The following is a 72,089-nucleotide window of genomic DNA, read 5'->3' on the forward strand; positions in this document are numbered from 1 at the left end:
AGGTCTCATCTCGTACGCCGTAGATGATTGGACTGATGGATCGTGGCAAGACGTGCACGATAATATAGAAAGCAAACAGTAAATCGTCATAATTGATCAGGAACTGCCGCTGGAGAGTATTAAGCAACTGAGGTCTGACATAAGTGGTCATATACAACAACACCTGGAAACCATGGAGGATGATGGTGTTTCTGGCCTTCTTACTGTCTTTGCTAGCGGCTCTGGCAGTGAACAGAATTCTGAAGTACGTGTAAAAGATAGTGGACCAAACAATGGCTAGAAATACAGAGTAAATGATGTTCCTCTTTTCGATGATGTCAGGGTTTGGGAAGACATTGTGAACGTTGCAAGCAAAGTGAGAATGGAAGAAGTCCAGAGGCTGCGTTGCCAAGGTGACAAACAGGTCAGGAAGAACCACAGACATGCTCGTCACCCATAACAGACCAATCAGTATCAATGTGTTCTTGATGGTGCAGATCCTGCTGTACTGAAGAGGTAAGCAGACGGCGATGTAGCACTCTATCGCCATGCACGCCACATTCAGAGGAGTGTTCTCTGTGGCAAAGAGAGTGATCAGCATGATGATGCAGCAGATGGAGAAACTGACTTTGTGGCGGTTGTAGGCCATGAGGAAGAGAATAATTGTCAGCATCACATGGATCATGTCATTAAGAATCAGGTGGATGAAGAGTATATATCGTGGATTCAGGTACAAGATCTATGAATCCAAAGAACAGAAGAACATAAATTTTATGAGATTTATTCTTTTCGTATTAACAATTTCCACTTTCTAGCCGACTGCCTAGTAGCATCATGTGGTGTATAATCAGAAAGGAATTTTGCAAACTGGTCATGTCAAGTGAAGGCCGTCTAAACCTTGACCAGCTTAACACATGGAGCTAACGTTGGTTTATGTCTGGCAAGAAGCATGATGAGTTTGTGGTAGATACTGTCAGATATCACAAAGTCGCTTCAGAAATCAAAGCCATTATACAGTAAGCGATCAGCATATTGTTTCCACATTCTGAGCTGATGTTAGCTCGTTTTCCAGTTATTGAGTATTTTAGCCAACACAACATATGAAACAAATCATACCTGCTCTTTGCTGAAGACCTGAATGAAGCCTGAATTCATGCAGGTGACTGAGAATCCAAGAAGAAGAACCACAAGATTCTTGGTCAAAACTTTGGACAAAGTTTCTGAAGACTGAACAGGAAAATTGGGAATGGCAGTGGTGTTCATGTCTGGAGCCTAAAACACAAGAAAATATTGGAAATAATAGATCTGAATATCAGTCTGAACATCAAACAAAACTATATTTAAGTCATTAAAAACAATAGTTTTTACATGATAAATGCTTACAATTATAAATGTATATAATAATATATATCATATCATCAGACTGAGATGGTTTGGACATGTCCAGAGGAGAGATAGTGAATATATTGGTAGAAGGATGCTGAGTTCTGAACTGCCAGGCAGGAGGCCTAGAGGAAGACCAAAGAGGAGGTTTATGGATGTAGTGAAAGAGGACATGAAGGTAGTTGGTGTGAGAGAAGAGGATGAGAAGACAGGGTTAGATGGAGGACAGTGATTGGCTGTGGAGACCCCTGAAGGGAAAAGAAGAAGAGGTAGCTCAAAATACTAAATTTCTCTGTCATGAAAAACCGGGATGTAGCCACAAGCCAGTGATGATAAAAGCAGATAAACACAGCAATGGGACAGGAAGGGGTTTGATGAGTTCATGTGTCATCATGAAATGTCACAAATACTTTAACTGCACTAAAGACAAAATTATGTAACTGCATATTTACTAATGAACATTGACAGATGCTAAATAGACAGCAATTATTTCAAATAAAACCCAATACTCATGAAAATAAACACAAATCTTTTCCTCACAGGTAAAAAAGAACTCACCTCAGACGGACGATCAGAGCACAGGTCTGAAAGGTAAAGGACACATTTCATTGGTGAACAGACACATGAAACTGAACAGGAGATTAATGTGAAATAAGACACTAAACCACCTTTAGATTGAAGTCATTGGAACTCCAACAATGTAGAGACAGAGAACTGCATTCCTACATTTCAACAAAGGAACAGAAAACATTCTCCAGCTTAGAGACGTCCAGCCATCGTTGGGACACAGCTGAGGAACACGTATGACAAACAGAAGCTCGTGTAGCGTGAAGTCTGTGCAGGTATGACAGGAGGCGGTACTCACCTGACTACAGTGTTCCACATCAGGGTAGGGGACGTCTCTTTATACCCCTGTGCTGAGCACATCACCAATCAGAGGACAGTCTGTGTCCCCAGGAGTTCATCATCAGTCATTCAGTGACATCACCCCATGTGATGTCATCAAGATGAGGCAGCTGATACCGGGACCAAAACTCAGTGGGTGACATTTTACTGAGATTTTATTTACTCAGAAAATAAAATTAAATTCTGACCTGTTTTTACATTTACAACTTCAGATATGATGTACAGAACAGGTGACGAACAGACAGACATTCATGTCTCACATCTATATTATCATCAGAAATTACTTTTGTTCATGATCAGAACCTATTAACGTTTAAATGGTGTCGTCAACAGTGATTTTTTTTCAGGGAGGGTAAATGTGTTTGTGTGCAGGGTAGTGTACTAAAGAAACAAACAGGATGTTTTCATGATGTCTCTTCCTCTACAGGTTTGTTCATGCATCTTAAGTGTGATGTGTTTGACCCGTCTCCACAAGTTCATAGTGAGCACAGCTGTAAAACAGGTGCCCCCTAGTGGAAGGCACAAAAACAGACCTGTTACAATATGTGTTTTGTTTCATATGTATGTGTGAATACTATATTCTGAACTATGTCCCTGACGGCCCCTCATACAGATGTACCCATGAAGTGCTGGTCCAGGTCCAGTGAGGACAAGGGGTTCAAATACTGATTAGGATCTGACATGGAGTCAGTACAGAGATGTGGCGCTGCAGAGTCCCAAGAGACTTATTGGTGCAGCCTGATAGTCAGGAGCACTCATCAAAATGTGTTTTGGAGGATATTTGGGTCTCCAGAGACACCTAATAAATGATAGTTTACACATAACCCTCCTGGATGTGAAATATTCAGTGGTTGTTTTTCACGAAACTGCATTTACACAACATGTTCTTCTTCAGGTACTTCCTGAAGGTCTCGTCACGTACGCCATAGATGATGGGACTAATGGATCGCGGCAGGACGTGCACAATTATATAGAAAGCAAATATGGAGTCTCTGTAATTGAGCAGGAAGTGTTGGTCTACGGCATCCAGTAACTGTGGCCCGACATATGTGGTCATACACAACAAGACCTGGAAACCATGGAGGATGATGGTGTTTCTGGCCTTCTTACTGTCTTTACTAGCGGCTCTGGCAGTGAACAGAATTCTGAAGTACGTGTAGAAGATAGTGAACCAAATAATGACTAGAAACACAGAGTGAATGATGTGCTTCTTCTGGACAAGGACAGGGTTTGGGAAGATATTTACTCTTTTGCAAGCAAACTGGGAATGGAAGAAGGCCAGAGGCTGCGTTCCCAAAGTGACAAACAGATCAGGAAGAACCACACACATGCTTGTCAGCCATACTAGACCAATGAGTGTCAATGTTTTCTTGATGGTGCAGATCCTGCTGTGGCGTAGAGGTAAGCATATGGCGATGTAGCACTCTACCGCCATGCACCCCACATTCAGAGGAGTGTTCTCTGTGGCAAAGAGAGTGATCAGCATGATGATGCAGCAGATGGAGAAACTGTCATCCGGATCTGTCAGTACCAACACTCAGTGGGTCACATTTTACTGAGAGCTTAATGACCTGACCTTTACTGATGGGCTCCAATGAGACGGATGTTGAGTCTGAGTTGTGAACTCACTGACGAATACTGGAGATGTCAGGAGGTCCCTAAAGTTTCCTCTTGAAAGTACGACAAATTAGTTAAATGAAAGTTGGTGACTCCCTCCATCATGGACCTCAGTTCCCCGATTTATTTCCAAAAATAAAGTTTGTAGACAAGAAAAGACAATGTCAGTGAAATTTGTGAGACATTCTCATGTAAAAATTCACTTCTCTTTATGATGGTGTTGTGATTGAATTATAGCAATGCTGGGGTCGGTGAGCTGCAGTGACACTGCTCCATCTTGTTGAATAAGACTCGACGATGACATCACCAAACCCTGACTGTGAAGAAATAAATGTGAACTATTGCTGATACGTCATATCATTTAAGTTTACAAATCCATCCAAAATGTTGTGCCAAGGTTCCTCAAGATTCAGACCCAATGTCTGGGTAGTGAGGATCATAGATTAAAGCCAGGAAACTCTGGTGGAGGCCTTCAGCAGTTCTGATGTACAACCTGTTGGTCTGACCTGAGTTTGGAGGCCAAAACCCAACGGAACCATCTAGTCACGTCACCCATTTCTGCTACATATGTTTAACTAATCACATTTTTGAGAACCATATTGACCAATATCTTGTTCTTCATGACTCCTGTTTAACAAGAGTCATGAAAAGGGTGTTCTAGGGTGTCCTGGTGCCATGTGCACTTATTTTGAACTCTATCCATTTTTAATGTTTTCCTGCATTAACGTCTCCTGTCATTTCAGAGCCTTTTCCACCTCCCTGTACTCAATCAGTTCATTCCCTTCACCTGTGTTGCCTCAGTCACCTGCACCCCATCATTCAATCAATCTCCACCCTACAAATACTTGTCTTTGCCTCAACTTCCCTGCTGGATTGCAAATGTTTGTTCTTTCAACCATTTCTGTTTTCTTTTATATGACTCACAAGTAACCCCACATTCTGGAACCACTGTGTTCTGGTGCAGAAATAGGGTTAAATTAGTTCTTTATAATTAATTGAAGCCTGACAATGAAACACTAGGTCAGGTTCCGTTAGGAGAAGACTTTTAAATGCTGATCAGGATTTTACATGGAGTCAATACAGGGATGTGAAAATGGGAAAAATCCGATCTCTTACCTAATGACAGTACAGCATTGGTGCGGCCTGATAGTAAAAAGTAATAATCGGCCGTAGAATAAATGCAATGACTACTTTTTCTACATCCGTTTAAGACAGAATGTGACTGAATTTTGAAATTACAAAGTCTGGAAAAAGATTGTTTTATGGAGAAAACTCGGCAAACAGAAAATCACAGGCTTGAGTCTTAAAATACAGAGTTTGTTTTAATTAAAAGTAAACATATAAATCATGTCTAGACAGGTTCATGAGCATTAAAGATTATTACTTTTATTGTGCTCTTAATAACAAGGAAACCATGTAAATAGGAAAACAAGAATGTAATTGTGTAAGAAGCCAAAAATAGAAAAGTAGATGAAAATCGATCACGTCATTCAAATACAAAAATGTTAGCAAATTATAAAGTTAGCAAAATGATAGGTTTCTCTTGGATGGCAACTATTTAACAGATGTTTTTGTTAAGTTGCACAAGTTTACGCAACATGTTCTTCTTCAGGTACTTCCTGAAGGTTTCATCTTGTATACCGTAGATAAATAGAGTGATGGATCATGGCAGGAACGATGTGCACGCTGACCTTTGTTCCTGCCCAAAACAACCTGGTAGTAGTGCATTATTAAAAATTAAGACCACAGATTTCATTATTAAAGAAATAAGTTTATCAATCCAATCCAATCAACCCAATCCAATATAACAGTTTGAAAGCCCTATCACGGACTCCAGGATACTCTGTAGCTTCTACAGGTGGACCACAGAGAGTATCCTGATTGATTGGTTCATCATCAGTTACCAGCATGAGGCTCTACAGAGGGTGGGGAAGTCTGCTGAGCACATCACCAGGACGTTGCTGCCCTCTATGTAGGAAATCTACACCCATTAGTGTAGAAAGAAAGCATTTGCTTCATGATAAAATTTAAAAATAAAATCTCATCTCATGGAAATGTACCACCCTCCCAGGGCTCTTTGCTCTGAGGATGTAGAACTTCTGGTAAGCCATCAGGGCTCTGGCTCTTTTACTCTGGAATGATCTCCTGGCCTAGGTCCAGGGGCAGACACACTTAGCTTATTTAGGCTCAAAACCTTCCTTTTTGACAAAGTATATAATTATGAACAACATAGATTCCTTTAGATAAGCCGCTATAGGTCTAGATTGCTATTTCTCTCCCGCTAAATGGAGTTAGAACAATTACTTTGAGTAAGTCAGTGCCTGACAACCCGAAAGTCCCATCCCCACTTCAGCAGCTGGTCTAAACTCCAGAAAAACTCTTCTCTTACCCTGTCCCGATCTGTATTGTATTTCATTTCCATCCAACCGGTCGAGGCGGATGGCTGCCCTTCAGAGTCTGGGTCCTGCCCAGGGTTTCTTCCTCAATGGGGGAAGTTTTCCCCGCTGCTGTCACTTATGCTTACTTTGAAGGGTTCTGATGGGTTTCTCTGTCTATAACAGCGCTTTGAAATTAAAGTTGATGATTAATGAGCCAGATCACCCCAGAAACAAGCTGCTCTGCTTTTCTGCCATCTGGCTGATGGAACATTAAATTTACCACGAGATTATTTGATGGAAAAATGTGTGAGAGAGAAAAGTCAGCTTGAATAAAAAGTCTGAGACTTCAGTGTTAAAATACTGATGCTTTGTGTTTTTATTTCAGACAGTTTATAAGTAGACCATGTCCAGACAGGCTCACGAACAATGAATATGATGAGAACAACAGTTGGTGTAAACTACCATTCATTTAAAACAAATTTGTAGGTAAAACAAATAATTAAATTAAGAAACAATTGGATAAAAATTGATCACATCATTAAAATATATGAAAAAGTTGGGGATATTAACGTCTGTGTAAACTCATAACAGGTGTGACAGTTTAAACATAACCCTCTTGGATGTGAAAAATTTCCATCCCGGAGGGTTATTTTTGTAAAGCTAATTTTACACATGTTATTTTTCGTTTCTTTTTCGTAAAGCTGCATTTACCCAACGTGTTCTTCTTCAGGTACTTCCTGAAGGTCTCATCTCGTACGCCGTAGATGATTGGACTGATGGATCGTGGCAAGACGTGCACGATAATATAGAAAGCAAACAGTAAATCGTTATAATTGATCAGGAACTGCCGCTGGAGAGTATTAAGCAACTGAGGTCTGACATAAGTGGCCATATACAACAACACCTGGAAACCATGGAGGATGATGGTGTTTCTGGCCTTCTTACTGTCTTTGCTAGCGGCTCTGGCAGTGAAAAGAATTCTGAAGTACGTGTAGAAGATAGTGGACCAAACAATGGCTAGAAACACAGAGTGAATGATGTCCCTCTTTTCGATGATGTCAGGGTTTGGGAAGACATTGTGAACGTAGCAAGCAACGTGAGAATGGAAGAAGTCCAGAGGCTTCGTTGCCAAGGTGACAAACAGGTCAGGAAGAACCACAGACATGCTCGTCACCCATAACAGACCAATCAGTATCAATGTGTTCTTGATGGTGCAGATCCTGCTGTACTGAAGAGGTAAGCATACGGCGATGTAGCACTCTATCGCCATGCACGCCACATTCAGAGGAGTGTTCTCTGTGGCAAAGAGAGTGATCAGCATGATGATGCAGCAGATGGAGAAACTGACTTTGTGGCGGTTGTAGGCCATGAGGAAGAGAATAATTGACAGCATCACTTGGATCATGTCATTAAGAATCAGGTGGATGAAGAGTATATATCGTGGATTCAGGTACAAGATCTATGAATCCAAAGAACAGAAGAACATAAATTTTATGAGATTTATTCTTTTCGTATTAACAATTTCCACTTTCTAGCCGACTGCCTAGTAGCATCATGTGGTGTATAATCAGACAGGAATTTTGCAAACTGGTCATGTCAAGTGAAGGCCGTCTAAACCTTGACCAGCTTAACACATGGAGCTAACGTTGGTTTATGTCTGGCAAGAAGCATGATGAGTTTGTGGTAGATACTGTCAGATATCACAAAGTCGCTTCAGAAATCAAAGCCATTATACAGTAAGCGATCAGCATATTGTTTCCACATTCTGAGCTGATGTTAGCTCGTTTTCCAGTTATTGAGTATTTTAGCCAACACAACATATGAAACAAATCATACCTGCTCTTTGCTGAAGACCTGAATGAAGCTTGAATTCATGCAGGTGACTGAGAATCCAAGAAGAAGAACCAGGAGATTCTTGGTCAAAACTTTGGACAAAGTTTCTGAAGACTGAACAGGAAAATTGGGAATGGCAGTGGTGTTCATGTCTGGAGCCTAAAACACAAGAAAATATTGGAAATAATAGATCTGAATATCAGTCTGAACATCAAACAAAACTATATTTAAGTCATTAAAAACAATAGTTTTTACATGATAAATGCTTACAATTATAAATGTATATAATAATATATATCATATCATCAGACTGAGATGGTTTGGACATGTCCAGAGGAGAGATAGTGAATATATTGGTAGAAGGATGCTGAGTTCTGAACTGCCAGGCAGGAGGCCTAGAGGAAGACCAGAGAGGAGGTTTATGGATGTAGTGAAAGAGGACACGAAGGTAGTTGGTGTGAGAGAAGAGGATGAGAAGACAGGGTTAGATGGAGGACAGTGATTGGCTGTGGAGACCCCTGAAGGGAAAAGCTGAAAGGAAAAGAAGAAGAGGCAGCTCAAAATACTAAATTTCTCTGTCATGAAAAACCGGGATGTAGCCACAAGCCAGTGATGATAAAAGCAGATAAACACAGCAATGGGACAGGAAGGGGTTTGATGAGTTCATGTGTCATCATGAAATGTCACAAATACTTTAACTGCACTAAAGACAAAATTATGTAACTGCATATTTACTAATGAACATTGACAGATGCTAAATAGACAGCAATTATTTCAAATAAAACCCAATACTCATGAAAATAAACACAAATCTTTTCCTCACAGGTAAAAAAGAACTCACCTCAGACGGACGATCAGAGCACAGGTCTGAAAGGTAAAGGACACATTTCATTGGTGAGCAGACACATGAAACTGAACAGGAGATTAATGTGAAATAAGACACTAATCCACCTTTAGATTGAAGTCATTGGAACTCCAACAATGTAGAGACAGAGAACTGCATTCCTACATTTCAACAAAGGAACAGAAAACATTCTCCAGCTTAGAGACGTCCAGCCATCGTTGGGACACAGGTGAGGAACACGTATGACAAACAGAAGCTCGTGTAGCGTGAAGTCTGTGCAGGTATGACAGGAGGCGGTACTCACCTGACTACAGTGTTCCACATCAGGGTAGGGGACGTCTCTTTATACCCCTGTGCTGAGCACATCACCAATCAGAGGACAGTCTGTGTCCCCAGGAGTTCATCATCAGTCATTCAGTGACATCACCCCATGTGATGTCATCAAGATCAGGCAGCTGATACCGGGACCAAAACTCAGTGGGTGACATTTTACTGAGATTTTATTTACTCAGAAAATAAAATTAAATTCTGACCTGTTTTTACATTTACAACTTCAGATATGATGGACAGAACAGGTGACGAACAGACAGACATTCATGTCTCACATCTATATTCTATATTATCATCAGAAATTACTTTTGTTCATGATCAGAACCTATTAACGTTTAAATGGTGTCGTCAACAGTGATTTTTTTTCAGGGAGGGTAAATGTGTTTGTGTGCAGGGTAGTGTACTAAAGAAACAAACAGGATGTTTTCATGATGTCTCTTCCTCTACAGGTTTGTTCATGCATCTTAAGTGTGATGTGTTTGACCCGTCTCCACAAGTTCATAGTGAGCACAGCTGTAAAACAGGTGCCCCCTAGTGGAAGGCACAAAAACAGACCTGTTACAATATGTGTTTTGTTTCATATGTATGTGTGAATACTATATTCTGAACTATGTCCCTGACGGCCCCTCATACAGATGTACCCATGAAGTGCTGGTCCAGGTCCAGTGAGGACAAGGGGTTCAAATACTGATTAGGATCTGACAGGGAGTCAGTACAGAGATGTGGCGCTGCAGAGTCCCAAGAGACTTATTGGTGCAGCCTGATAGTCAGGAGCACTCATCAAAATGTGTTTTGGAGGATATTTGGGTCTCCAGAGACACCTAACAAATGATAGTTTACACATAACCCTCCTGGATGTGAAATATTCAGTGGTTGTTTTTCACGAAACTGCATTTACACAACATGTTCTTCTTCAGGTACTTCCTGAAGGTCTCGTCACGTACGCCATAGATGATGGGACTAATGGATCGCGGCAGGACGTGCACAATTATATAGAAAGCAAATATGGAGTCTCTGTAATTGAGCAGGAAGTGTTGGTCTACGGCATCCAGTAACTGTGGCCCGACATATGTGGTCATACACAACAAGACCTGGAAACCATGGAGGATGATGGTGTTTCTGGCCTTCTTACTGTCTTTACTAGCGGCTCTGGCAGTGAACAGAATTCTGAAGTACGTGTAGAAGATAGTGAACCAAATAATGACTAGAAACACAGAGTGAATGATGTGCTTCTTCTGGACAAGGACAGGGTTTGGGAAGATATTTACTCTTTTGCAAGCAAACTGGGAATGGAAGAAGGCCAGAGGCTGCGTTCCCAAAGTGACAAACAGATCAGGAAGAACCACACACATGCTTGTCAGCCATACTAGACCAATGAGTGTCAATGTTTTCTTGATGGTGCAGATCCTGCTGTGGCGTAGAGGTAAGCATATGGCGATGTAGCACTCTACCGCCATGCACCCCACATTCAGAGGAGTGTTCTCTGAGGCTAAACGAATATTTAGAACAAAGATGCAGCAGATGGAGAATGTGATTTTGTAGAGGTTATAGCTGATGACAAAGAGGATGACGGTCAGCATCACGTAGATCATGTCGTTAAGAACCAGGTGGATGAAGAGTATATATCGTGGATTCAGGTAGAAGATCTGTGGATCCAAACAAAAGAAAGGAGTATATATTCATAGTTACTTTTTTTTTGCTGACAATTTCCACATCCTATCTTGCTGATTACTAGCCTACAGTTAGCTATTGTCAGCTAGCACTATGTTGTTTCAACATTCTAAGCTGATGGTAGCTCAGATTCCAGATATTTAGTTTTTAAGACAACAAAACATGAAAGAAGAATCAGACCTGGTGTTTGCTGAAGACATGAATGAATCTTGCATTGATGCAGGTGATGGAGAGTCCAAGAAGTAGAACCAGAAGATTCTTGGTCAAAATTTTGGGCAAAGGTTCTGGAGACCAACCAGGAAAGTTAGGAATGGCGGTGGTGTTCATGTCCACAACCTACAGCAAAACAAAACACAGATACTGGTAATAATTGATCTAAATATCACTCTGAACACAAACCAAATAGAATATTAGGCCCATTTATTTATGCCTTTAGATGAAGACTAGGTGCACAGATATGAACAACCAAAAGATTGTTCAAAAAAGTTCAAAAGTAATGCTTCAAAAAAATCTCAAAATGGAAAATAGTAAACTTCCATGTTTGAGCAAGCAAAATCAACATAGACCTATCACAGCGCCAAAAAAAGGACAGCTCTCAGCAGCACATCATCCCTCTTCACTGCCAGAGACAAGACTCCAACAAAACAACCTTGGCCAGGGCCTTTGTATCATTTTGATTTACGTCATTTATTTTGGTTAATTACAAGTTTTATTCATTTATTCAGGTTTTTTTTTGGTCCTGTTGTTACAACAGACTTCACACCTTCATCACCTTTGCAACATCAACAACAACATACGAAAAAAAGGGCTGATGGGTAGAAATTTCTCTTATCACAATATGTTTTCAACCAATTCATACACTGGAGTTTGATACTCATTGTGGCACATTGTTGTTTCAATCGTCCGTTCCCTGATCTACTTATCATATAGTCATAACATCTGACATCCAATATTCTGCAATTCCTGATATTCAGGCTTCATCCCTCCTATAATTGACAGCATGATAATGTATTGACTTTTTCGGTTCAACAGAAAACTTCCTAAGGCAGACAAACCCTTTAAATGAATGGCCATCTCACCTCCACATCCAACGGCTGATAGGCTGATTAAACCAGGAATTCCGTCAGAAGAACCAGGATGTAGCCATGACCCTGTGATGATAAAAACAGAAAAGCAGCAGTGGGACAGTGGGGGGGAGATGGTATAGGGGGCAAAAAATGAGTTCATATCTCATCATGAATTGTCACAAAACTTTAGACAACACTAAAGACAAAATTATGTAAATGTTTGACATTTTATTCATTCTAAAATGAACATTGATCATTTACAATAATATATGAAAATAATACTTTTGAGCATTAACACTAAAGTTGCCTTCCCAGGTAGAGAAGAACTCGCCTCAGACGGACGATCAGAGCACAGGTCTGAAAGGTAAAGGACACATTTCATTGGTGAGCAGACACCTGAAACTGAACAGGAGATTAATGTGAATTAAGAAGCTAATCCACCTTTAGATTGAAGTCATTGGAACTCCAACAATGTAGAGACAGAGAACTGCATTCCTACATTTCAACAAAGGAACAGAAAACATTCTCCAGCTTAGAGACGTCCAGCCATCGTTGGGACACAGGTGAGGAACACGTATGACAAACAGAAGCTCGTGTAGCGTGAAGTCTGTGCAGGTATGACAGGAGGCGGTACTCACCTGACTACAGTGTTCCACATCAGGGTAGGGGACGTCTCTTTATACCCCTGTGCTGAGCACATCACCAATCAGAGGACAGTCTGTGTCCCCAGGAGTTCATCATCAGTCATTCAGTGACATCACCCCATGTGATGTCATCAAGATGAGGCAGCTGATACCAGGACCCGGATCTGTCAGTACCAACACTCAGTGGGTCACATTTTACTGAGAGCTTAATGACCTGACCTTTACTGATGGGCTCCAATGAGACAGATGTTGAGTCTGAGTTGTGAACTCACTGACGAATACTGGAGATGTCAGGAGGTCCCTAAAGTTTCCTCTTGAAAGTACGACAAATTAGTTAAATGAAAGTTGGTGACTCCCTCCATCATGGACCTCAGTTCCCCGATTTATTTCCAAAAATAAAGTTTGTAGACAAGAAAAGACAATGTCAGTGAAATTTGTGAGACATTCTCATGTAAAAATTCACTTCTCTTTATGATGGTGTTGTGATTGAATTATAGCAATGCTGGGGTCGGTGAGCTGCAGTGACACTGCTCCATCTTGTTGAATAAGACTCGACGATGACATCACCAAACCCTGACTGTGAAGAAATAAATGTGAACTATTGCTGATATGTCATATCATTTAAGTTTACAAATCCATCCAAAATGTTGTGCCAAGGTTCCTCAAGATTCAGACCCAATGTCTGGGTAGTGAGGATCATAGATTAAAGCCAGGAAACTCTGGTGGAGGCCTTCAGCAGTTCTGATGTACAACCTGTTGGTCTGACCTGAGTTTGGAGGCCAAAACCCAACGGAACCATCTAGTCACCAGTCACCCATTTCTGCTACATATGTTTAACTAATCACATTTTTGAGAACCATATTGACCAATATCTTGTTCTTCATGACTCCTGGTTAACAAGAGTCATGAAAAGGGTGTTCTAGGGTGTCCTGGTGCCATGTGCACTTATTTTTAACTCTATCCATTTTTAATGTTTTCCTGCATTAACGTCTCCTGTCATTTCAGAGCCTTTTCCACCTCCCTGTACTCAATCAGTTCATTCCCTTCACCTGTGTTGCCTCAGTCACCTGCATCCCATCATTCAATCAATCTCCACCCTACAAATACTTGTCTTTGCCTCAACTTCTCTGCTGGATTGCAAATGTTTGTTCTTTCAACCATTTCTGTTTTCTTTTATATGACTCACAAGTAACCCTACATTCTGGAACCACTGTGTTCTGGTGCAGAAATAGGGTTAAATTAGTTCTTTATAATTAATTGAAGCCTGACAATGAAACACTAGGTCAGGTTCCGTTAGGAGAAGACTTTTAAATGCTGATCAGGATTTTACATGGAGTCAATACAGGGATGTGAAAATGGGAAAAATCCGATCTCTTACCTAATGACAGTACAGCATTGGTGCGGCCTGATAGTAAAAAGTAATAATCGGCCGTAGAATAAATGCAATGACTACTTTTTCTACATCCGTTTAAGACAGAATGTGACTGAATTTTGAAATTACAAAGTCTGGAAAAAGATTGTTTTATGGAGAAAACTCGGCAAACAGAAAATCACAGGCTTGAGTCTTAAAATACGGAGTTTGTTTTAATTAAAAGTAAACATATAAATCATGTCTAGACAGGTTCATGAGCATTAAAGATGATTACTTTTATTGCGCTCTTAATAACAAGGAAACCATGTAAATAGGAAAACAAGAATGTAATTGTGTAAGAAGCCAAAAATAGAAAAGTAGATGAAAATTGATCACGTCATTCAAATACAAAAATGTTAGCAAATTATAAAGTTAGCAAAATGATAGGTTTCTCTTGGATGGCAACTATTTAACAGATGTTTTTGTTAAGTTGCACAAGTTTACGCAACATGTTCTTCTTCAGGTACTTCCTGAAGGTTTCATCTTGTATACCGTAGATAAATAGAGTGATGGATCATGGCAGGAACGATGTGCACGCTGACCTTTGTTCCTGCCCAAAACAACCTGGTAGTAGTGCATTATTAAAAATTAAGACCACAGATTTCATTATTAAAGAAATAAGTTTATCAATCCAATCCAATCAACCCAATCCAATATAACAGTTTGAAAGCCCTATCACGGACTCCAGGATACTCTGTAGCTTCTACAGGTGGACCACAGAGAGTATCCTGATTGATTGGTTCATCATCAGTTACCAGCATGAGGCTCTACAGAGGGTGGGGAAGTCTGCTGAGCACATCACCAGGACGTTGCTGCCCTCTATGTAGGAAATCTACACCCATTAGTGTAGAAAGAAAGCATTTGCTTCATGATAAAATTTAAAAATAAAATCTCATCTCATGGAAATGTACCACCCTCCCAGGGCTCTTTGCTCTGAGGATGTAGAACTTCTGGTAAGCCATCAGGGCTCTGGCTCTTTTACTCTGGAATGATCTCCTGGCCTAGGTCCAGGGGCAGACACACTTAGTTTATTTAGGCTCAAAACCTTCCTTTTTGACAAAGTATATAATTATGAACAACATAGATTCCTTTAGATAAGCCGCTATAGGTCTAGATTGCTATTTCTCTCCCGCTAAATGGAGTTAGAACAATTACTTTGAGTAAGTCAGTGCCTGACAACCCGAAAGTCCCATCCCCACTTCAGCAGCTGGTCTAAACTCCAGAAAAACTCTTCTCTTACCCTGTCCCGATCTGTATTGTATTTCATTTCCATCCAACCGGTCGAGGCGGATGGCTGCCCTTCAGAGTCTGGGTCCTGCCCAGGGGTTCTTCCTCAATGGGGGAAGTTTTCCCCGCTGCTCTCACTTATGCTTACTTTGAAGGGTTCTGATGGGTTTCTCTGTCTATAACAGCGCTTTGAAATTAAAGTTGATGATTAATGAGCCAGATCACCCCAGAAACAAGCTGCTCTGCTTTGCTGCCCTCTGGCTGATGGAACATTAAATTTACCACGAGATTATTTGATGGAAAAATGTGTGAGAGAGAAAAGTCAGCTTGAATAAAAAGTCTGAGACTTCAGTGTTAAAATTCTGATGCTTTGTGTTTTTATTTCAGACAAATAGTTTATAAGTAGACCATGTCCAGACAGGCTCACGAACAATGAATATGATGAGAACAACAGTTGGTGTAAACTACCATTCATTTAAAACAAATTTGTAGGTAAAACAAATAATTAAATTGAGAAACAATTGGATAAAAATTGATCACATCATTAAAATATATGAAAAAGTTGGGGATATTAACGTCTGTGTAAACTCATAACAGGTGTGACAGTTTAAACATAACCCTCTTGGATGTGAAAAATTTCCATCCCGGAGGGTTATTTTTGTAAAGCTAATTTTACACATGTTATTTTTCGTTTCTTTTTCGTAAAGCTTCATTTACCCAACATGTTCTTCTTCAGGTACTTCCTGAAGGTCTCATCTCGTACGCCGTAGATGATTGGACTGATGGATCGTGGCAAGACGTGCACGATGATATAGAAAGCAAACAGTAAATCGTTATAATTGATCAGGAACTGCCGCTGGAGAGTATTAAGCAACTGTGGCCCGACATATGTGGTCATACACAACAAGACCTGGAAACCATGGAGGATGATGGTGTTTCTGGCCTTCTTACTGTCTTTGCTAGCGGCTCTGGCAGTGAAAAGAATTCTGAAGTACGTGTAGAAGATAGTGGACCAAACAATGGCTAGAAATACAGAGTGAATGATGTTCCTCTTTTCGATGATGTCAGGGTTTGGGAAGACATTGTGAACGTAGCAAGCAACGTGAGAATGGAAGAAGTCCAGAGGCTTCGTTGCCAAGGTGACAAACAGGTCAGGAAGAACCACAGACATGCTCGTCACCCATAACAGACCAATCAGTATCAATGTGTTCTTGATGGTGCAGATCCTGCTGTACTGAAGAGGTAAGCATACGGCGATGTAGCACTCTATCGCCATGCACGCCACATTCAGAGGAGTGTTCTCTGTGGCAATGAGAGTGATCAGCATGATGATGCAGCAGATGGAGAAACTGACTTTGTGGCGGTTGTAGCTCATGAGGAAGAGAATAATTGACAGCATCACTTGGATCATGTCATTAAGAATCAGGTGGATGAAGAGTATATATCGTGGATTCAGGTACAAGATCTATGAATCCAAAGAACAGAAGAACATAAATTTTATGAGATTTATTCTTTTCGTATTAACAATTTCCACTTTCTAGCCGACTGCCTAGTAGCATCATGTGGTGTATAATCAGAAAGGAATTTTGCAAACTGGTCATGTCAAGTGAAGGCCGTCTAAACCTTGACCAGCTTAACACATGGAGCTAACGTTGGTTTATGTCTGGCAAGAAGCATGATGAGTTTGTGGTAGATACTGTCAGATATCACAAAGTCGCTTCAGAAATCAAAGCCATTATACAGTAAGCGATCAGCATATTGTTTCCACATTCTGAGCTGATGTTAGCTCGTTTTCCAGTTATTGAGTATTTTAGCCAACACAACATATGAAACAAATCATACCTGCTCTTTGCTGAAGACCTGAATGAAGCTTGAATTCATGCAGGTGACTGAGAATCCAAGAAGAAGAACCAGGAGATTCTTGGTCAAAACTTTGGACAAAGTTTCTGAAGACTGAACAGGAAAATTGGGAATGGCAGTGGTGTTCATGTCTGGAGCCTAAAACACAAGAAAATATTGGAAATAATAGATCTGAATATCAGTCTGAACATCAAACAAAACTATATTTAAGTCATTAAAAACAATAGTTTTTACATGATAAATGCTTACAATTATAAATGTATATAATAATATATATCATATCATCAGACTGAGATGGTTTGGACATGTCCAGAGGAGAGATAGTGAATATATTGGTAGAAGGATGCTGAGTTTTGAACTGCCAGGCAGGAGGCCTAGAGGAAGACCAAAGAGGAGGTTTATGGATGTAGTGAAAGAGGACATGAAGGTAGTTGGTGTGAGAGAAGAGGATGAGAAGACAGGGTTAGATGGAGGACAGTGATTGGCTGTGGAGACCCCTGAAGGGAAAAGCTGAAAGGAAAAGAAGAAGAGGCAGCTCAAAATACTAAAATTCTCTGTCATGAAAAACCGGGATGTAGCCACAAGCCAGTGATGATAAAAGCAGATAAACACAGCAATGGGACAGGAAGGGGTTTGATGAGTTCATGTGTCATCATGAAATGTCACAAATACTTTAACTGCACTAAAGACAAAATTATGTAACTGCATATTTACTAATGAACATTGACAGATGCTAAATAGACAGCAATTATTTCAAATAAAACCCAATACTCATGAAAATAAACACAAATCTTTTCCTCACAGGTAAAAAAGAACTCACCTCAGACGGACGATCAGAGCACAGGTCTGAAAGGTAAAGGACACATTTCATTGGAGAGCAGACACATGAAACTGAACAGGAGATTAATGTGAAATAAGACGCTAATCCACCTTTAGATTGAAGTCATTGGAACTCCAACAATGTAGAGACAGAGAACTGCATTCCTACATTTCAACAAAGGAACAGAAAACATTCTCCAGCTTAGAGACGTCCAGCCATCGTTGGGACACAGGTGAGGAACACGTATGACAAACAGAATCTCGTGTAGCGTGAAGTCTGTGCAGGTATGACAGGAGACGGTACTCACCTGACTACAGTGTTCCACATCAGGGTAGGGGACGTCTCTTTATACCCCTGTGCTGAGCACATCACCAATCAGAGGACAGTCTGTGTCCCCAGGAGTTCATCATCAGTCATTCAGTGACATCACCCCATGTGATGTCATCAAGATGAGGCAGCTGATACCGGGACCAAAACTCAGTGGGTGACATTTTACTGAGATTTTATTTACTCAGAAAATTAAATTAAATTCTGACCTGTTTTTACATTTACAACTTCAGATATGATGGACAGAACAGGTGACGAACAGACATTCATGTCTCACATCTATATTCTATATTATCATCAGAAATTACTTTTGTTCATGATCAGAACCTATTAACGTTTAAATGGTGTCGTCAACAGTGATTTTTTTTCAGGGAGGGTAAATGTGTTTGTGTGCAGGGTAGTGTACTAAAGAAACAAACAGGATGTTTTCATGATGTCTCTTCCTCTACAGGTTTGTTCATGCATCTTAAGTGTGATGTGTTTGACCCGTCTCCACAAGTTCATAGTGAGCACAGCTGTAAAACAGGTGCCCCCTAGTGGAAGGCACAAAAACAGACCTGTTACAATATGTGTTTTGTTTCATATGTATGTGTGAATACTATATTCTGAACTATGTCCCTGACGGCCCCTCATACAGATGTACCCATGAAGTGCTGGTCCAGGTCCAGTGAGGACAAGGGGTTCAAATACTGATTAGGATCTGACAGGGAGTCAGTACAGAGATGTGGCGCTGCAGAGTCCCAAGAGACTTATTGGTGCAGCCTGATAGTCAGGAGCACTCATCAAAATGTGTTTTGGAGGATATTTGGGTCTGCAGAAACACCTAATAAATGATAGTTTACACATAACCCTCCTGGATGTGAAATATTCAGTGGTTGTTTTTCACGAAACTGCATTTACACAACATGTTCTTCTTCAGGTACTTCCTGAAGGTCTCGTCACGTACGCCATAGATGATGGGACTAATGGATCGCGGCAGGACGTGCACAATTATATAGAAAGCAAATATGGAGTCTCTGTAATTGAGCAGGAAGTGTTGGTCTACGGCATCCAGTAACTGTGGCCCGACATATGTGGTCATACACAACAAGACCTGGAAACCATGGAGGATGATGGTGTTTCTGGCCTTCTTACTGTCTTTACTAGCGGCTCTGGCAGTGAACAGAATTCTGAAGTACGTGTAGAAGATAGTGAACCAAATAATGACTAGAAACACAGAGTGAATGATGTGCTTCTTCTGGACAAGGACAGGGTTTGGGAAGATATTTACTCTTTTGCAAGCAAACTGGGAATGGAAGAAGGCCAGAGGCTGCGTTCCCAAAGTGACAAACAGATCAGGAAGAACCACACACATGCTTGTCAGCCATACTAGACCAATGAGTGTCAATGTTTTCTTGATGGTGCAGATACTGCTGTGGCGTAGAGGTAAGCATATGGCGATGTAGCACTCTACCGCCATGCACCCCACATTCAGAGGAGTGTTCTCTGAGGCTAAACGAATATTTAGAACAAAGATGCAGCAGATGGAGAATGTGATTTTGTAGAGGTTATAGCTGATGACAAAGAGGATGACGGTCAGCATCACGTAGATCATGTCGTTAAGAACCAGGTGGATGAAGAGTATATATCGTGGATTCAGGTAGAAGATCTGTGGATCCAAACAAAAGAAAGGAGTATATATTCATAGTTACTTTTTTTTTGCTGACAATTTCCACATCCTATCTTGCTGATTACTAGCCTACAGTTAGCTATTGTCAGCTAGCACTATGTTGTTTCAACATTCTAAGCTGATGGTAGCTCAGATTCCAGATATTTAGTTTTTAAGACAACAAAACATGAAAGAAGAATCAGACCTGGTGTTTGCTGAAGACATGAATGAATCTTGCATTGATGCAGGTGATGGAGAGTCCAAGAAGTAGAACCAGAAGATTCTTGGTCAAAATTTTGGGCAAAGGTTCTGGAGACCAACCAGGAAAGTTAGGAATGGCGGTGGTGTTCATGTCCACAACCTACAGCAAAACAAAACACAGATACTGGTAATAATTGATCTAAATATCACTCTGAACACAAACCAAATAGAATATTAGGCCCATTTATTTATGCCTTTAGATGAAGACTAGGTGCACAGATATGAACAACCAAAAGATTGTTCAAAAAAGTTCAAAAGTAATGCTTCAAAAAAATCTCAAAATGGAAAATAGTAAACTTCCATGTTTGAGCAAGCAAAATCAACATAGACCTATCACAGCGCCAAAAAAAGGACAGCTCTCAGCAGCACATCATCTCTCTTCACTGCCAGAGACAAGACTCCAACAAAACAACCTTGGCCAGGGCCTTTGTATCATTTTGATTTACGTCATTTATTTTGGTTAATTACAAGTTTTATTCATTTATTCAGGTTTTTTTTTGGTCCTTTTGTTACAACAGACTTCACACCTTCATCACCTTTGCAACATCAACAACAACATACGAAAAAAAGGGCTGATGGGTAGAAATTTCTCTTATCACAATATGTTTTCAACCAATTCATTCACTGGAGTTTGATACTCATTGTGGCACATTGTTGTTTCAATCATCCGTTCCCTTATCTACTTATCATATAGTCATAACATCTGACATCCAATATTCTGCAATTCCTGATATTCAGGCTTCATCCCTCCTATAATTGACAGCATGATAATGTATTGACTTTTTCGGTTCAACAGAAAACTTCCTAAGGCAGACAAACCCTTTAAATGAATGGCCATCTCACCTCCACATCCAACGGCTGATAGGCTGATTAAACCAGGAATTCCGTCAGAAGAACCAGGATGTAGCCATGACCCTGTGATGATAAAAACAGAAAAGCAGCAGTGGGACAGTGGGGGGGAGATGGTATAGGGGGCAAAAAATGAGTTCATATCTCATCATGAATTGTCACAAAACTTTAGACAACACTAAAGACAAAATTATGTAAATGTTTGACATTTTATTCATTCTAAAATGAACATTGATCATTTACAATAATATATGAAAATAATACTTTTGAGCATTAACACTAAAGTTGCCTTCCCAGGTAGAGAAGAACTCGCCTCAGACGGACGATCAGAGCACAGGTCTGAAAGGTAAAGGACACATTTCATTGGAGAGCAGACACATGAAACTGAACAGGAGATTAATGTGAAATAAGACGCTAATCCACCTTTAGATTGAAGTAGTTTGAACCCCAACAATGTAGAGACAGAGAACTGCATTCCTACATTTCAACAAAGGAACAGAAAACATTCTCCAGCTTAGAGACGTCCAGCCATCGTTGGGACACAGGTGAGGAACACGTATGACAAACAGCAGCTCGTGTAGCGTGAAGTCTGTGCAGGTATGACAGGAGGCGGTACTCACCTGACTACAGTGTTCCACATCAGGGTGTGGGGGCATTTCTTTATACCCCTGTGCTGAGCACATCACCAATCAGAGGACAGTCTGTGTCCCCAGGAGTTCATCATCAGTCATTCAGTGACATCACTCCATGTGATGTCATCGAGATGAGGCAGCTGATACCAGGACCCGGATCTGTCAGTACCAACACTCAGTGGGTCACATTTTACTGAGAGCTTAATGACCTGACCTTTACTGATGGGCTCCAATGAGACGGATGTTGAGTCTGAGTTGTGAACTCACTGACGAATACTGGAGATGTCAGGAGGTCCCTAAAGTTTCCTCTTGAAAGTACGACAAATTAGTTAAATGAAAGTTGGTGACTCCCTCCATCATGGACCTCAGTTCCCCGATTTATTTCCAAAAATAAAGTTTGCAGACAAGAAAAGACAATGTCAGTGAAATTTGTGAGACATTCTCATGTAAAAATTCACTTCTCTTTATGATGGTGTTGTGATTGAATTATAGCAATGCTGGGGTCGGTGAGCTGCAGTGACACTGCTCCATCTTGTTGAATAAGACTCGACGATGACATCACCAAACCCTGACTGTGAAGAAATAAATGTGAACTATTGCTGATATGTCATATCATTTAAGTTTACAAATCCATCCAAAATGTTGTGCCAAGGTTCCTCAAGATTCAGACCCAATGTCTGGGTAGTGAGGATCATAGATTAAAGCCAGGAAACTCTGGTGGAGGCCTTCAGCAGTTCTGATGTACAACCTGTTGGTCTGACCTGAGTTTGGAGGCCAAAACCCAACGGAACCATCTAGTCACCAGTCACCCATTTCTGCTACATATGTTTAACTAATCACATTTTTGAGAACCATATTGACCAATATCTTGTTCTTCATGACTCCTGTTTAACAAGAGTCATGAAAAGGGTGTTCTAGGGTGTCCTGGTGCCATGTGCACTTATTTTTAACTCTATCCATTTTTAATGTTTTCCTGCATTAACGTCTCCTGTCATTTCAGAGCCTTTTCCACCTCCCTTTACTCAATCAGTTCATTCCCTTCACCTGTGTTGCCTCAGTCACCTGCATCCCATCATTCAATCAATCTCCACCCTACAAATACTTGTCTTTGCCTCAACTTCCCTGCTGGATTGCAAATGTTTGTTCTTTCAACCATTTCTGTTTTCTTTTATATGACTCACAAGTAACCCTACATTCTGGAACCACTGTGTTCTGGTGCAGAAATAGGGTTAAATTAGTTCTTTATAATTAATTGAAGCCTGACAATGAAACACTAGGTCAGGTTCCGTTAGGAGAAGACTTTTAAATGCTGATCAGGATTTTACATGGAGTCAATACAGGGATGTGAAAATGGGAAAAATCCGATCTCTTATCTAATGACAGTACAGCATTGGTGCGGCCTGATAGTAAAAAGTAATAATCGGCCGTAGAATAAATGCAATGACTACTTTTTCTACATCCGTTTAAGACAGAATGTGACTGAATTTTGAAATTACAAAGTCTGGAAAAAGATTGTTTTATGGAGAAAACTCGGCAAACAGAAAATCACAGGCTTGAGTCTTAAAATACAGAGTTTGTTTTAATTAAAAGTAAACATATAAATCATGTCTAGACAGGTTCATGAGCATTAAAGATTATTACTTTTATTGCGCTCTTAATAACAAGCAAACCATGTAAATAGGAAAACAAGAATGTAATTGTGTAAGAAGCCAAAAATAGAAAAGTAGATGAAAATTGATCACGTCATTCAAATACAAATATGTTAGCAAATTATAAAGTTAGCAAAATGATAGGTTTCTCTTGGATGGCAACTATTTAACAGATGTTTTTGTTAAGTTGCACAAGTTTACGCAACATGTTCCTCTTCAGGTACTTCCTGAAGGTTTCATCTTGTATACCGTAGATAAATGGAGTGATGGATCATGGCAGGAACGATGTGCACGCTGACCTTTGTTCCTGCCCAAAACAACCTGGTAGTAGTGCATTATTAAAAATTAAGACCACAGATTTCATTATTAAAGAAATAAGTCTATCAATCCAATCCAATCAACCCAATCCAATATAACAGTTTGAAAGCCCTATCATGGACTCCAGGATACTCTGTAGCTTCTACAGGTGGACCACAGAGAGTATCCTGATTGATTGGTTCATCATCAGTTACCAGCATGAGGCTCTACAGAGGGTGGGGAAGTCTGCTGAGCACATCACCAGGACGTTGCTGCCCTCTATGTAGGAAATCTACACCCATTAGTGTAGAAAGAAAGCATTTGCTTCATGATAAAATTTAAAAATAAAATCTCATCTCATGGAAATGTACCACCCTCCCAGGGCTCTTTGCTCTGAGGATGTAGAACTTCTGGTAAGCCATCAGGGCTCTGGCTCTTTTACTCTGGAATGATCTCCTGGCCTAGGTCCAGGGGCAGACACACTTAGCTTATTTAGGCTCAAAACCTTCCTTTTTGACAAAGTATATAATTATGAACAACATAGATTCCTTTAGCTAAGCCGCTATAGGTCTAGATTGCTATTTCTCTCCCGCTAAATGGAGTTAGAACAATTACTTTGAGTAAGTCAGTGCCTGACAACCCGAAAGTCCCATCCCCACTTCAGCAGGTGGTCTAAACTCCAGAAAAAACTCTTCTCTTACCCTGTCCCGATCTGTATTGTATTTCATTTCCATCCAACCAGTCGAGGCGGATGGCTGCCCTTCAGAGTCTGGGTCCTGCCCAGGGTTTCTTCCTCAATGGGGGAAGTTTTCCCTGCTGCTGTCACTTATGCTTACTTTGAAGGGTTCTGATGGGTTTCTCTGTCTATAACAGCGCTTTGAAATTAAAGTTGATGATTAATGAGCCAGATCACCCCAGAAACAAGCTGCTCTGCTTTGCTGCCCTCTGGCTGATGGAACATTAAATTTACCACGAGATTATTTGATGGAAAAATGTGTGAGAGAGAAAAGTCAGCTTGAATAAAAAGTCTGAGACTTCAGTGTTAAAATACTGATGCTTTGTGTTTTTATTTCAGACAAATAGTTTATAAGTAGACCATGTCCAGACAGGCTCACGAACAATGAATATGATGAGAACAACAGTTGGTGTAAACTACCATTCATTTAAAACAAATTTGTAGGTAAAACAAATAATTAAATTGAGAAACAATTGGATAAAAATTGATCACATCATTAAAATATATGAAAAAGTTGGGGATATTAACGTCTGTGTAAACTCATAACAGGTGTGACAGTTTAAACATAACCCTCTTGGATGTGAAAAATTTCCATCCCGGAGGGTTATTTTTGTAAAGCTAACTTTAAACATGTTATTTTTTGTTTCTTTTTTGTAAAGCTGCATTTACCCAACATGTTCTTCTTCAGGTACTTCCTGAAGGTCTCATCTCGTACGCCGTAGATGATTGGACTGATGGATCGTGGCAAGACGTGCACGATAATATAGAAAGCAAACAGTAGATCGTTATAATTGATCAGGAACTGCCGCTGGAGAGTATTAAGCAACTGAGGTCTGACATAAGTGGCCATATACAACAACACCTGGAAACCATGGAGGATGATGGTGTTTCTGGCCTTCTTACTGTCTTTGCTAGCGGCTCTGGCAGTGAAAAGAATTCTGAAGTACGTGTAGAAGATAGTGGACCAAACAATGGCTAGAAATACAGAGTGAATGATGTTCCTCTTTTCGATGATGTCAGGGTTTGGGAAGACATTGTGAACGTAGCAAGCAAAGTGAGAATGGAAGAAGTCCAGAGGCTGCGTTGCCAAGGTGACAAACAGGTCAGGAAGAACCACAGACATGCTCGTCACCCATATCAGACCAATCAGTATCAATGTGTTCTTGATGGTGCAGATCCTGCTGTACTGAAGAGGTAAGCATACGGCGATGTAGCACTCTATCGCCATGCACGCCACATTCAGAGGAGTGTTCTCTGTGGCAAAGAGAGTGATCAGCATGATGATGCAGCAGATGGAGAAACTGACTTTGTGGCGGTTGTAGGCCATGAGGAAGAGAATAATTGTCTGCATCACATGGATCATGTCATTAAGAATCAGGTGGATGAAGAGTATATATCGTGGATTCAGGTACAAGATCTATGAATCCAAAGAACAGAAGAACATAAATTTTATGAGATTTATTCTTTTCGTATTAACAATTTCCACTTTCTAGCCGACTGCCTAGTAGCATCATGTGGTGTATAATCAGAAAGGAATTTTGCAAACTGGTCATGTCAAGTGAAGGCCGTCTAAACCTTGACCAGCTTAACACATGGAGCTAACGTTGGTTTATGTCTGGCAAGAAGCATGATGAGTTTGTGGTAGATACTGTCAGATATCACAAAGTCGCTTCAGAAATCAAAGCCATTATACAGTAAGCGATCAGCATATTGTTTCCACATTCTGAGCTGATGTTAGCTCGTTTTCCAGTTATTGAGTATTTTAGCCAACACAACATATGAAACAAATCATACCTGCTCTTTGCTGAAGACCTGAATGAAGCTTGAATTCATGCAGGTGACTGAGAATCCAAGAAGAAGAACCAGGAGATTCTTGGTCAAAACTTTGGACAAAGTTTCTGAAGACTGAACAGGAAAATTGGGAATGGCAGTGGTGTTCATGTCTGGAGCCTAAAACACAAGAAAATATTGGAAATAATAGATCTGAATATCAGTCTGAACATCAAACAAAACTATATTTAAGTCATTAAAAACAATAGTTTTTACATGATAAATGCTTACAATTATAAATGTATATAATAATATATATCATATCATCAGACTGAGATGGTTTGGACATGTCCAGAGGAGAGATAGTGAATATATTGGTAGAAGGATGCCGAGTTCTGAACTGCCAGGCAGGAGGCCTAGAGGAAGACCAGAGAGGAGGTTTATGGATGTAGTGAAAGAGGACATGAAGGTAGTTGGTGTGAGAGAAGAGGATGAGAAGACAGGGTTAGATGGAGGACAGTGATTGGCTGTGGAGACCCCTGAAGGGAAAAGCTGAAAGGAAAAGAAGAAGAGGCAGCTCAAAATACTAAATTTCTCTGTCATGAAAAACCGGGATGTAGCCACAAGCCAGTGATGATAAAAGCAGATAAACACAGCAATGGGACAGGAAGGGGTTTGATGAGTTCATGTGTCATCATGAAATGTCACAAATACTTTAACTGCACTAAAGACAAAATTATGTAACTGCATATTTACTAATGAACATTGACAGATGCTAAATAGACAGCAATTATTTCAAATAAAACCCAATACTCATGAAAATAAACACAAATCTTTTCCTCAAAGGTAAAAAAGCTCACCTCAGACGGACGATCAGAGCACAGGTCTGAAAGGTAAAGGACACATTTCATTGGTGAGCAGACACATGAAACTGAACAGGAGATTAATGTGAAATAAGACACTAAACCACCTTTAGATTGAAGTCATTGGAACTCCAACAATGTAGAGACAGAGAACTGCATTCCTACATTTCAACAAAGGAACAGAAAACATTCTCCAGCTTAGAGACGTCCAGCCATCGTTGGGACACAGGTGAGGAACACGTATGACACACAGAATCTCGTGTAGCGTGAAGTCTGTGCAGGTATGACAGGAGACGGTACTCACCTGACTACAGTGTTCCACATCAGGGTAGGGGACGTCTCTTTATACCCCTGTGCTGAGCACATCACCAATCAGAGGACAGTCTGTGTCCCCAGGAGTTCATCATCAGTCATTCAGTGACATCACCCCATGTGATGTCATCAAGATGAGGCAGCTGATACCGGGACCAAAACTCAGTGGGTGACATTTTACTGAGATTTTATTTACTCAGAAAATTAAATTAAATTCTGACCTGTTTTTACATTTACAACTTCAGATATGATGGACAGAACAGGTGACGAACAGACAGACATTCATGTCTCACATCTATATTCTATATTATCATCAGAAATTACTTTTGTTCATGATCAGAACCTATTAACGTTTAAATGGTGTCGTCAACAGTGATTTTTTTTCAGGGAGGGTAAATGTGTTTGTGTGCAGGGTAGTGTACTAAAGAAACAAACAGGATGTTTTCATGATGTCTCTTCCTCTACAGGTTTGTTCATGCATCTTAAGTGTGATGTGTTTGACCCGTCTCCACAAGTTCATAGTGAGCACAGCTGTAAAACAGGTGCCCCCTAGTGGAAGGCACAAAAACAGACCTGTTACAATATGTGTTTTGTTTCATATGTATGTGTGAATACTATATTCTGAACTATGTCCCTGACGGCCCCTCATACAGATGTACCCATGAAGTGCTGGTCCAGGTCCAGTGAGGACAAGGGGTTCAAATACTGATTAGGATCTGACAGGGAGTCAGTACAGAGATGTGGCGCTGCAGAGTCCCAAGAGACTTATTGGTGCAGCCTGATAGTCAGGAGCACTCATCAAAATGTGTTTTGGAGGATATTTGGGTCTGCAGAAACACCTAATAAATGATAGTTTACACATAACCCTCCTGGATGTGAAATATTCAGTGGTTGTTTTTCACGAAACTGCATTTACACAACATGTTCTTCTTCAGGTACTTCCTGAAGGTCTCGTCACGTACGCCATAGATGATGGGACTAATGGATCGCGGCAGGACGTGCACAATTATATAGAAAGCAAATATGGAGTCTCTGTAATTGAGCAGGAAGTGTTGGTCTACGGCATCCAGTAACTGTGGCCCGACATATGTGGTCATACACAACAAGACCTGGAAACCATGGAGGATGATGGTGTTTCTGGCCTTCTTACTGTCTTTACTAGCGGCTCTGGCAGTGAACAGAATTCTGAAGTACGTGTAGAAGATAGTGAACCAAATAATGACTAGAAACACAGAGTGAATGATGTGCTTCTTCTGGACAAGGACAGGGTTTGGGAAGATATTTACTCTTTTGCAAGCAAACTGGGAATGGAAGAAGGCCAGAGGCTGCGTTCCCAAAGTGACAAACAGATCAGGAAGAACCACACACATGCTTGTCAGCCATACTAGACCAATGAGTGTCAATGTTTTCTTGATGGTGCAGATACTGCTGTGGCGTAGAGGTAAGCATATGGCGATGTAGCACTCTACCGCCATGCACCCCACATTCAGAGGAGTGTTCTCTGAGGCTAAACGAATATTTAGAACAAAGATGCAGCAGATGGAGAATGTGATTTTGTAGAGGTTACAGCTGATGACAAAGAGGATGACGGTCAGCATCACGTAGATCATGTCGTTAAGAACCAGGTGGATGAAGAGTATATATCGTGGATTCAGGTAGAAGATCTGTGGATCCAAACAAAAGAAAGGAGTATATATTCATAGTTACTTTTTTTTTGCTGACAATTTCCACATCCTATCTTGCTGATTACTAGCCTACAGTTAGCTATTGTCAGCTAGCACTATGTTGTTTCAACATTCTAAGCTGATGGTAGCTCAGATTCCAGATATTTAGTTTTTAAGACAACAAAACATGAAAGAAGAATCAGACCTGGTGTTTGCTGAAGACATGAATGAATCTTGCATTGATGCAGGTGATGGAGAGTCCAAGAAGTAGAACCAGAAGATTCTTGGTCAAAATTTTGGGCAAAGGTTCTGGAGACCAACCAGGAAAGTTAGGAATGGCGGTGGTGTTCATGTCCACAACCTACAGCAAAACAAAACACAGATACTGGTAATAATTGATCTAAATATCACTCTGAACACAAACCAAATAGAATATTAGGCCCATTTATTTATGCCTTTAGATGAAGACTAGGTGCACAGATATGAACAACCAAAAGATTGTTCAAAAAAGTTCAAAAGTAATGCTTCAAAAAAATCTCAAAATGGAAAATAGTAAACTTCCATGTTTGAGCAAGCAAAATCAACATAGACCTATCACAGCGCCAAAAAAAGGACAGCTCTCAGCAGCACATCATCCCTCTTCACTGCCAGAGACAAGACTCCAACAAAACAACCTTGGCCAGGGCCTTTGTATCATTTTGATTTACGTCATTTAATTTGGTTAATTACAAGTTTTATTCATTTATTCAGGTTTTTTTTTGGTCCTGTTGTTACAACAGACTTCACACCTTCATCACCTTTGCAACATCAACAACAACATACGAAAAAAAGGGCTGATGGGTAGAAATTTCTCTTATCACAATATGTTTTCAACCAATTCATACACTGGAGTTTGATACTCATTGTGGCACATTGTTGTTTCAATCGTCCGTTCCCTGATCTACTTATCATATAGTCATAACATCTGACATCCAATATTCTGCAATTCCTGATATTCAGGCTTCATCCCTCCTATAATTGACAGCATGATAATGTATTGACTTTTTCGATTCAACAGAAAACTTCCTAAGGCAGACAAACCCTTTAAATGAATGGCCATCTCACCTCCACATCCAACGGCTGATAGGCTGATTAAACCAGGAATTCCGTCAGAAGAACCAGGATGTAGCCATGACCCTGTGATGATAAAAACAGAAAAGCAGCAGTGGGACAGTGGGGGGGAGATGGTATAGGGGGCAAAAAATGAGTTCATATCTCATCATGAATTGTCACAAAACTTTAGACAACACTAAAGACAAAATTATGTAAATGTTTGACATTTTATTCATTCTAAAATGAACATTGATCATTTACAATAATATATGAAAATAATACTTATATAAATAAAAAATTTATATAAGTATTATATATAATGCATTAACACTAAACTTGCCTTCCCAGGTAGAGAAGAACTCACCTCAGACGGACGATCAGAGCACAGGTCTGAAAGGTAAAGGACACATTTCATTGGTGAACAGACACATGAAACTGAAGAGGAGATTAATGTGAAATAAGACACTAATCCACCTTTAGATTGAAGTCATTGGAACCCCAACAATGTAGAGACAGAGAACTGCATTCCTACATTTCAACAAAGGAACAGAAAACATTCTCCAGCTTAGAGACGTCCAGCCATCGTTGGGACACAGGTGAGGAACACGTATGACAAACTGAAGCTCGTGTAGCGTGAAGTCTGTGCAGGTATGACAGGAGGCGGTACTCACCTGACTACAGTGTTCCACATCAGGGTAGGGGACGTCTCTTTATACCCCTGTGCTGAGCACATCACCAATCAGAGGACAGTCTGTGTCCCCAGGAGTTCATCATCAGTCATTCAGTGACATCACCCCATGTGATGTCATCAAGATGAGGCAGCTGATACCGGGACCTGGATCTGTCAGTACCAACACGCAGTGGGTCACATTTTACTGAGAGCTTAACTCATTGACTGCCAGACACTTTCAGCGCGGACAGCTCCCCAGTGCCAGAGATTTTGAGCATTTTCACTGAATTTTGAAGGCCCACCAAATAATCATTTTTTAGGCTACATAAACATATCACCCGAAACTTTAGACTGTCTTCTTTCATCAGAAAAAAAAATTTTGTTTCTAGCATCTATGTGTGTTTAGTTATTGCCCGTAGAACACGGGGTGGTTTCAGCAAAAACGGCTGATTTTGACCAGAAAACGGAGATAATGACGTTTTACTGCAGAGAAGTAAATTCAAGCAAAACTCCAACGTCAAACTTCTGAAAATACTTTTACTTATTGAAACAATGCAAACAACATTAGAAAAAACATTTTTGATGAACAAATGATTTTATAACAATTTTGAAAATTAGACAAAACATAACAAAGTACATTCATTTCACCCTCAACTGTCAGAACCATTTACAGGTGAGTGTGTGTGGGTGTAATCAATGATATTTTTTTTGAGTGTGATACGCAGTGAAGCATTCTCCTGCATGCAGGGGAATACGACAGGCCTTGCACCACATCCTGGTCTCACTCCTCCCACCCCTTCTAACACACACCCGACATTTCCTTGAGGGATGTGCCTTCTTTGTGGTGGCCCTCAAACGTTCCAGCTTGTGCCTGGACATCAGGCCATCGAGTCTGCCTTCTGGGTCTCTGTTTCTGAGTGACCTGGTTTGCAGCACGTCTTCGACCTCCATCTCCTCGCCCTCCTCATGTGACACGTACCCCTTTTCAGTCCAGGACCTTGCAATGTCCTTCATGAAATCAAGGTGCGATTTCTTGATCCCTGGGTTCCTGGACCTGAACAACACATAGGCGTTGTACACACAAATCTGGAACAAATAGGCGACAAACTTTTTTGTCCAGTTTTGAGTTTTCCTGATGAAGGGGTAGTACGCAATGTTCTGGTCTAGTTTGTCCACCCCATTCATGCAGGAATTGTACTGTACCACACACTCCGGTTTGAGCTGTGCCACTTTTTCCCGCTGACCCTTCTGCCACACCTCCACCCTCTGCATCCTGTCGTTGTGGCAGGTTGTTATCATCCTCACCAGGCGCTTGTCCTGCCAGGCCAAGACCAGTACCCGGCCGTTGTGTCGCACCACTTTCCCCTCCTCACCCAAGTCTGTCTTTGACGGCTCTCTGATGATCTGTGGTTCGCCACGGTTTTTCCTGAGGGTTCCACAAACATTAGTCTTTTTTTTACACAACTGCTCACACAGTTTTACAGAATTATAAAAATTGTCCATGAATATTGTGTACCCCTGCTCGGTCAGGCGGTCAAGGAGGGAGAACACGATGTCTGGGAGTGTGCTCGGCTGGCCAACATAAGGCAACATATTGTAACAATATCCAGTCCGCGAGTCACACAAAATATAAGATTTTATGCCATATTTGACTGGCTTCTGAGGGTTGTAAACCCTGAAGTTCAAGCGGCCACGCCACTGCAACATCCCCTCATCAATGCAAATGTTTTCATGAGGCTGATACAGCTCTTTGAATTTGGAAATAATAGAATCAAGGACAGGACGCACTTTATAAAGTTTATCTCCAGCATCCTGTGAGGCATTGTCATTGAAGTGGAGAAACTTCCCAATTAGCTGGAACCTGTTGCGTGGCATGGTGTTGTTGAAGTATGGAATGGCTTCCATTGGATCCTCACTCCAGTACATGCTGACGCTGGGCTTCTTTATGTAGCCGGTGAGGAACATAAGACCCAAGTATTTTTTGAGCTCTGGAACTGTCACCGGTTTCCACACCCTCTCTCTGGAGTGTGGCAGAGCTTCAGGATGTGCCTGTATAAACTGCCGTGCATACAGGTTGGTCTGAGACACAATGTGACCCAGCAGCTCGTCAGTGAGAAACAGCTGCATGAAGTCAACCGGCTGGTCTGAATCCAGGTCTGCAGCCGCATTCAGGGGACCAGGGGTTGCCACGAATGGGAACTTAGTGGGTTTCCAGCCATCATGACTCCAAACACCTGCATCCACCTCCAGTGATTGGCGTCTCCTCGCACCTCTCCCTCTAGCAGGTGCACGTCCTCTACTCGTGTTAGGGACTGTAAAATATAGAAATATACAATTTTACTCTATATATATATATGCATGCTTGAAATAAGTAGGATATCATTTTACACTAAAATATAGAAATATACAATTTTACACTATATGTATATGCATGCTTGAAATAAGTGGGATATCATTTTACACAACATATATATATATTATATACACACATGCCTGAAATAAGTACCATTCTACAAAACACACACACACACACACACACACATATTATACATATATACACACACTTGCCTGAAATAAGTACCATTCTACACAAAAGAGTAATACATTCATAGATGGGGAACAACTTATGCGGGATGGAGGGCCGACACGTGATTTTTACATCATGTAACAAAGTAGCAAAATAGTTACCTTTGCTCCTCAGCTCCTCCGTGGGCTCCCAGGGGTCTGGGGAGGACTCCCTGCTGCTTTCCGACGGAATCCAGTCAGATGACGAGTCCGGGTCCGGTTCAGAGTCAGAACCGTCACCGGACAGACGCAGCGGAGAACTCTCCGCAGCGGCGCTCCCACGTGGGACGCCGCCGAACTGCGGGGGGGCCCCGCTACAACCCGCCACGCTTTCCTCGCCTCCGATCCGGTCTTCAACCTCCTTGGGTGAATCTCTTGCCCCCCGATCCTTACCGCTGTCGCTCATTTCCACAGCAGCTACACTGCCAGACAAGCTCTGTGCCAGTGTGAGCTGCTTGAACCTGCCTCCTCCACATGCTTTCGCCTTGCGCTTCGCCATTTTTCTCTCCACTACTGCCCCAACACCGACGCTTCTTCGTCGTTTTATCTGGTGATCTAGGGTGTGAAACACTGCCCCCGACCGGAATAAATGGAATACAAGGCTGAAAATCACACAGAATGTGCGAAACGCTTTGATCTAACGTTCCCTATAAAAAACGCCTAAGACAAAATATGACGTCTTTGGCACTCAACGTTTGGATTCTATAAGACGAAATATGACGTCTTTGGCACTCTGTGAGTTAATGACCTGACCTTTACTGATGGGCTCCAATGAGACGGATGTTGAGTCTGAGTTGTGAACTCACTGACGAATACTGGAGATGTCAGGAGGTCCCTAAAGTTTCCTCTTGAAAGTACGACAAATTAGTTAAATGAAAGTTGGTGACGCCCTCCATCATGGACCTCAGTTCCCCGATTTATTTCCAAAAATAAAGTTTGTAGACAAGAAAAGACAATGTCAGTGAAATTTGTGAGACATTCTCATGTAAAAATTCACTTCTCTTTATGATGGTGTTGTGATTGAATTATAGCAATGCTGGGGTCGGTGAGCTGCAGTGACACTGCTCCATCTTGTTGAATAAGACTCGACGATGGCATCACCAAACCCTGACTGTGAAGAAATAAATGTGAACTATTGCTGATATGTCATATCATTTAAGTTTACAAATCCATCCAAAATGTTGTGCCAAGGTTCCTCAAGATTCAGACCCAATGTCTGGGTAGTGAGGATCATAGATTAAAGCCAGGAAACTCTGGTGGAGGCCTTCAGCAGTTCTGATGTACAACCTGTTGGTCTGACCTGAGTTTGGAGGCCAAAACCCAACGGAACCATCTAGTCACCAGTCACCCATTTCTGCTACATATGTTTAACTAATCACATTTTTGAGAACCATATTGACCAATATCTTGTTCTTCATGACTCCTGTTTAACAAGAGTCATGAAAAGGGTGTTCTAGGGTGTCCTGGTGCCATGTGCACTTATTTTGAACTCTATCCATTTTTAATGTTTTCCTGCATTAACGTCTCCTGTCATTTCAGAGCCTTTTCCACCTCCCTTTACTCAATCAGTTCATTCCCTTCACCTGTGTTGCCTCAGTCACCTGCACCCCATCATTCAATCAATCTCCACCCTACAAATACTTGTCTTTGCCTCAACTTCCCTGCTGGATTGCAAATGTTTGTTCTTTCAACCATTTCTGTTTTCTTTTATATGACTCACAAGTAACCCTACATTCTGGAACCACTGTGTTCTGGTGCAGAAATAGGGTTAAATGAGTTCTTTATAATTAATTGAAGCCTGACAATGAAACACTAGGTCAGGTACCGTTAGGACAATACTTTTAAATGCTGATCAGGATTTTACATGGAGTCAATACAGGGATGTGAAAATGGGAAAAATCCGATCTCTTATCTAATGACAGTACAGCATTGGTGCGGCCTGATAGTAAAAAGTAATAATTGGCCGTAGAATAAATGCAATGACTACTTTTTCTACATCCGTTTAAGACAGAATGTGACTGAATTTTGAAATTACAAAGTCTGGAAAAAGATTGTTTTATGGAGAAAACTCTGCAAACAGAAAATCACAGGCTTGAGTCTTAAAATACGGATTTTGTTTTAATTAAAAGTAAACATATAAATCATGTCTAGACAGGTTCGTGAGCATTAAAGATGATTACTTTTATTGCGCTCTTAATAACAAGGAAACCATGTAAATAGGAAAACAAGAATGTAATTGTGTAAGAAGCCAAAAATAGAAAAGTAGATGAAAATTGATCACGTCATTCAAATACAAAAATGTTAGCAAATTATAAAGTTAGCAAAATGATAGGTTTCTCTTGGATGGCAACTATTTAACAGATGTTTTTGTTAAGTTGCACAAGTTTACGCAACATGTTCTTCTTCAGGTACTTCCTGAAGGTTTCATCTTGTATACCGTAGATAAATAGAGTGATGGATCATGGCAGGAACGATGTGCACGCTGACCTTTGTTCCTGCCCAAAACAACCTGGTAGTAGTGCATTATTAAAAATTAAGACCACAGATTTCATTATTAAAGAAATAAGTTTATCAATCCAATCCAATCAACCCAATCCAATATAACAGTTTGAAAGCCCTATCATGGACTCCAGGATACTCTGTAGCTTCTACAGGTGGACCACAGAGAGTATCCTGATTGATTGGTTCATCATCAGTTACCAGCATGAGGCTCTACAGAGGGTGGGGAAGTCTGCTGAGCACATCACCAGGACGTTGCTGCCCTCTATGTAGGAAATCTACACCCATTAGTGTAGAAAGAAAGCATTTGCTTCATGATAAAATTTAAAATTAAAATCTCATCTCATGGAAATGTACCACCCTCCCAGGGCTCTTTGCTCTGAGGATGTAGAACTTCTGGTAAGCCATCAGGGCTCTGGCTCTTTTACTCTGGAATGATCTCCTGGCCTAGGTCCAGGGGCAGACACACTTAGCTTATTTAGGCTCAAAACCTTCCTTTTTGACAAAGTATATAATTATGAACAACATAGATTCCTTTAGATAAGCCGCTATAGGTCTAGATTGCTATTTCTCTCCCGCTAAATGGAGTTAGAACAATTACTTTGAGTAAGTCAGTGCCTGACAACCCGAAAGTCCCATCCCCACTTCAGCAGGTGGTCTAAACTCCAGAAAAAACTCTTCTCTTACCCTTTCCCGATCTGTATTGTATTTCATTTCCATCCAACCGGTCGAGGCGGATGGCTGCCCTTCAGAGTCTGGGTCCTGCCCAGGGTTTCTTCCTCAATGGGGGAAGTTTTCCCTGCTGCTGTCACTTATGCTTACTTTGAAGGGTTCTGATGGGTTTCTCTGTCTATAACAGCGCTTTGAAATTAAAGTTGATGATTAATGAGCCAGATCACCCCAGAAACAAGCTGCTCTGCTTTGCTGCCCTCTGGCTGATGGAACATTAAATTTACCACGAGATTATTTGATGGAAAAATGTGTGAGAGAGAAAAGTCAGCTTGAATAAAAAGTCTGAGACTTCAGTGTTAAAATACTGATGCTTTGTGTTTTTATTTCAGACAAATAGTTTATAAGTAGACCATGTCCAGACAGGCTCACGAACAATGAATATGATGAGAACAACAGTTGGTGTAAACTACCATTCATTTAAAACAAATTTGTAGGTAAAACAAATAATTAAATTGAGAAACAATTGGATAAAAATTGATCACATCATTAAATTATGAAAAAGTTGGGGATATTAACGTCTGTGTAAACTCATAACAGGTGTGACAGTTTAAACATAACCCTCTTGGATGTGAAAAATTTCCATCCCGGAGGGTTATTTTTGTAAAGCTAATTTTACACATGTTATTTTTCGTTTCTTTTTCGTAAAGCTTCATTTACCCAACATGTTCTTCTTCAGGTACTTCCTGAAGGTCTCATCTCGTACGCCGTAGATGATTGGACTGATGGATCGTGGCAAGACGTGCACGATGATATAGAAAGCAAACAGTAAATCGTTATAATTGATCAGGAACTGCCGCTGGAGAGTATTAAGCAACTGTGGCCCGACATATGTGGTCATACACAACAAGACCTGGAAACCATGGAGGATGATGGTGTTTCTGGCCTTCTTACTGTCTTTGCTAGCGGCTCTGGCAGTGAAAAGAATTCTGAAGTACGTGTAGAAGATAGTGGACCAAACAATGGCTAGAAATACAGAGTGAATGATGTTCCTCTTTTCGATGATGTCAGGGTTTGGGAAGACATTGTGAACGTAGCAAGCAACGTGAGAATGGAAGAAGTCCAGAGGCTTCGTTGCCAAGGTGACAAACAGGTCAGGAAGAACCACAGACATGCTCGTCACCCATAACAGACCAATCAGTATCAATGTGTTCTTGATGGTGCAGATCCTGCTGTACTGAAGAGGTAAGCATACGGCGATGTAGCACTCTATCGCCATGCACGCCACATTCAGAGGAGTGTTCTCTGTGGCAAAGAGAGTGATCAGCATGATGATGCAGCAGATGGAGAAACTGACTTTGTGGCGGTTGTAGCTCATGAGGAAGAGAATAATTGACAGCATCACTTGGATCATGTCATTAAGAATCAGGTGGATGAAGAGTATATATCGTGGATTCAGGTACAAGATCTATGAATCCAAAGAACAGAAGAACATAAATTTTATGAGATTTATTCTTTTCGTATTAACAATTTCCACTTTCTAGCCGACTGCCTAGTAGCATCATGTGGTGTATAATCAGAAAGGAATTTTGCAAACTGGTCATGTCAAGTGAAGGCCGTCTAAACCTTGACCAGCTTAACACATGGAGCTAACGTTGGTTTATGTCTGGCAAGAAGCATGATGAGTTTGTGGTAGATACTGTCAGATATCACAAAGTCGCTTCAGAAATCAAAGCCATTATACAGTAAGCGATCAGCATATTGTTTCCACATTCTGAGCTGATGTTAGCTCGTTTTCCAGTTATTGAGTATTTTAGCCAACACAACATATGAAACAAATCATACCTGCTCTTTGCTGAAGACCTGAATGAAGCTTGAATTCATGCAGGTGACTGAGAATCCAAGAAGAAGAACCAGGAGATTCTTGGTCAAAACTTTGGACAAAGTTTCTGAAGACTGAACAGGAAAATTGGGAATGGCAGTGGTGTTCATGTCTGGAGCCTAAAACACAAGAAAATATTGGAAATAATAGATCTGAATATCAGTCTGAACATCAAACAAAACTATATTTAAGTCATTAAAAACAATAGTTTCTACATGATAAATGCTTACAATTATAAATGTATATAATAATATATATCATATCATCAGACTGAGATGGTTTGGACATGTCCAGAGGAGAGATAGTGAATATATTGGTAGAAGGATGCCGAGTTCTGAACTGCCAGGCAGGAGGCCTAGAGGAAGACCAGAGAGGAGGTTTATGGATGTAGTGAAAGAGGACACGAAGGTAGTTGGTGTGAGAGAAGAGGATGAGAAGACAGGGTTAGATGGAGGACAGTGATTGGCTGTGGAGACCCCTGAAGGGAAAAGCTGAAAGGAAAAGAAGAAGAGGCAGCTCAAAATACTAAATTTCTCTGTCATGAAAAACCGGGATGTAGCCACAAGCCAGTGATGATAAAAGCAGATAAACACAGCAATGGGACAGGAAGGGGTTTGATGAGTTCATGTGTCATCATGAAATGTCACAAATACTTTAACTGCACTAAAGACAAAATTATGTAACTGCATATTTACTAATGAACATTGACAGATGCTAAATAGACAGCAATTATTTCAAATAAAACCCAATACTCATGAAAATAAACACAAATCTTTTCCTCACAGGTAAAAAAGAACTCACCTCAGATGGACGATCAGAGCACAGGTCTGAAAGGTAAAGGACACATTTCATTGGTGAGCAGACACATGAAACTGAACAGGAGATTAATGTGAAATAAGACACTAAACCACCTTTAGATTGAAGTCATTGGAACTCCAACAATGTAGAGACAGAGAACTGCATTCCTACATTTCAACAAAGGAACAGAAAACATTCTCCAGCTTAGAGACGTCCAGCCATCGTTGGGACACAGGTGAGGAACACGTATGACACACAGAATCTCGTGTAGCGTGAAGTCTGTGCAGGTATGACAGGAGGCGGTACTCACCTGACTACAGTGTTCCACATCAGGGTAGGGGACGTCTCTTTATACCCCTGTGCTGAGCACATCACCAATCAGAGGACAGTCTGTGTCCCCAGGAGTTCATCATCAGTCATTCAGTGACATCACCCCATGTGATGTCATCAAGATCAGGCAGCTGATACCGGGACCAAAACTCAGTGGGTGACATTTTACTGAGATTTTATTTACTCAGAAAATTAAATTAAATTCTGACCTGTTTTTACATTTACAACTTCAGATATGATGGACAGAACAGGTGACGAACAGACAGACATTCATGTCTCACATCTATATTCTATATTATCATCAGAAATTACTTTTGTTCATGATCAGAACCTATTAACGTTTAAATGGTGTCGTCAACAGTGATTTTTTTTCAGGGAGGGTAAATGTGTTTGTGTGCAGGGTAGTGTCTACTAAAGAAACAAACAGGATGTTTTCATGATGTCTCTTCCTCTACAGGTTTGTTCATGCATCTTAAGTGTGATGTGTTTGACCCGTCTCCACAAGTTCATAGTGAGCACAGCTGTAAAACAGGTGCCCCCTAGTGGAAGGCACAAAAACAGACCTGTTACAATATGTGTTTTGTTTCATATGTATGTGTGAATACTATATTCTGAACTATGTCCCTGACGGCCCCTCATACAGATGTACCCATGAAGTGCTGGTCCAGGTCCAGTGAGGACAAGGGGTTCAAATACTGATTAGGATCTGACAGGGAGTCAGTACAGAGATGTGGCGCTGCAGAGTCCCAAGAGACTTATTGGTGCAGCCTGATAGTCAGGAGCACTCATCAAAATGTGTTTTGGAGGATATTTGGGTCTCCAGAGACACCTAATAAATGATAGTTTACACATAACCCTCCTGGATGTGAAATATTCAGTGGTTGTTTTTCACGAAACTGCATTTACACAACATGTTCTTCTTCAGGTACTTCCTGAAGGTCTCGTCACGTACGCCATAGATGATGGGACTAATGGATCGCGGCAGGACGTGCACAATTATATAGAAAGCAAATATGGAGTCTCTGTAATTGAGCAGGAAGTGTTGGTCTACGGCATCCAGTAACTGTGGCCCGACATATGTGGTCATACACAACAAGACCTGGAAACCATGGAGGATGATGGTGTTTCTGGCCTTCTTACTGTCTTTACTAGCGGCTCTGGCAGTGAACAGAATTCTGAAGTACGTGTAGAAGATAGTGAACCAAATAATGACTAGAAACACAGAGTGAATGATGTGCTTCTTCTGGACAAGGACAGGGTTTGGGAAGATATTTACTCTTTTGCAAGCAAACTGGGAATGGAAGAAGGCCAGAGGCTGCGTTCCCAAAGTGACAAACAGATCAGGAAGAACCACACACATGCTTGTCAGCCATACTAGACCAATGAGTGTCAATGTTTTCTTGATGGTGCAGATACTGCTGTGGCGTAGAGGTAAGCATATGGCGATGTAGCACTCTACCGCCATGCACCCCACATTCAGAGGAGTGTTCTCTGTGGCAAAGAGAGTGATCAGCATGATGATGCAGCAGATGGAGAAACTGTCATCCGGATCTGTCAGTACCAACACTCAGTGGGTCACATTTTACTGAGAGCTTAATGACCTGACCTTTACTGATGGGCTCCAATGAGACGGATGTTGAGTCTGAGTTGTGAACTCACTGACGAATACTGGAGATGTCAGGAGGTCCCTAAAGTTTCCTCTTGAAAGTACGACAAATTAGTTAAATGAAAGTTGGTGACTCCCTCCATCATGGACCTCAGTTCCCCGATTTATTTCCAAAAATAAAGTTTGTAGACAAGAAAAGACAATGTCAGTGAAATTTGTGAGACATTCTCATGTAAAAATTCACTTCTCTTTATGATGGTGTTGTGATTGAATTATAGCAATGCTGGGGTCGGTGAGCTGCAGTGACACTGCTCCATCTTGTTGAATAAGACTCGACGATGACATCACCAAACCCTGACTGTGAAGAAATAAATGTGAACTATTGCTGATATGTCATATCATTTAAGTTTACAAATCCATCCAAAATGTTGTGCCAAGGTTCCTCAAGATTCAGACCCAATGTCTGGGTAGTGAGGATCATAGATTAAAGCCAGGAAACTCTGGTGGAGGCCTTCAGCAGTTCTGATGTACAACCTGTTGGTCTGACCTGAGTTTGGAGGCCAAAACCCAACGGAACCATCTAGTCACCAGTCACCCATTTCTGCTACATATGTTTAACTAATCACATTTTTGAGAACCATATTGACCAATATCTTGTTCTTCATGACTCCTGTTTAACAAGAGTCATGAAAAGGGTGTTCTAGGGTGTCCTGGTGCCATGTGCACTTATTTTGAACTCTATCCATTTTTAATGTTTTCCTGCATTAACGTCTCCTGTCATTTCAGAGCCTTTTCCACCTCCCTGTACTCAATCAGTTCATTCCCTTCACCTGTGTTGCCTCAGTCACCTGCACCCCATCATTCAATCAATCTCCACCCTACAAATACTTGTCTTTGCCTCAACTTCCCTGCTGGATTGCAAATGTTTGTTCTTTCAACCATTTCTGTTTTCTTTTATATGACTCACAAGTAACCCTACATTCTGGAACCACTGTGTTCTGGTGCAGAAATAGGGTTAAATGAGTTCTTTATAATTAATTGAAGCCTGACAATGAAACACTAGGTCAGGTTCCGTTAGGAGAAGACTTTTAAATGCTGATCAGGATTTTACATGGAGTCAATACAGGGATGTGAAAATGGGAAAAATCCGATCTCTTATCTAATGACAGTACAGCATTGGTGCGGCCTGATAGTAAAAAGTAATAATCGGCCGTAGAATAAATGCAATGACTACTTTTTCTACATCCGTTTAAGACAGAATGTGACTGAATTTTGAAATTACAAAGTCTGGAAAAAGATTGTTTTATGGAGAAAACTCGGCAAACAGAAAATCACAGGCTTGAGTCTTAAAATACGGAGTTTGTTTTAATTAAAAGTAAACATATAAATCATGTCTAGACAGGTTCATGAGCATTAAAGATGATTACTTTTATTGCGCTCTTAATAACAAGCAAACCATGTAAATAGGAAAACAAGAATGTAATTGTGTAAGAAGCCAAAAATAGAAAAGTAGATGAAAATTGATCACGTCATTCAAATACAAAAATGTTAGCAAATTATAAAGTTAGCAAAATGATAGGTTTCTCTTGGATGGCAACTATTTAACAGATGTTTTTGTTAAGTTGCACAAGTTTACGCAACATGTTCTTCTTCAGGTACTTCCTGAAGGTTTCATCTTGTATACCGTAGATAAATAGAGTGATGGATCATGGCAGGAACGATGTGCACGCTGACCTTTGTTCCTGCCCAAAACAACCTGGTAGTAGTGCATTATTAAAAATTAAGACCACAGATTTCATTATTAAAGAAATAAGTTTATCAATCCAATCCAATCAACCCAATCCAATATAACAGTTTGAAAGCCCTATCACGGACTCCAGGATACTCTGTAGCTTCTACAGGTGGACCACAGAGAGTATCCTGATTGATTGGTTCATCATCAGTTACCAGCATGAGGCTCTACAGAGGGTGGGGAAGTCTGCTGAGCACATCACCAGGACGTTGCTGCCCTCTATGTAGGAAATCTACACCCATTAGTGTAGAAAGAAAGCATTTGCTTCATGATAAAATTTAAAAATAAAATCTCATCTCATGGAAATGTACCACCCTCCCAGGGCTCTTTGCTCTGAGGATGTAGAACTTCTGGTAAGCCATCAGGGCTCTGGCTCTTTTACTCTGGAATGATCTCCTGGCCTAGGTCCAGGGGCAGACACACTTAGCTTATTTAGGCTCAAAACCTTCCTTTTTGACAAAGTATATAATTATGAACAACATAGATTCCTTTAGATAAGCCGCTATAGGTCTAGATTGCTATTTCTCTCCCGCTAAATGGAGTTAGAACAATTACTTTGAGTAAGTCAGTGCCTGACAACCCGAAAGTCCCATCCCCACTTCAGCAGCTGGTCTAAACTCCAGAAAAAAACTCTTCTCTTACCCTGTCCCGATCTGTATTGTATTTCATTTCCATCCAACCGGTCGAGGCGGATGGCTGCCCTTCAGAGTCTGGGTCCTGCCCAGGGTTTCTTCCTCAATGGGGGAAGTTTTCCCCGCTGCTGTCACTTATGCTTACTTTGAAGGGTTCTGATGGGTTTCTCTGTCTATAACAGCGCTTTGAAATTAAAGTTGATGATTAATGAGCCAGATCACCCCAGAAACAAGCTGCTCTGCTTTGCTGCCATCTGGCTGATGGAACATTAAATTTACCACGAGATTATTTGATGGAAAAATGTGTGAGAGAGAAAAGTCAGCTTGAATAAAAAGTCTGAGACTTCAGTGTTAAAATACTGATGCTTTGTGTTTTTATTTCAGACAAATAGTTTATAAGTAGACCATGTCCAGACAGGCTCACGAACAATGAATATGATGAGAACAACAGTTGGTGTAAACTACCATTCATTTAAAACAAATTTGTAGGTAAAACAAATAATTAAATTAAGAAACAATTGGATAAAAATTGATCACATCATTAAAATATATGAAAAAGTTGGGGATATTAACGTCTGTGTAAACTCATAACAGGTGTGACAGTTTAAACATAACCCTCTTGGATGTGAAAAATTTCCATCCCGGAGGGTTATTTTTGTAAAGCTAATTTTACACATGTTATTTTTCGTTTCTTTTTCGTAAAGCTGCATTTACCCAACGTGTTCTTCTTCAGGTACTTCCTGAAGGTCTCATCTCGTACGCCGTAGATGATTGGACTGATGGATCGTGGCAAGACATGCACGATGATATAGAAAGCAAACAGTAAATCGTTATAATTGATCAGGAACTGCCGCTGGAGAGTATTAAGCAACTGAGGTCTGACATAAGTGGCCATATACAACAAGACCTGGAAACCATGGAGGATGATGGTGTTTCTGGCCTTCTTACTGTCTTTGCTAGCGGCTCTGGCAGTGAAAAGAATTCTGAAGTACGTGTAGAAGATAGTGGACCAAACAATGGCTAGAAATACAGAGTGAATGATGTTCCTCTTTTCGATGATGTCAGGGTTTGGGAAGACATTGTGAACGTTGCAAGCAAAGTGAGAATGGAAGAAGTCCAGAGGCTGCGTTGCCAAGGTGACAAACAGGTCAGGAAGAACCACAGACATGCTCGTCACCCATAACAGACCAATCAGTATCAATGTGTTCTTGATGGTGCAGATCCTGCTGTACTGAAGAGGTAAGCATACGGCGATGTAGCACTCTATCGCCATGCACGCCACATTCTGAGGAGTGTTCTCTGTGGCAAAGAGAGTGATCAGCATGATGATGCAGCAGATGGAGAAACTGACTTTGTGGCGGTTGTAGGCCATGAGGAAGAGAATAATTGTCTGCATCACATGGATCATGTCATTAAGAATCAGGTGGATGAAGAGTATATATCGTGGATTCAGGTACAAGATCTGTGAATCCAAAGAACAGAAGAACATAAATTTTATGAGATTTATTCTTTTCGTATTAACAATTTCCACTTTCTAGCCGACTGCCTAGTAGCATCATGTGGTGTATAATCAGACAGGAATTTTGCAAACTGGTCATGTCAAGTGAAGGCCGTCTAAACCTTGACCAGCTTAACACATGGAGCTAACGTTGGTTTATGTCTGGCAAGAAGCATGATGAGTTTGTGGTAGATACTGTCAGATATCACAAAGTCGCTTCAGAAATCAAAGCCATTATACAGTAAGCGATCAGCATATTGTTTCCACATTCTGAGCTGATGTTAGCTCGTTTTCCAGTTATTGAATATTTTAGCCAACACAACATATGAAACAAATCATACCTGCTCTTTGCTGAAGACCTGAATGAAGCTTGAATTCATGCAGGTGACTGAGAATCCAAGAAGAAGAACCAGGAGATTCTTGGTCAAAACTTTGGACAAAGTTTCTGAAGACTGAACAGGAAAATTGGGAATGGCGGTGGTGTTCATTTCTGGAGCCTAAAACACAAGAAAATATTGGTAATAATAGATCTGAATATCAGTCTGAACATCAAACAAAACTATATTTAAGTCATTAAAAACAATAGTTTTTACATGATAAATGCTTACAATTATAAATGTATATAATAATATATATCATATCATCAGACTGAGATGGTTTGGACATGTCCAGAGGAGAGATAGTGAATATATTGGTAGAAGGATGCTGAGTTCTGAACTGCCAGGCAGGAGGCCTAGAGGAAGACCAAAGAGGAGGTTTATGGATGTAGTGAAAGAGGACATGAAGGTAGTTGGTGTGAGAGAAGAGGATGAGAAGACAGGGTTAGATGGAGGACAGTGATTGGCTGTGGAGACCCCTGAAGGGAAAAGCTGAAAGGAAAAGAAGAAGAGGTAGCTCAAAATACTAAATTTCTCTGTCATGAAAAACCGGGATGTAGCCACAAGCCAGTGATGATAAAAGCAGATAAACACAGCAATGGGACAGGAAGGGGTTTGATGAGTTCATGTGTCATCATGAAATGTCACAAATACTTTAACTGCACTAAAGACAGATTTATGTAACTGCATAATGTACTAATGACAATTGACAGATGCTAAATAGACAGCAATTATTTCAAATAAAACCCAATACTCATGAAAATAAACACAAATCTTTTCCTCAAAGGTAAAAAAGCTCACCTCAGACGGACGATCAGAGCACAGGTCTGAAAGGTAAAGGACACATTTCATTGGTGAACAGACACATAAACAGGAGATTAATGTGAAATAAGACGCTAATCCACCTTTAGATGGAAGTCATTTGAACCCCAACAATGTAGAGACAGAGAACTGCATTCCTACATTTCAACAAAGGAACAGAAAACATTCTCCAGCTTAGAGACGTCCAGCCATCGTTGGGACACAGGTGAGGAACACGTATGACAAACAGAAGCTCGTGTAGCGTGAAGTCTGTGCAGGTATGACAGGAGGCGGTACTCACCTGACTACAGTGTTCCACATCAGGGTAGGGGACGTCTCTTTATACCCCTGTGCTGAGCACATGACCAATCAGAGGACAGTCTGTGTCCCCAGGAGTTCATCATCAGTCATTCAGTGACATCACCCCATGTGACACTCATGCAGCAAAGGGGATGACAATGAGATGATGACCTTGACCTTGAGAAAACTAGTTCAAGGTAAAATATCAACTTTTGTCCTCTCTGGAACCAGATAAGATAGAAAGATGAGGGAGAAGGCCAGTGTGAGTAAGACCGTAGATCAAAGCCCTAACTTTGATCTATGACCTATGCAAGTAGGTCAGGGTAAAATTTTGCATACAGGGGTGTTGTGGGATGTTGCGGTCTGTAACTGCCTTGGTTCTGGTTCAAAATGTTTTCGTCAAAGTTAAAATGGGCTTATGGGAAATCTAGTTTTTGGTCACATCACACTTTTGATCCATTTACTTTTAGACACGCTTTCCTTTTATGCTCTCGTGGGCTTCATAAAATGATGTGGTGGGCCACATTTGGCCCCCGGGCCTTGAGTTTGACACGTGATGTAGATTATTGGATTAATTCCCTGTGGCAGAAGGAGTATGATGATATAACAAGAAAACCGGAAGTCCAGGAAGTTCTTGGGGAACCAGTGTAGAACCTGGAAACCATGGAGGATGATGGCATCGCTTTCTGGTTCATCATGTCTCCCAGCTACTTTTGGAGTGAGCACAATTTTGATGTTTAAAGTCATGACATTTTCAATTATGAACTTGAACAAATTGTAATATGAGACTCATTTCAGATGGACAACCCAGTTCAACATCAGTTTCTGATATCCTGAAACTCATTGGCTGAAACAACTGTAATCCACACCAAAAAACACCTTAGTAGTTAAGTAAGTTTAAATTGTAGAAGAAAGACTAGTTCTTCTTGTGAACTACGGCTGATCCTTTACTGGTTCTATCAACCAGATGGCAGCAAAGCAGAGCAGTTGGTTTGTGGGGTCATGTGGTTCGTCATTGTTTCCAATGGCATTGTTTCTACACCAATGATGTAGCGCTCTTACATGGAGGGCAGCATCATCCTGGTGATGTGCTCAGCAGACTCAACCATCCCTTGTAGAGCCACCTGGTGGTCCCAGCTGGTGACGCAGCCTGTCCGGACACTCACTGTGGTCTAACGGTAGAGGCTGCAGAGTATCCTAGAGTCCATGGTGAGCCTTCAACGCTGGTGAATAGATGGACTGGATTGGTCATCTGAATGGAATCAAATTCATGTCTTGATAGCAAGGTGATTGATACCGATGATGCAATAACAGCAACTTAGGTCATCTAAGAAATTTCTCCTTGATTGAAATGGTGTAACAACTTTTAGTAAAAACTTTGATAATAAAGTGAACCTGTTGCTGAGCTCCAGCTCATCTCCACATAGAGGACGCTTTGCTGTCAATGTCCCAACTGATCACCTGCTGATCATTTGTTTTTTTGTGTGCATAATGAGCCAGATGAAATATCACGCCTCCAGACGACTCATCTAATTAAAGATTGTTCCAAGGTACAATTCTCTGCAGACAGATGATGCTGTGTTCATGCTGGATGCTACATAAAAAACAGCCCCATAGTGCCTGACCTTTACTGATGGGGTCCAAAGAGACCGATGTTGAGTCTGAGTTGTGAACTCACTGAGGAATACTGGAAATGTCAGACGGTCCTGAGAGTTCCCTTTGGAAAGTAAAACAAATCAGTTAACTGAAAGTTGGTGATGAAAAACATTCCCACGATAAGTATCTGATCGTGGGACCATCTTGGTCCATAGTACTGTATTCATTTCTGGGTTTATTGACAAAAATAGCGTTGATAGACAAGAAAGGTCAACTGGCATGACATTTGTGAGAAATTCTCTTGTAAAAATTGTACTTCTCATTCCTCAGTTCTGAACTCACTGAGGAATACTTGAGATGCCAGGAGGTCCTGAAAGTTCCCTTTGGAAAGTAAAAAAAATTAGTTAACTTGTTTGTTGTACTGTCCCTAAAAAAAATTACTGTTCGATGAAACTGGTTAAACTTTAATAGGTAAGTTCTGATGCTGATGGAGAATATAGATGTGAGACATGACCGTGTGACTGTTCATCATCTGTTCTGTTGATCATATCTGGTCATATCCACCCTGATGGCAGGCCTATCAGGCCATCATCTTCCTCCAACAATGAGCTCTGTCTCACCCGGAGAAGCCTGGGAGCACTGGGAGGGTCATGTTTTTTTATTTCTCCACTGCTTTCAACACAATTCAACCGGCACTGCTGAGGGACAAGCTGGAGAACACCGGGTTGGATCATCACCTCGCGGACTGGATCTTAAATTACTTAACCAACCGCCTACAGTTCACGAGGACCTGGGACTGTGTGTTGAACACGGTTGTTTGTAGAACAGGGGCCCCACAGGGAACACTTCTGGCTCCGTTCCTCTTCACCCTCTACACTGCAGACTTCTCCTACAACTCCCCCACTTGTCAGCTGCAGAAGTTCTCTGATGACTCTGCAATTGTCGGCCTCATCACTGATGGAGACGACAGAGAGTACAGAAAACTGACCCAGGACTTTGCGGACTGGTGCCAGCAGAACCAACTCCAGATCAACACAGGTAAAACCAAGGAACTGATGGTGGATTTCCGCAGGCGATCACTCTGCCCTGTTACACCGGTGAACATCCAGGGAATGGACATTGAAGTGGTGTACTAATACAAGTACCTGGGTGTTCACCTCAACAGCAAACTGTACTGGACTACAAACACAGATTCTTCTACAAAAAGGGGCGGAGCAGACTCTATCTGCTCAGGAGGCTGAGGTCTTTTGGAGTGAAGGGACTACTCCTGAAGACCTTCGATGACACTGTGGTAGCCTCAGATATTTTTCAGGTGGTCAGCTGGGGGAGCACGATCACTGCGACTGACAGGATGAGACTGGACAGGCTAATTAAGAAGGCCAGCTCTGTCCTAGGATGGCCCCTGGACTCAGTGGAGGTGGTGGGAGAGAGGAGGATGACAGCCAAGCTGTCATCAATGATGTCGAATGACTCCCACCCCCTGGAGGGCACACTAAGATCATTGAAGAGCTCCGTGAGCAATAGGTTGCTTCACCCAAGACGCTATCACAGGCCGTACCTGCCCTAGGCCATCAGGCTGCACAACCAGCACTTCTCCCAGCCGACCACACACAGAACATCACAGTGAAAATCCGGGCGACCAGTGTAGTTGGTACTGTGTATTTGTAGTTGTAACAGTAAATTGTAAATTGTTTATAGATAGATACTTTATTGAGCCCTTAACAAATTGCACATATCCTCTGCGCAGGCATTACATAATGAATAAATACTGGAAAAATAAAATACTGACACCACAGGACATACCACAAGACATACACTACTCTAACAGACACATGCAGCACTAACAGGACATATACTAAAGTATAACTACATTATAAACAATATAAATAAAATAAAATAACATAAAATAAAAATAAAAAGTGAAAGTGAACATAGCGGGAGGCCCACATGTTGGGTAAGGTACACCCTTCTTACAATGTAAGGCATGTCACTAATGTAACAACATCACAACACCTTGGCCCCACTACGCTGCAGCTCAGGCTGACATCCCATCTCCTCCCCTCCATTCACCCGCATGCTTATAGTTATGTATACTATATGTTAATATGTATACCATATGTTAATATGTACCTGTATATTATGTATATTCCACTTGTGAAATATGTTAATATGTATGTGTTTTTGTGTGTATGTATGACCCCTACCCACCTCCCCCGCTGCCACAGTCTTACAAATTTCCCCACTCTTGGGCTATTAATGGTTTATCTTAAGGTTTATCTCTTAAAAACAGATCAGAATTTTAGCTTGTTATTTTCGTAAATTATAAAATATGAGTAAAATGCGACCCACTGCGTGTTGGTACTGAGAAATCCAGCTCCCAGTATCAGCTGCCTCCTCTTGATGACATCACATGGGGTGATGTCACTGATTGACTGATGATGAACTCCTGGGGACACAGACTGTCCTCTGATTGGTCATGTGCTCAGCACAGGGGTATAAAGAGACGTCCCCTACCCTGATGTGGAACACTGTAGTCAGGTGAGTACCGCCTCCTGTCATACCTGCACAGACTTCACGCTACACGAGCTTCTCTACGTTGTTGGGGTTCAAATGACTTCAAGCTAATCTCCTGATTCATGTGTCTGTTTGCTGATAAAATATGTGCTTTACCTTTCAGACCTGTGCTCTGATCATTCGTCTGAGGTGAGTTCTTCTTTAATTGTGAGGAAATGTTTTCTTTATTTTAATAAATGTTATTTTTTACATATTATTTTGAATAATCATTGTATAACAAAAATCAGATGCCATTAGTATATATTCAGTCATATGAGCCTGTTTTTGTCCAGTTTGAGTATTTGGGACATTTTGAGATGAAACATGAATGCACTGTCGTCTCCTATTGTCCACTTGATATAATGTTTATTCTTTTTTATTCATTCACCTTTACAGCACTTGGTCGACTGCGGTTGTGGTAAAGTGCTCAACGAATAAAGTTTGGATTGGATTGGATCTGCTGTGTTTATCTGCTTTTATCATCACTAGGTCGTGTCTATATCGTGATTCTTCTGACTGAAACTCTTCTGGTTTAATCGGCCTATCAGCTGTTGGATGTTGTATGTAAGCAAACACTGATGTATTGAAGCCTAGATGGGAGCAGAGACGAGTGACGAGTCATGTCGTGTCTTTGATAGAACTCACCTGATACCTGAGAGCAGCTGTGGTTCAGATCCATTCTGAGGATCTTTAGTTTATTCTGTCAGTAGCAGAAGGAGAATCACTGACCCTTAACATGAATGATAGAAATACTATATACAATATATATATAATATATACATATATATATATATATGTTTTAAACTAGAAAATAAGCCTAAATATTCTAATTAACCTAATTAAATGACAGAATTTATTTAATAAAATTAAAAAGAATATTAACACATTCATGTCTGTATACATGATTGATCGATTTTTATTATTTTAACTGTTAAATTTTCTATCAAATCCTCAAGTAAACACAAACATGTAACGGACGTTGTTTCAATTCATTTTTTATTCAATCACATGTCGTTACTGTAATTATTTAAATGACTTTAACATACAATTTGTTTAATGATCACAGTGATACTAAGATCTATTATCAGTATCTGCATTTTCTTGTGCTGTATGCTGCAGACATGAACGCCACCGCCATTCCTAACTTTCCTGCTCGGTCTCCAGAACCTTTTTCCAAAGTTTTGACCAAGAGTCTTCTGGTTCTACTTCTTGGAGTCTCAATCACCTGCATCAATGCTAGCTTCATTCATGTCTTCAGCAAACACCAGGTCTGATTCTTCTCTAGTGTTGTGTTGCCACAAATAATGAACATCTGGATGACGAGCTAACATCAGCTCAGTGTGTTGAAACAACATGGTGATAGATGATATCAGGTAATAACAGCTTAGAATGTTGAAACATGTAGGTGAATGTACGAGTTTATGGTTGATATTATTGGACATTAGCCTCATGTTTCCAAGCTGTTCCTACATGAGGCGGCCTCACTTGATATGATCAGTTAGCCAACTTTTTTTTTTCTGATTTAACCCAACATAATGCTACTAGGCAGCAAGCTGGGAAATGGAAATTGTTATTATTATACAGAATATATGGGAAATTATGGGTAAAAATAAAGACTCTTTGTATCCACAGATTTTGTACCTGAACCCACGATATATACTCTTCATCCACCTGGTTCTTAATGACATGATCCAAGTGATGCTGAGTGTCATCCTCTTCGTCATCAGATACACCATCTACAAAATCAAGTTCTCCATCTGCTCTATCATCATCCTGATCACTCTCTTTGCCACAGAGAACACTCCTCTGAATGTGGCGTGCATGGCGATAGAGTGCTACATCGCCATCTGCTTACCTCTACACCACAGTGGGATCTGCACCATCAAGAAAACATTTATACTGATTGGTCTGATATGGGTGACGAGCATGTCTGTGGTTCTTCCTGATCTGTTTGTCACCTTGGCAATGCAGCCTCTGGACTTTCTCCATTCCTCAATGGTTTGCCACAAAACAAACATCTTCCCAAACCCCATCCTTGTCAAGAAGAGTTCCATCATTCACTCTGTGCTTCTAGTCATTATTTGGTTCGCTATCTTCTACACGTACTTCAGAATTCTGTTCACTGCAAGAGCCGCTAGCAAAGACAGTAAGAAGGCCAGAAACACCATCATCCTCCATGGTTTCCAGGTGTTGTTGTATATGGCCAAATATGTTGGGCCACAATTACAGGATGTCATACAGCAACACTTCCTGGTCAATTACTTTGACTCCATGTTTGCTTTCTATATTATCGTGCACATTCTGCCGCGATCCATCAGTCCAATCATCTACGGCGTACGAGATGAGACGTTGAGGAAGTACTTGAAGAGGAACATGTTGTGTAAATGCAGTTTTACAAAGGACAGGAGACAGAGCTGGAGGTAGCAGAGATGAAGATGCTGAGGTTCTCTCTGGGAGTGACCAGGAAGGATAGGATCAGGAATGAGTCCATCAGAGGGACAGCACATGTTAGAGGTTCTGGAGATAAAGTCAGAGAGGCCAGACTGAGATGGTTTGGACATGTCGAGAGGAGAGATAGTGAATATATTGGTAGAAGGATGCTGAGTTTTGAACTGCCAGGCAGGAGGCCTAGAGGAAGACCAAAGAGGAGGTTTATGGATGTAGTGAAAGAGGACATGAAGGTAGTTGGTGTGAGAGAAGAGGATGCAGAAGACAGGGTTAGATGGAGGACACTGATTGGCTGTGGAGACCCCTGAAGGGAAAAGCTGACCTTAACATCCTGTGCAGAACATTCTAATCGTTACAAATATTTTATCTCTGTATCATAGTTTACACAAACTTGTATCTCTCTTTGTGTTATGTAGAGTCCATGTAAAGTAGTCTTACTATCACCATTAATGGTCCTGTTCTTAGTTGGACAGGGTTTATTTATAAAATGTGTTTAACAAGAATAAAACAAAACCATCAATATTGTAACACTCAAGTCCTTGACTTTTTGTTCCAACTTTCTCATCCTGGGTCTGACTCGTTGATCTGCCTCACAGTGTCCACATTCACCCTTGCACACAAACATTCAAACAATTGTGGTGAAATGCACCACCTCCTCTTTCGGAGGGTTATCCATTCATACCATCACTCACACACTAGTGAAACAGCCAGAGAGAGCAATTCAGTGATCTGCCTAAGAATTCTTCAACACGTAGACTACATGTGACTGGTGCCGAGATGGCTCCGTTAGTTGTTGGCCCCCAAATTCAGGCTAAACTAACAAGTTGTTGATCAGAACTGCTGAAGGCCTCCACCAAACATTCCTGGACTGCCAGACATGGGTCAACATTTTAGGGAAACTTGGCTCAGTTTTATCGTATGAACTGTTGAATTTTGGTCTATCAACAGTATTTCACATGTACTTGCTGCTGTTATTGCAATATTGGTTTCAATCACCCTAATTTCAAGACATGAATTTGAAACCAATCAATTGCCCAATTCAGTGCCCAATGATCTGATCTGTTTTCAATCAAGTCATATGAAAAGAATTAATTTTCCGGGAAGGAGTAGATTTGAAGTCTGAGCCACATTAAAGTAAGGCGAAAGCTTGGCATGACTCCTGTATATCTTAAATTTGATCCATTTTTGATGTCTTCCTGCCTTAACGTCTCATCATTTCAGAACCTCGTCCACCTCCCTGTAGTCAATCAGTTCATCTTCTTCACCTGTGTTTCTTCAGTCACCTGCAACCCATCATTCAATCAATCTCCACCCTATAAATACGTACTTCACTTAGTCTTCATTTCCCTGCTGGATTGTAAGTGAAGTTCAGTCCAGTGTTTTCTTTCTAGAAATCGCAAGTAACCCTGCATTCCGGAACCATATTGTTCTGGTGGGATTGTAGAGTCTATTGAGTTCTTTACGATTTATTAGTGTTGGGCAGCTGAAGGCCCATGAAACATTGAGGCCTTTCAGCCCAAAGGGTTCACGGTGGTTCGGTGCTCCATCAGGCTTCATTTGCTCTAGTACGACATCTACTGGATGGTAAAATATCAGGTGGCGTGAGTTTGAAGTGTGCGGCATTTTGCAGAAAGCCTGTTAATAAAACTGTCAGCAAAATAAAGAAGTATGCAAAACATGTATAGTTTAGTGATTGTAATATATATACACGTATATATACAGTATATAAACACATATATACTGTATACACACACAGTATATAATATATACAGGCAAACCTCAGTTTCCAACCACAATTTGTTCCGGGCGGCTGTTCGAATAGCGATTTGTTCGAATTCCAAATATAATTTTCCCATTTCAAATAATGTAAACGGTCTTAATCTGTTCCAAAACGCTAGAAAATTACCTTTTTTCAACATGTTATGTCATTTATATATCAAATTGTATAGTAATGAAACATCAAAGAAATGTAAAAGAAAGAAGCAAACATGAGAAAGAAATCTGGTTGGCCCAAGATGCAAGTTATTGTCGTCTTTGGTCAGAAGTTTACGGTACCGTAACTCGTATCATAGTTAATGGAATGCAAATTAAGTGAAAATTTATTGAAAATTATTGAATACAGTAAACTAGAAGAAACACCACATTACCATCACGTTTTCTCTAGACTTTTCGCACGCTTGGCGGCGAGAAAAAGGCGTTTGTTCCGCGTTCAACTTCCAAATTTTGTTCGAACTTCCATTGTTCGACAATGCTTGTGTTTCTGTAACATTGAGGTATAGCCAGTGATCATACTTGGTGACATCATTGGTTTTCATTTAGAAACAACAATTTCTCCACTGGGGCAGGTTCCATTTCCTGAATCTCCTAAACTGACTCTCTCCACACTATCTATACCTCGCTCCAGAATATATATAACGCTATCTAAATTCCATACTGTCTCCACACTATCTAACCACAACTCTCCACCAAACAGCCACATTCTGAATGGAGTGTGATCGCTTTATATCAGTGTTGGAGCGCGTGTCGCGAGCCAAATTAATCACGTGGTATCTTCCGCGTAGCGGGGCGTTCCCGTGATGGGAGCGTCGATACGGATCGACACACCCGAAGCCTCGCTGTTGGCGTTGCTTCGGACGTCATCAATTACAGCTCCTCCCATCGATGTAGCAAGCCTCGATACACGCTTCGCGGGAACGCTCCTTTCCTGTTCGGCACACGCTTCGGAGCTTCGATCTCCAGCGTCACATCATTACGATTTATTGAAGCCTGACAATAAAATGCTAGGAGAAAACTTTTAAATACTGATCAAGATTTCACAGGGAGTCAGCAAAGTGGTTTGTTTTCATTACAAGTAAACCCATTTTAAATAAATCATATCCAGCCAAGTTTGTGTGTGTGTGTGTGTGTGTGTGTGTGTGTGTGTGTGTGTGTGTACTTGATGATGATAGAACATTTAGCAGTGACAATATGCATAAACGTATACAACAAAGTTGATAGTGTAGAATCTTCAAGTTAATTTGAGCTGTGTTTTTAAAAGATCGTAACAGATTGAAAAAGATACTCAGGATAAGAACTACCTCATATCCAGACACAATAAAAGACAGAAGATCAAAAAACTCTTGAAGGGACCAATGTTAGGCAGCCTAAATATTAAAGTACTCAGTTATTAAACTCAGGAAGAGTTTCAGTCAGAAGGACCAGGATGTAGCCATGACCCAGTGATGTCTGAAGGAGATAAACACAGCAGTTGGACAGTAGACAGTAAACTGGACAAAAATAGGATCACGTGGCTGAATATATCCTAATAACATTTCATTCATGCTCATGAGCAGTAATTATTTAACATAAAATATTAATGACATCAAATACATCAAATATGTCATCCATGACAGGCCCTCAACACCCAGAGCCTTCACCATTTTCGGATGGAATGTCATCAACACCCGGGGCTTTGCCACCAGGAAGTTGTTAAAATACCTCGGTGACCTCCGTTTCAGAACCACCCTCAAATATCCAAATGAATAGTGTATTTTCAGTCAATAGTAAATAAACAGAAAAATATCAACATCATTAGCTATTAACGAGAAAACTGTTAGACTAATTACTGGTGAATAGGCAAATTCTTCCAGAGTGGGTATTTATCAGTGTCTCCAAGCTCCTGCTCTTCTTCACAACACCAGCAGCTGGTCATCCCACTTGATGCATCGTCACATCTCCTTTACAGACTTGTTTACTCCCAGCTGTTCATCTTTGCTTAGTTTCTATCTTGTTAAGAAACAACAGAATGACCTTTTCAACCTGATGATGGAAAAATATCCGAGGGAGGAAAGTCAGCTTGAATAAAAGTCAAAGACTTGAGTGTTAAAATACAGATGGTTTTGTTTTTATTTCTGGTAAATACATTTTAACAAATACACCATGTCTAGCCAGGTACATCGGAATTAATGGTGATATAATAATTATTATGTTTTCATGGGCTCTATTTAACACAAAGATACTTGTGGATAAACTTGAAAATATTGCATGAAGAGTATTCAGGTCTGCGGAAACACGTAGCAGAGTTTAAACATAACCTTCTTCTATGGAAAACATTCAGCGCTTGTTTTTCGTAAAGCTGCATTTACACAACATGTACTTCTTCAAGTACTTCCTGAAGGTCTCATCTCGTACTCCATAGATGATTGGACTGAGGGATCGCGGCAGGACGTGCATGATGATATAGTTAACAAACAGGGAGTCAAAGTAACTGAGCAAGAACCATCGGTGACCAACATCTACTAACTGTGGCCTGACATATATGGTCATACACAACAAGACCTGGAAACCATGGAGGATGATGGTGTTTCTGGCCTTCTTACTGTCTTTACTAGCGGCTCTTGCAGTGAACAGAATTCTGAAGTACGTGTAAAAGATAGTGAACCAAACAATGACTAGAAACACAGAGTGAATTATGGTGCTCTTCTTGGTGAGGATGGGGCTTGGGAAGATATATGTTTTGTGGCAAACCCTGGAGTGATGGATGAAGTCCAGAGGCTGCGTTGCCAAGGTGACAAACAGATCAGGAAGAACTGATGAGGTGCTCGTCACCCATATCAGACCAATGAGGATCAATGTTTTCTTGATGGTGCAGATCCTGCTGTGGCGTAGAGGTAAGCATACGGCGATGTAGCACTCTATCGACATACACCCCACATTCAGAGGAGTGTTCTCTGAGGTGAAATGAGTGAACAGCATGATGATACAGCAGATGGAGAAACGGATTTTGTGGCGGTTGTAGCTCATGAGGAAGAGAATAATTGACAGCATCACTTGGATCATGTCATTAAGAATCAGGTGGATGAAGAGTATATATCGTGGATTTAGGTACAAGATCTATGAATCCAAAGGAGAGAAAAGAGTTTGTTTCCTTTTCGGAGATTTATTCTCTTTTTATTAACAATTTCCACTTTCTGGCTTGTTCCCTTCTAATATCATGTGGTGTATAATGAAGAAAAAAAATTGGAAACTGGCCATGTCAAATGAAGGCTGTGTAATGCTTGAACAGATTGAATAAAAAAGGTCCAAACCCTATCCAGGAGTTTGGATCCAGAACCGAGGCTATGCGTGGAGATAAGCCCCACCAGATCCATCTGGTAACGGTCCACCTCCAACACAAGCTCCTTCCCCGCCAGTGAGGTAACATTTCACATCCCCAAAGCCGGCTTCTGCCACCCACGTCTGGTCCGTCGTGACCCCCTGTTGTCATTGCCACCCGTACGGCAGCGCACCCCACCCCATCGATGAGGGACCCTGCGTCCAGGTCTGGCCCCAGACGGGGGCCCCGAGCTTACTCCAGGCAGGGTTACTTTTCTTCTTGGCTTTTCATGAGGTTTTCTGAACCATTCTCTGTCTGGCCCTTCATCTGACACTTGTTTATCTTGGGTGACCCTACCAGGAGTACAAGACTCCCGACAACATAGCTCCTGTCCACCATGATAAGGAGTTGGTTCCTTGGACAGGTTTATGTCAACCAAAAAGCCTCGTGTGTTTGCAATAGATACTTTCAGCTCTCACAAAAGTTGCTTCAGCAATCAAAGCCAATATAAACTAATGTTAGCTCCTTTTCCATTTAGAATATTTTACCCAACACAACATAAAAAAAGAGTCATACCTGCTCTTTGCTGAAGACGTGAATGAAGCTTGTATTCATGCAGATGATTGAGAATCCAAGAAAAAGAAGCAGGAGGTTCTTGGTCAAAGCTTTGGACAACATATCTGAAGACTGAGTAGGAAATTTGGGAATGGCAGTGGTGTTCATGTCTGGAGCCTAAAACCACAAGAAAATATTGGTCATAATAGATCTGAATATCACTCTGAACATTAAACAAAACAGTCTATTAAAGTCATTGTTGACCCTGGGTTTGAGAGGACTGCAATGTCATCTGTGCTGTATGTCATGTATATACGGTACATTTAACAATAAAGCAGACTTTGACTTTTGAATTTGAATAGTTTTTAAATGATAAATGCTTGCCATAATAAATATTTATAATAATGAATATTGATCATACATAGAAGTAAAGATGTGTTAAGGACATTTAAATTCTCCTTTTTTAAATGTTTTTCAAATTTGATTGTGCCGAATCTCTTGGTTTATGTCAGCTGTGTTTTAAAGGACTGCAAGAGATTAAAATGATAAGGATAAGAACTCCCTCATATCCAAACACAATAAAAGTCAGAAGATCAGAAAAATCTTGAGGGAAACCAGCGTTGGGTCACCAAAATATTACATTTCTCAGTAGAGGACTTTGTTTAACGGAAACCCTTTAAAATAATGACCACCTCACCTTCACATCCAACAGCTGATAGGAGGATCAAACCAGGAAGAGTTTCACTCAGAAGGACCACAATGCAGACACGACCAACTGATGAGAAAATGAGAAAAACACAGTAGTGGGACAGTGACAATGGGACGATGAGTTCATGTGTCATCAGAAAATGTCACAACAACATAAACTGCATCAAAACACAAAAATATGACTGAATATGTACTAATGACACAATGACTATTGAGTCATTCTAAATAAACAATGATTATTTAAATAATACTTGGCAAAAATGTAGCATTTAGTCAGATAGAAGATCTGGAGACGAGGAGGACACGGAAATCTTCAATATTATTCACATGAATTTGAAAATGAAAATGAGCACCACCTCCTAAAATCCATCACATGCAATCCAATCAACCCAATCCGATCTACCAGTTTGAAAGGCTCTCCATGGACTCCAGGATACTCTGTAGCTTCTACAGGTGGACCACAGAGAGTATCCTGATTGACTGGGTCATCATCAGTTACCAGCATGAGGCTCTACAGAGGGTGGGGAAGTCTGCTGAGCACATCACCAGGACGTTGCTGCCCTCTATGTAGGAAATCTACACCCATTAGTGTAGAAAGAAAGCATTTGCTTCATGGTAAAATTTAAAATAAAATATCTCATGGAAATGTACCACCCTCCCAGGGCTCTTTGCTCTGAGGATGTAGAACTTTTGGTAATTCCATGAGGACCGTGAGTGGAACAGGAAGCAGAAGTTTCAACCATCTGGCAGGCAGTACAACAGGCAGTACAACAGGCAGTACAACACAGGCAGTACAACACAGACAGTACAACACAGGCAGTACAACACAGGCAGTAAAACAGGCAGTACAACACAGGCAGTACAACAGGCAGTACAACACAGGCAGTACAACACAGGCAGTACAACAGGCAGTACAACACAGGCAGTACAACAGGCAGTACAACACAGGCAGTACAACACAGGCAGTACAACAGGCAGTACAACACAGGCAGTACAACAGGCAGTACAACACAGGCAGTACAACACAGGCAGTGTTGGAACTGATGGTGGATTTCCGCAGGCGATCACTCTGCCCTGTTACACCGGTGAACATCCAGGGAATGGACATTGAAGTGGTGTACTAATACAAGTACCTGGGTGTTCACCTCAACAGCAAACTGTACTGGACTACAAACACAGATTCTCTCTACAAAAAGGGTCGGAGCAGACTCTATCTGCTCAGGAGGTTGAGGTCTTTTGGAGTGAAGGGACTACTCCTGAAGACCTTCGATGACACTGTGGTAGCCTCAGATATTTTTCAGGTGGTCAGCTGGGGGAGCAGGATCACTGCGACTGACAGGATGAGAGAATGCTTCCATCTAAGGAAGACCGTAGGGCATCATTTGACACAATTCCTGCTGTAAGACCATGTACTCGTTCTCGTCAAGTTGTTGACCATTGCAGTCAAGATGCTGACGGCTCCTTGGAGTACCTTGCTAGTGATGATGATTTTGAGACCGTAGTTTCACTGAATCCAAACTTACCCGCAGTCCAATTCACCATGGACAAAGACATTCCAGCTCCTGTTCCTTCGTCATCGATTGTAGCTGTCCAAAGCAGTCCTCTAACTCCTCCGTCTGTTAGCCCTGTGGTCTCGGAAGTATTTGAAGAGGAATCAAGGGTGGAAGGAAATCTTGTTAATAAGTCACAAATTGGAAACTTACCTGAAGAGTCATTCCAGCTAGTTGCCACTGACGCAGATCCACCAGTTGCCACTAATGCAGAGCCACCAGTTGCCACTGACTCAGAGCCATTAGTTGCCACTGAAGTAGCTGACCATGACCCAACTCTTAGACGTTCAACCCGTCAACGTTTAGCTCCTGATCGACTCCAGTATACAGCTCTTGGTAAACCCTCAGAATCTGTAGTTCAACTGGTAATACGCAGCTTGTCCAACCTCCTAGGTGTTTCACCCCCATCAGATCTGGTTGTGCCGTCTGTTGAAATTGTTTAGTTAGCATGCAACGGGACGAGCATAGTTTAAGGACGGGAGAGTGTAACCAGGATGAATGTTACCACAGTAATATTCGATGGTTATTTTGGTTATTATTAATATTTTTCTTATTATTAATATTTTTATTCTTACCATAGCAAAGGACGTTAGGTTCCACACTAGTGTGAACTTGTCACGTGGTGTATGACATCACGCATTCACCTGTGGGGCTGCGGGTGGCTAATGATGTCACCTGCAATAAAAGCCAGTGAGAAAACGGCGTTGGGGGTGTGTGTCCGCGAAAGAGAGAGAGATCCGGAAGCGTCGAAAGCAGCCGGCATTGGAGTTCCCTGATCAGCCGCAGGCTACCAGAACAGACCTGTGTGGACGAGTTATACGAACTATATGAACGTTGAACATTTTTTTATGGATTTGGTCGGAGTGCCGGTGAGGACTCGACTAAACGATGGCGAGCTAGGACTCTGATTCAGAGCGGGGACAACCGATGCGGAGAACTTCGCCTGGTCTGGTAGGAGGCTCTGGAAGCCGGTCCCCCCACGTCACCTCCGGACCTGGGTGTTCACCTCAACAGCAAACTGTACTGGACTACAAACACAGATTCTCTCTACAAAAAGGGTCGGAGCAGACTCTATCTGCTCAGGAGGTTGAGGTCTTTTGGAGTGAAGGGACTACTCCTGAAGACCTTCGATGACACTGTGGTAGCCTCAGATATTTTTCAGGTGGTCAGCTGGGGGAGCACGATCACTGCGACTGACAGGATGAGACTGGACAGGCTAATTAAGAAGGCCAGCTCTGTCCTAGGATGGCCCCTGGACTCAGTGGAGGTGGTGGGAGAGAGGAGGATGACAGCCAAGCTGTCATCAATGATGTCGAATGACTCCCACCCCCTGGAGGGCACACTAAGATCATTGAAGAGCTCCGTGAGCAATAGGTTGCTTCACCCAAGACGCTATCACAGGCCGTACCTGCCCTAGGCCATCAGGCTCCACAACCAGCACTTCTCCCAGCCGACCACACACAGAACATCACAGTGAAAATCTGGGCGACCAGTGTAGTTGGTACTGTGTATTTGTAGTTGTAACAGTAAATTGTAAATTGTTTATAGATAGATACTTTATTGAGCCCTTAACAAATTGCACATATCCTCTGCTCAGGCATTACATAATGAATAAATACTGGAAAAATAAAATACTGACACCACAGGACATACCACAAGACATACACTACTCTAACAGACACATGCAGCACTAACAGGACATATACTAAAGTATAACTACATTATAAACAATATAAAATAAAATAAAATAACATAAAATAAAAATAAAAAGTGAAAGTGAACATAGCGGGAGGCCCACATGTTGGGTAAGGTACACCCTTCTTACAATGTAAGGCATGTCACTATCTAATGTAACAACATCACAACACCTTGGCCCCACTACGCTGCAGCTCAGGCTGACATCCCATCTCCTCCCCTCCATTCACCCGCATGCTTATAGTTATGTATACTATATGTTAATATGTATACTATATGTTAATATGTATATTATGTATATTCCACTTGTGAAATATGTTAATATGTACTGTATGTATTTATGAGTGTATGTATGACCCCCCCCCCCCCCCCCCGCTGCCACAGTCTTACAAATTTCCCCACTCTTGGGCTATTAATGGTTTATCTTAAGGTTTATCTCTTAAAAACGGATCAGAATTTTAGCTTGTTATTTTCGTAAATTATAAAATATGAGTAAAATGCGACCCACTGCGTGTTGGTACTGAGAAATCCAGCTCCCAGTATCAGCTGCCTCCTCTTGATGACATCACATGGGGTGATGTCACTGACTGACTGATGATGAACTCCTGAGGACACAGACTGTCCTCTGATTGGTCATGTGCTCAGCACAGGGGTATAAAGAGACGTCCCCTACCCTGATGTGGAACACTGTAGTCAGGTGAGTACCGCCTCCTGTCATACCTGCACAGACTTCACGCTACACGAGCTTCTCTACGTTGTTGGGGTTCAAATGACTTCAAGCTAATCTCCTGATTCATGTGTCTGTTTGCTGATAAAATATGTGCTTTACCTTTCAGACCTGTGCTCTGATCATTCGTCTGAGGTGAGTTCTTCTTTAATTGTGAGGAAATGTTTTCTTTATTTTAATAAATGTTATTTTTTACATATTATTTTGAATAATCATTGTATAACAAAAATCAGATGCCATTAGTATATATTCAGTCATATGAGCCTGTTTTTGTCCAGTTTGAGTATTTGGGACATTTTGAGATGAAACATGAATGCACTGTCGTCTCCTATTGTCCACTTGATATAATGTTTATTCTTTTTTATTCATTCACCTTTACAGCACTTGGTCGACTGCGGTTGTGGTAAAGTGCTCAACGAATAAAGTTTGGATTGGATTGGATCTGCTGTGTTTATCTGCTTTTATCATCACTAGGTCGTGTCTATATCGTGATTCTTCTGACTGAAACTCTTCTGGTTTAATCGGCCTATCAGCTGTTGGATGTTGTATGTAAGCAAACACTGATGTATTGAAGCCTAGATGGGAGCAGAGACGAGTGACGAGTCATGTGGTGTCTTTGATAGAACTCACCTGATACCTGAGAGCAGCTGTGGTTCAGATCCATTCTGAGGATCTTTAGTTTATTCTGTCAGTAGCAGAAGGAGAATCACTGACCCTTAACATGAATGATAGAAATACTATATACAATATATATATATATAATATATACATATATATATATATGTTTTAAACTACAAAATAAGCCTAAATATTCTAATTAACCTAATTAAATGACAGAATTTATTTAATAAAATTAAAAAGAATAATAACACATTCATGTCTGTATACATGATTGATCGATTTTTATTATTTTAACTGCTAAATTTTCTATCAAATCCTCAAGTAAACACAAACATGTAACGGACGTTGTTTCAATTCATTTTTTATTCAATCACATGTCGTTACTGTAATTATTTAAATGACTTTAACATACAATTTGTTTAATGATCACAGTGATACTAAGATCTATTATCAGTATCTGCATTTTCTTGTGCTGTATGCTGCAGACATGAACGCCACCGCCATTCCTAATTTTCCTGCTCGGTCTCCAGAACCTTTTTCCAAAGTTTTGACCAAGAGTCTTCTGGTTCTACTTCTTGGAGTCTCAATCACCTGCATCAATGCTAGCTTCATTCATGTCTTCAGCAAACACCAGGTCTGATTCTTCTCTAGTGTTGTGTTGCCACAAATAATGAACATCTGGATGACGAGCTAACATCAGCTCAGTATGTTGAAACAACATGGTGATAGATGATATCAGGTAATAACAGCTTAGAATGTTGAAACATGTAGGTGAATGTACGAGTTTATGGTGGATATTATTGGACATTAGCCTCATGTTTCCAAGCTGTTCCTACATGAGGCGGCCTCACTTGATATGATCAGTTAGCCAACTTTTTTTTTTCTGATTTAACCCAACATAATGCTACTAGGCAGCAAGCTGGGAAATGGAAATTGTTATTATTATACAGAATATATGGGAAATTATGGGTAAAAATAAAGACTCTTTGTATCCACAGATTTTGTACCTGAACCCACGATATATACTCTTCATCCACCTGGTTCTTAATGACATGATCCAAGTGATGCTGAGTGTCATCCTCTTCGTCATCAGATACACCATCTACAAAATCAAGTTCTCCATCTGCTGCATCATCATCCTGATCACTCTCTTTGCCACAGAGAACACTCCTCTGAATGTGGCGTGCATGGCGATAGAGTGCTACATCGCCGTCTGCTTACCTCTACGCCACAGCAGGATCTGCACCATCAAGAACACATTGATACTGATTGGTCTGATATGGGTGACGAGCATTTATGTGGTTCTTCCTGATCTGTTTGTCACCTTGGCAACGCAGCCTCTGGACTTCTTCCATTCCTCAATGGTTTGCCACAAAACAAATATCTTCCCAAACCCCATCCTTGTCAAGAAGAGTTCCATCATTCACTCTGTGTTTCTAGTCATTGTTTGGTTCACTATCTTCTACACGTACTTCAGAATTCTGTTCACTGCAAGAGCCGCTAGCAAAGACAGTAAGAAGGCCAGAAACACCATCATCCTCCATGGTTTCCAGGTGTTGTTGTATATGGCCAAATATGTCGGGCCACAATTACAGGATGTCATACAGCAACACTTCCTGGTCAATTACTTTGACTCCATGTTTGCTTTCTATATTATCGTGCACATTCTGCCGCGATCCATCAGTCCAATCATCTACGGCGTACGAGATGAGACGTTGAGGAAGTACTTGAAGAGGAACATGTTGTGTAAATGCAGTTTTACAAAGGACAGGAGACAGAGCTGGAGGTAGCAGAGATGAAGATGCTGAGGTTCTCTCTGGGAGTGACCAGGAAGGATAGGATCAGGAATGAGTACATCAGAGGGACAGCACATGTTAGAGGTTCTGGAGATAAAGTCAGAGAGGCCAGACTGAGATGGTTTGGACATGTCCAGAGGAGAGATAGTGAATATATTGGTAGAAGGATGCTGAGTTGTGAACTGCCAGGCAGGAGGCCTAGAGGAAGACCAAAGAGGAGGTTTATGGATGTAGTGAAAGAGGACATGAAGGTAGTTGGTGTGAGAGAAGAGGATGCAGAAGACAGGGTTAGATGGAGGACACTGATTGGCTGTGGAGACCCCTGAAGGGAAAAGCTGACCTTAACATCCTGTGCAGAACATTCTAATCGTTACAAATACTTTATCTCTGTATCATAGTTTACACAAACTTGTATCTCTCTTTGTGTTATGTAGAGTCCATGTAAAGTAGTCGTACTGTCACCATTAATGGTCCTGTTCTTAGTTGGACAGGGTTTATTTATAAAATGTGTTTAACAAGAATAAAACAAAACCATCAATATTGTAACACTCAAGTCTTTGACTTTTTGTTCCAACTTTCTCATCCGGGGTCTGACTCGTTGATCTGCCTCACAGTGTCCACATTCACCCTTGCACACAAACATTCAAACAATTGTGGTGAAATGCACCACCTCCTCTTTCGGAGGGTTATCCATTCATACCATCACTCACACACTAGTGAAACAGCCAGAGAGAGCAATTCAGTGATCTGCCTAAGAATTCTTCAACATGTAGACTACATGTGACTGGTGCCGAGATGGCTCCGTTAGTTGTTGGCCCCCAAATTCAGGCTAAACTAACAAGTTGTTGATCAGAACTGCTGAAGGCCTCCACCAAACATTCCTGGACTGCCAGACATGGGTCAACATTTTAGGGAAACTTGGCTCAGTTTTATCGTATGAACTGTTGAATTTTGGTCTATCAACAGTATTTCACATGTACTTGCTGCTGTTATTGCAATATTGGTTTCAATCACCCTAATTTCAAGACATGAATTTGAAACCAATCAATTGCCCAATTCAGTGCCCAATGATCTGATCTGTTTTCAATCAGGTCATATGAAAAGAATTAATTTTCCGGGAAGGAGTAGATTTGAAGTCTGAGCCACATTAAAGTAAAGCGAAAGCTTGGCATGACTCCTGTATATCTTAAATTTGATCCATTTTTGATGTCTTCCTGCCTTAACGTCTCATCATTTCAGAACCTCGTCCACCTCCCTGTAGTCAATCAGTTCATCTTCTTCACCTGTGTTTCTTCAGTCACCTGCAACCCATCGTGCAATCAATCTCCACCCTATAAATACGTACTTCACTTAGTCTTCATTTCCCTGCTGGATTGTAAGTGAAGTTCAGTCCAGTGTTTTCTTTCTAGAAATCGCAAGTAACCCTGCATTCCGGAACCATATTGTTCTGGTGGGATTGTAGAGTCTATTGAGTTCTTTACGATTTATTAGTGATGGGCAGCTGAAGCCCCATGAAGCATTGAAGCCTTTCAGCCCAATCGGTTCACGGTGGTTCAGTGCTCCATCAGGCTTCATTTGCTCTAGTACGACATCTACTGGATGGTAAAATATCAGGTGGCATGAGTTTGAAGTGTGCGGCATTTTGCAGAAAGCCTGTTAATAAAACTGTCAGCAAAATAAAGAAGTATGCAAAACATGTATAGTTTAGTGATTGTAATATATATACACGTATATATACAGTATATAAACACATATATACTGTATACACACACAGTATATAATATATACAGGCAAACCTCAGTTTCCAACCACAATTTGTTCCGGGGGGCTGTTCGAATGGCGATTTGTTCGAATTCCAAATATAATTTTCCCATTTCAAATAATGTAAACGGTCTTAATCTGTTCCAAAACGCTAGAAAATTACCTTTTTTCAACATGTTAAGTCATTTATATATCAAATTGTATAGTAATGAAACATCAAAGAAATGTAAAAGAAAGAAGCAAACATGAGAAAGAAATCTGGTTGGCCCAAGATGCAAGTTATCGTCGTCTTTGGTCAGAAGTTTACGGTACCGTAACTCGTATCATAGGTAATGGAACGCAAATTAAGTGAAAATTTATTGAAAATTATTGAATACAGTAAACTAGAAGAAACACCACATTACCGTCACGTTTTCTCTAGACTTTTCGCACGCTTGGCGGCGAGAAAAAGGCGTTTGTTTCGCGTTCAACTTCCAAATTTTGTTCGAACTTCCATTGTTCGACAATGCTTGTGTTTCTGTAACATTGAGGTATAGCCAGTGATCATACTTGGTGACATCATTGGTTTTCATTTAGAAACAACAATTTCTCCACTGGGGCAGGTTCCATTTCCTGAATCTCCTAAACTGACTCTCTCCACACTATCTATACCTCGCTCCAGAATATATATAACGCTATCTAAATTCCATACTGTCTCCACACTATCTAACCACAACTCTCCACCAAACAGCCACATTCTGAATGGAGTGTGATCGCTTTATATCAGTGTTGGAGCGCGTGTCGCGAGCCAAATTAGTCACGTGGTATCTGCCGCGTAGCGGGGCGTTCCCGTGATGGGAGCGTCGATACGGATCGACACGCCCGAAGCCTCGCTGTTGGCGTTGCTTCGGACGTCATCAATTACAGCTCCTCCCATCGATGTAGCAAGCCTCGATACACGCTTCGCGGGAACGCTCCTTTCCTGTTCGGCACACGCTTCGGAGCTTCGATCTCCAGCGTCACATCATTACGATTTATTGAAGCCTGACAATAAAATGCTAGGAGAAAACTTTTAAATACTGATCAAGATTTCACAGGGAGTCAGCAAAGTGGTTTGTTTTCATTACAAGTAAACCCATTTTAAATAAATCATATCCAGCCAAGTTTGTGTGTGTGTGTGTGTGTGTGTGTGTGTGTGTGTGTGTGTGTGTGTGTGTGTACTTGATGATGATAGAACATTTAGCAGTGACAATATGCATAAACGTATACAACAAAGTTGATAGTGTAGAATCTTCAAGTTAATTTGAGCTGTGTTTTTAAAAGATCGTAACAGATTGAAAAAGATACTCAGGATAAGAACTACCTCATATCCAGACACAATAAAAGACAGAAGATCAAAAAACTCTTGAAGGGACCAATGTTAGGCAGCCTAAATATTAAAGTACTCAGTTATTAAACTCAGGAAGAGTTTCAGTCAGAAGGACCAGGATGTAGCCATGACCCAGTGATGTCTGAAGGAGATAGACACAGCAGTTGGACAGTAGACAGTAAACTGGACAAAAATAGGATCACGTGGCTGAATATATCCTAATAACATTTCATTCATGCTCATGAGCAGTAATTATTTAACATAAAATATTAATGACATCAAATACATCAAATATGTCATCCATGACAGGCCCTCAACACCCAGAGCCTTCAGCATTTTCGGATGGAATGTCATCAACACCCGGGGCTTTGCCACCAGGAAGTTGTTAAAATACCTCGGTGACCTCCGTTTCAGAACCACCCTCAAATATCCAAATGAATAGTGTATTTTCAGTCAATAGTAAATAAACAGAAACATATCAACATCATTAGCTATTAACGAGAAAACTGTTAGACTAATTACTGGTGAATAGGCAAATTCTTCCAGAGTGGGTATTTATCAGTGTCTCCAAGCTCCTGCTCTTCTTCACAACACCAGCAGCTGGTCATCCCACTTGATGCATCGTCACATCTCCTTTACAGACTTGTTTACTTCCAGCTGTTCATCTTTGCTTAGTTTCTATCTTGTTAAGAAACAACAGAATGACCTTTTCAACCTGATGATGGAAAAATATCCGAGGGAGGAAAGTCAGCTTGAATAAAAGTCAAAGACTTGAGTGTTAAAATACAGATGGTTTTGTTTTTATTTCTGGTAAATACATTTTAACAAATACACCATGTCTAGCCAGGTACATCAGAATTAATGGTGATATAATAATTATTATGTTTTGATGGGCTCTATTTAACACAAAGATACTTGTGGATAAACTTGAAAATATTGCATGAAGAGTATTCAGGTCTGCGGAAACACGTAGCAGAGTTTAAACATAACCTTCTTCTATGGAAAATATTCAGCGCTTGTTTTTCGTAAAGCTGCATTTACACAACATGTACTTCTTCAAGTACTTCCTGAAGGTCTCATCTCGTACTCCATAGATGATTGGACTGAGGGATCGCGGCAGGATGTGCATGATGATATAGTAAACAAACAGGGAGTCAAAGTAACTGAGCAAGAACCATCGGTGACCAACATCTACTAACTGTGGCCTGACATATGTGGTCATACACAACAAGACCTGGAAACCATGGAGGATGATGGTGTTTCTGGCCTTCTTACTGTCTTTGCTAGCGGCTCTTGCAGTGAACAGAATTCTGAAGTACGTGTAAAAGATAGTGAACCAAACAATGACTAGAAACACAGAGTGAATTATGGTGCTCTTCTTGGTGAGGATGGGGCTTGGGAAGATATATGTTTTGTGGCAAACCCTGGAGTGATGAAAGAAGTCCAGAGGCTGCGTTGCCAAGGTGACAAACAGATCAGGAAGAACTGATGAGGTGCTCGTCACCCATATCAGACCAATGAGGATCAATGTTTTCTTGATGGTGCAGATCCTGCTGTGGCGTAGAGGTAAGCAGACGGCGACGTAGCACTCTATCGACATACACCCCACATTCAGAGGAGTGTTCTCTGAGGTGAAATGAGTGATCAGGATGATGATACAGCAGATGGAGAAACGGATTTTGTGGCGGTTGTAGCTCATGAGGAAGAGAATAATTGACAGCATCACTTGGATCATGTCATTAAGAATCAGGTGGATGAAGAGTATATATCGTGGATTTAGGTACAAGATCTATGAATCCAAAGGAGAGAAAAGAGTTTGTTTCCTTTTCGGAGATTTATTCTCTTTTTATTAACAATTTCCACTTTCTGGCTTGTTCCCTTCTAATATCATGTGGTGTATAATGAAGAAAAAAAATTGGAAACTGGCCATGTCAAATGAAGGCTGTGTAATGCTTGAACAGATTGAATAAAAAAGGTCCAAACCCTATCCAGGAGTTTGGATCCAGAACCGAGGCTATGCGTGGAGATAAGCCCCACCAGATCCATCTGGTAACGGTCCACCTCCAACACAAGCTCCTTCCCCGCCAGTGAGGTAACATTTCACATCCCCAAAGCCGGCTTCTGCCACCCACGTCTGGTCCGTCGTGACCCCCTGTTGTCATTGCCACCCGTACGGCAGCGCACCCCACCCCATCGATGAGGGACCCTGCGTCCAGGTCTGGCCCCAGACGGGGGCCCCGAGCTTACTCCAGGCAGGGTTACTTCTCTTCTTGGCTTTTCATGAGGTTTTCTGAACCATTCTCTGTCTGGCCCTTCATCTGACACCTGTTTATCTTGGGTGACCCTACCAGGAGTACAAGACTCCCGACAACATAGCTCCTGTCCACCATGATAAGGAGTTGGTTCCTTGGACAGGTTTATGTCAACCAAAAAGCCTCGTGTGTTTGCAATAGATACTTTCAGCTCTCACAAAAGTTGCTTCAGCAATCAAAGCCAATATAAACTAATGTTAGCTCCTTTTCCATTTACAGTATTTTACCCAACACAACATAAAAAAAGAGTCATACCTGCTCTTTGCTGAAGACGTGAATGAAGCTTGTATTCATGCAGATGATTGAGAATCCAAGAAAAAGAAGCAGGAGGTTCTTGGTCAAAGCTTTGGACAACATATCTGAAGGCTGAATAGGAAATTTGGGAATGGCAGTGGTGTTCATGTCTGGAGCCTAAAAGCACAAGAAAATATTGGTCATAATAGATCTGAATATCACTCTGAACATTAAACAAAACAGTCTATTAAAGTCATTGTTGACCCTGGGTTTGAGAGGACTGCAATGTCATCTGTGCTGTATGTCATGTATATACGGTACATTTAACAATAAAGCAGACTTTGACTTTTGAATTTGAATAGTTTTTAAATGATAAATGCTTGCAATAATAAATATTTATAATAATGAATATCGATCATACATAGAAGTAAAGATGTGTTAAGGACATTTAAATTCTCCTTTTTAAAATGTTTTTCAAATTTGATTGTGCCGAATCTCTTGGTTTATGTCAGCTGTGTTTTAAAGGACTGCAAGAGATTAAAATGATACCCAGGATAAGAACTCCCTCATATCCAAACACAATAAAAGTCAGAAGATCAGAAAAATCTTGAGGGAAACCAGC

The 72,089-nt window shown here is 41.0% G+C and overlaps 5 protein-coding genes across 5 annotated transcripts; 2 read left to right on the forward strand and 3 right to left on the reverse strand.

The window, feature by feature from the left end:
* Window positions 1-15,999: 15,999 nt before the first annotated feature.
* Window positions 16,000-18,189, reverse strand: LOC137595618 (odorant receptor 131-2-like). The gene is made up of 4 exons (XM_068315832.1): window positions 18,180-18,189; window positions 17,971-17,996; window positions 17,133-17,288; window positions 16,000-16,755 (listed from the first exon to the last, which is right to left on the reverse strand). Exons 1-4 carry the CDS (start codon window positions 18,187-18,189, stop codon window positions 16,000-16,002), a joined length of 948 nt encoding a protein of 315 aa, XP_068171933.1.
* A 10,009-nt stretch (window positions 18,190-28,198) lies between these two features.
* LOC137595620 (odorant receptor 131-2-like) lies at window positions 28,199-33,711 on the reverse strand. Its single transcript, XM_068315833.1, has 4 exons — window positions 33,429-33,711; window positions 30,435-30,460; window positions 29,184-29,339; window positions 28,199-28,978 (listed from the first exon to the last, which is right to left on the reverse strand). Exons 1-4 carry the CDS (start codon window positions 33,709-33,711, stop codon window positions 28,199-28,201), a joined length of 1,245 nt encoding a protein of 414 aa, XP_068171934.1.
* An 18,048-nt stretch (window positions 33,712-51,759) lies between these two features.
* Window positions 51,760-53,062, forward strand: LOC137595621 (odorant receptor 131-2-like). Its single transcript, XM_068315834.1, has 2 exons — window positions 51,760-51,906; window positions 52,271-53,062. Exons 1-2 carry the CDS (start codon window positions 51,760-51,762, stop codon window positions 53,060-53,062), a joined length of 939 nt encoding a protein of 312 aa, XP_068171935.1.
* Window positions 53,063-57,178: 4,116 nt separating this feature from the next.
* Window positions 57,179-57,904, reverse strand: LOC137595622 (odorant receptor 131-2-like). The gene has a single exon (XM_068315835.1). The coding sequence runs from the start codon at window positions 57,902-57,904 to the stop codon at window positions 57,179-57,181; it is 726 nt and encodes a 241-aa protein (XP_068171936.1).
* Window positions 57,905-64,503: 6,599 nt separating this feature from the next.
* Window positions 64,504-65,806, forward strand: LOC137595623 (odorant receptor 131-2-like). Its single transcript, XM_068315837.1, has 2 exons — window positions 64,504-64,650; window positions 65,015-65,806. Exons 1-2 carry the CDS (start codon window positions 64,504-64,506, stop codon window positions 65,804-65,806), a joined length of 939 nt encoding a protein of 312 aa, XP_068171938.1.
* Window positions 65,807-72,089: the final 6,283 nt, after the last annotated feature.

This window comes from Antennarius striatus, chromosome 5 (assembly GCF_040054535.1).
Source record: "Antennarius striatus isolate MH-2024 chromosome 5, ASM4005453v1, whole genome shotgun sequence".
NCBI classification, from domain to species: Eukaryota; Metazoa; Chordata; class Actinopteri; order Lophiiformes; family Antennariidae; genus Antennarius; species Antennarius striatus.

What these genes read in the sequence shown, in the direction of transcription:
- LOC137595618 (XM_068315832.1), bottom strand. An exon ending in GCTCTGATCGTCCGTCTGAG is followed by an intron (nt 17,289 to 17,970) that starts GTGAGTTCTTTT and finishes CTTGTGTTTTAG; the next exon opens with GCTCCAGACATGAACACCAC. An exon ending in AGGTCTTCAGCAAAGAGCAG is followed by an intron (nt 16,756 to 17,132) that starts GTATGATTTGTT and finishes TTGGATTCATAG; the next exon opens with ATCTTGTACCTGAATCCACG.
- LOC137595622 (XM_068315835.1), bottom strand. Translation starts at nt 57,904, where the DNA reads ATGATCCAAGTGATGCTGTCAATTATTCTCTTCCTCATGAGCTACAAC.
- LOC137595620 (XM_068315833.1), bottom strand. Translation starts at nt 33,711, where the DNA reads ATGAGCGACAGCGGTAAGGATCGGGGGGCAAGAGATTCACCCAAGGAG. An exon ending in GGAGGAGCTGAGGAGCAAAG is followed by an intron (nt 30,461 to 33,428) that starts GTAACTATTTTG and finishes TTTACCTTTCAG; the next exon opens with ACCTGTGCTCTGATCGTCCG. An exon ending in GCTCTGATCGTCCGTCTGAG is followed by an intron (nt 29,340 to 30,434) that starts GTGAGTTCTTCT and finishes GTTTTGCTGTAG; the next exon opens with GTTGTGGACATGAACACCAC.
- LOC137595623 (XM_068315837.1), top strand. Translation starts at nt 64,504, where the DNA reads ATGAACGCCACCGCCATTCCTAATTTTCCTGCTCGGTCTCCAGAACCT. An exon ending in ATGTCTTCAGCAAACACCAG is followed by an intron (nt 64,651 to 65,014) that starts GTCTGATTCTTC and finishes TTGTATCCACAG; the next exon opens with ATTTTGTACCTGAACCCACG.
- LOC137595621 (XM_068315834.1), top strand. Translation starts at nt 51,760, where the DNA reads ATGAACGCCACCGCCATTCCTAACTTTCCTGCTCGGTCTCCAGAACCT. An exon ending in ATGTCTTCAGCAAACACCAG is followed by an intron (nt 51,907 to 52,270) that starts GTCTGATTCTTC and finishes TTGTATCCACAG; the next exon opens with ATTTTGTACCTGAACCCACG.